General features: G+C 38.4%; 1 protein-coding gene across 2 annotated transcripts; it reads right to left on the bottom strand.

Annotated features, from left to right (window-relative positions):
* Positions 1–17653: 17653 nt before the first annotated feature.
* Positions 17654–64161, bottom strand: LOC141359260 (uncharacterized). Of its 2 annotated transcripts, XM_073861405.1 has the most exons (4): positions 63895–64145; positions 20238–20561; positions 18135–18455; positions 17654–17999 (listed from the first exon to the last, which is right to left on the bottom strand). In XM_073861405.1, exons 1-4 carry the CDS (start codon positions 63947–63949, stop codon positions 17893–17895), a joined length of 807 nt encoding a protein of 268 aa, XP_073717506.1. In that variant the 5' UTR covers positions 63950–64145; the 3' UTR covers positions 17654–17892. The 2 variants fall into 2 exon arrangements, 1 of the variants encoding a protein (XP_073717506.1); XR_012365679.1 differs by lacking the exons at positions 17654–17999; positions 18135–18455; positions 20238–20561 and adding an exon at positions 61210–61521 and having other exon boundaries at positions 63895–64161.
* Between the last annotated feature and the right edge of the window lie 7928 nt (positions 64162–72089).

Below are 72089 nucleotides of genomic sequence, written 5' to 3'. Positions count from 1 at the left end.
ATTTCGGTGTTTTTTCAATGTTGGCGGAGGGTGCGAGCCTGATGTTGATTCAGTGGTTTTGGCATTGACAAGTCAACGATTTGTAACATTGTTTCGATGGTTGCATGCTATCTGGGAAAGGTTTATGGATGCTCGTGTTTGAGATGCTCGTGTTTAACAGATATTCACTTAATCTCACGTGTATCAGAGTTTAGTGTTAAGTAAGTGTCTTGGCAGTATCTTGTGAACATGAGTGTCTTTTTTATTATAAACTCATTCAAAGCATCTGAAGCAGAAACATATTTTGCATTTCTTTCTCCTCGAAAGAGTGAGCGTGTAGTGGACTGAGCTGTTGGTTGCAACTCACAAACTTACTGCCAGATGCTGCTAAAATCAAGAGCTTAAAATAATTCAAAGAGTTGTACATAATCTGTGTCAAGAAAATGTATAAAACTAAAAATGTCATTTTATATTTCCTGAGCATCTGATGTGGATTTATGTTTTCAATCAGTGAGACTTGAGTATTTTAATATAAAGTTTCTCTTTGTGTCAGAGATCAGATCGTTGTCTTTATATTTAATCTGATGAGTAAAATCATTTTTCTCTCATCTACAGTCTGTGCTGCTGATATAAATGAAGAGATGATCAGAACAGGAAAGACAGGGAGATCTGTGACTTTAGACACTTGTGTTACTGAAATCCAGAGAGATGATGAGATACTGTGGATGTATGAAGATATGACTATAGCTGAATATACTGGAGGCACTAATAAACCTACATTAAATAATACTGATGAGAGATTTAAAGCCAAACTGGAGATGAATCATCAGACCGGAGATCTCACCATCAAAAACATGAGAGCTAAACTCACTGGAGTTTATAAAGTTCAGATCAAGAACAGCAGCGGGAACAAAGAGAGAAAATTCATTGTTGCTTTGTCTGGTGAGTAGATGAGATTCAGTTATTAACATTATTTATTTTAACTGTGAATGTTCATAAAGAGTGATGATGCTCTGAACACAGATTGACACTAAATATTGTTAAAGGGATAGTTCACTCAAAACTGAAAATTCTGTCATAATTTAGGTTATGTTGTTCTAAACCTGTTTGAGTTTCTTTTTTTTTTTTGATGAACACAAAATAAGATATTTTAATAAATAACAGTACGCACACAGCTGATTGTAACCATTGACTTCCATAGTAGGAAAAAATATTTAGAAGTATTGTGTTAAATGATGAAGATATTTTGATAAATAATGGTAAGCACAAAGTTGACGGTATCCATTAAATTCCATCATATTTATAATTCCACATCCTACTATGGAAGTCAATGGTTACAATATGCTGTGTGTTTACCATCATTAAGAAAGGTTTAGAACAACATGGATGAGTAAATGATGACAGAATTTTCTTTTTTGGGTGAACTATCCATTTAAAGACAACATTTACATGAGATTATTGATGATTGTATTTTCTTCAGTGTGTCTGAAATAAAAATGACTACAGTTATTGTAAGAGATCATCAAGTGATCAGGACCTCAATGTGAAATAGAGATAAACTCAGCTGACTGAATATGAAATTAATTTCAAGCTGTTGTTATTATTTGGAAAGATGCCACTAACCAATCAGAATCAAGCATTCCTGAATGATGTTTCTTTGTTTGTTGATTGAAACAGTGCGACCTACGAAGGGAAAAAATTGTAATATATGCACTGAAGTTATAATAAATAAAGATGATGTGGTGAAGTGGACCTCAGAAGATAAAAGCACTCTTGTAACTGGAATGAATGGAGACGACAGCAAGACTTCATATACAGATGATGAGAGATTCAGAGACAGACTGAAGATGAACGCTCAGACTGGAAATCTCCTCATCAGAGATATCAGAGAGACAGATGAAGGAGTTTATACACTAAAACTGATCAAAGCTGATGGAAAAATCACATACAGAATATTTAATGTTGATGTCAGTGGTGAGTAACTCAACACTTCTCATATAATCATTCACTTCATCTTATATCAACATTCAGTGAAACAGTAAGAAACCCAAATATATTTAATTCAGAAAACTGTTCATTATACAGTGTAAGTTTACAGTTTATTTGTCTCAGTGCATTAGAAGTAAATTAATTAACTTACTTTCATGTGCAATATAAACTGCAGGTGATTCTGTCCCTCTCAGCTCGATCATTACATACAGTAACTAATGCAGCAATTTACAAACATGTTCATCTCACTTTATGACTTAAAATGTTCTAGAAACTGAAAATTTTTCTTTACAGGTTGTAATATTAGGCTATAACCTGTCGGTGTAAATCCTGTATAACCTAAATGTGTTTATAACAAATAATACCTTTCATTTAAAACTTTGATTGTGTGAGGGGTCCCAACAGGATATTGTTGTCACGACAGGGTTGGAGAGACAGGATGCAAACGCAAGGTTCAAAATAAATAACATTTAATAATAAAAACACGAGGGCAGACATGGTGAAGGCAGGAACACAGGAACATTAACACAGGAACAGACAGGGTATCAATGACAATGATCCAGCAGTGAGCAAACAGAAGACAGAGGTATATATACACACACAGACTAAAAACAGGTGTGATGAGGCAGGTAATTAATCAATGAATGTCCAGGTGATAACAATCGGAACAGAGACAAGACATGACACGGATTAACCGTGACATTACCCTGCCCTCTACGAGTGGCTACCAGACACTCACATAAAACAACAAAAACAAAGTCTGGTAGCGAGAGTCCAAGGGAGGGGTGGAGGGCTTGGGGACCCTGGCGAAGCCGGCAGCCGCCGGGACGAAACCAACAGGACGGTGGGCCGGACAGCGCCAGGAGAACCGGAGCGATCGCTCCGAGAACCGAGGCAGACGAATTACCCCCCTTCTGGGAATCGTCGACGATGAGGTGCCCCCCGGAAATCATCTCCCGTCCCCTCGCGGAAATGGAGACCCTCACTCGGTAGCCACCCCGGGGAAATGATCGGGCGTGGTCCGTTCCGGATCCCCCTACGAGCGGGACGGTGGTCCTCCGAGGGACTGTCGACGACGACTCAACCGTTGGGGGACCGCCTGGGCCGATCCTCCTCCCGCAGGCCCGCAGGAGCAAGCGATCGCTCAAGGTGGTCCCCAAGAGACATCGGGGCCGATGGGGAATGAACCCCGATGTCACTACTCCCCCTCGACGAAACTCCTGGGGGAGCCGCCCTCCGTGAACTTGCTGCGTCCAATGCAGGCTGGATCATTCTGTCACGACAGGGTTGGAGAGACAGGACGCAAACGCAAGGTTCAAAATAAATAACATTTAATAATAAAAACACGAGGGCAGACATGGTGAAGGCAGGAACACAGGAACATCAACACAGGAACAGACAGGGTATCAATGACAATGATCCAGCCGTGAGCAAACAGAAGACAGAGGTATATATACACACACAGACTAAAAACAGGTGTGATGAGGCAGGTAATTAATCAATGAATGTCCAGGTGATAACAATCGGAACAGAGACAAGACATGACACGGATTAACCGTGACAATTGTGCTCAGGGGTCTCTGAATTATACATCCCAGCCTGAAAGAGGTGAAGGTTGATTTTATTTACATTGAATACAATTAAACTAAACATATTTATGCTCATTTTTACATTGCTTAATTAAACAGATACAGTTGGTGGAAATCAGAAATATAAACATAATCCTTCTTGAAGTAACTGTGTGAACTGATTCTGTGAATTTTGTTTTTAACAGCCAAAGCTTCACAAATCCTTCAGATCCAGCAGAACTCAGGTAAGATTCAGTTCACCTGTCAATATCTCAATCTCTGTGATTCACAATTCAATTTGAATAGTGTTTGATTTTTAAGAAATATTTTGAAAAAATATTTGACAGCTGACCCACAAAATGTCTGTTTTAGTGCAGAAAGTATTTGTCTCTATGTTGATATCTTTGTCATGTGTCAGCTATCGTAGTTTCTCTATGTACTTCAAAAGAGAAAGGTGAGCTGTGGACTAAGTGGACAACTTTACCGCGACATTTGGTTTATTCATTTCTTTGTAATGATATAGACTTATATTGAATTTATTTGTCGGATGAGACTGTGGAATTAATCAGGGGCGTTGCTAGAGCACGTGCCACAGTGTAAATCTTTTGTGCCCCGGTGTAAATCTTAAGTTTACATTTTAGCAGTAAACTTTTGTATTAAGATAATTTATTATAACATGTTAAAATTGCGACTTTTTACTTGTGAGGAATAATGTGCCATTTTTCCATTGTGTCCTTTAAAATGCAAATGAGCTGATCTCTGCAGTAAATGTCAGTGTTGTGGTTGGATAGTGCAATACAATACGATCCCCTTCTGACATCACAACGGGAGCCAAATTTCAATTAGCTATTTTTTTAACATGCTTGCAGAGAATGGTTTATGAAAACTAAGTTACTGGGTTGATCTTTATCACATTTTCTAGACAAAATGCTTCAGATGTTTTATACTGCTTTTATTGAAAGTGTTTTAACGTGCTGTATCATTTGCTGGTTCGGAAATGCGACACAAGCACAGAAAAACATAATTAGAAAAACAGTCACTACTGCTAGCAAGCTACTTGGGATAAGATTACCAAGCATCGAACTCATCTACAAGGACAGAATGTTGAAAAAAGCCAAAAACATTGTATTCGATCACACACACCCATTAGCATCCCAGCTAGAAATAAAAAGTTCTAAGAACGTTCCCTGAAAGTTCCCGAATGTTCCCAAAAACATTCTGCCAACGTTAAAAGCGGCCAGTTTTTTTTAAGTTCTAGGAACGTTTCTGTTGTCTGAACGTTAGAGTAATGTTACATTTTACCATTTTTAAACGTTATGACAATGTCATGTTTTAATGTTCACACAATGTTTAAAACAACAGCTGTTTATTATATTGACTTGTTTAATTGTTATGTAAATGATAGAGAAACATTGCATTTTATTATTTTATAAAATATTATTTCTGTATGCAGTAAATATATTGCTGTAGAAAACTCAATTCACTTACTAGGTTTAGATGTTGATGTTTGTTTCATTTTAAGTCACCCTTATTGTGATTAGTGTTTGTTTTAGTTGGTCTCTTGACACTTGACTTTTTGCTTGCTAGTTTTTTCCTGGTTGTGTTAACTTTGTGTTAATGCACCACATTTGTTATGAACATGCCAAGTTAATAGTGTTATTCTGCGGTTGTTGGTATGGTAAAGATCATCACCTAATTCATTTACTAATCAAAACTTTATTTTCTGTCAAAAATGTAAATGAGATCCAGCACTTTCACAGCATTTTGTCATTAAGGAGTTTTAGAAACTTTGGATAAAAATATCCGATGTATAATTGGGATGCACAAACATCAAGAATCAGACTATGAATCTCAATCATGGTGACAAGTAAATGAAAAACTTCATGCTGCAATGCATGCTGGGTATTAACAAATTACAAACCTCATTCAGGACTCCCAGCATGCACTGCAGCATGGATAAATAAGGATTTTTTTAAACAATTTTAATTGTCACCATGGTTGAGATTCATAGTCTGATTCTTGATGTTTGGGCATCCCAATTATACAGCGGATATTTTTTGTCCAAAGTTTCTAAAACTCCTTAATGACAAACTGCTGTGAAAGAGTTGGATCTAATATACAATATTGGCAGAAAATAAACTTTTGATTAGTAAATGAATTAGGTGATGATCTTTACCATTATGTACCAACAACCACAGAAATACACTAATAACTTTTCATAACAAATGTGGTGCATTACCACAAAGTTAACACAACCAGGAAAAATCTAGTAGGCAAAAAGTCAAGTGTCAAGAGGCCAACTAAAACAAACACGAATCACAATAAGGGTGACTTAAAATGAAACAAAACATCAACATCTAAACCTAGTAAGTGAATTGTGTTTTCTACAGCAATATATTTACTGAACATTCAGAAATAATTAGGGCCGGGACTTTAACGCGTTAATTAAGATTAATTAATTACACAAAAAATAACGCGTTAACATTTTTAACGCATTTTAATCGCACTTATTTTTGCACTGCGGAACATTTCTCATTGGATGAGTTTCGGCGGACCGATTATACTGGGGCACCAACTAGCGTTTATGACTTCAGACCACAACAAACCACAGTGAACATGAACGAAGAAGCTGATGAGATCGCTTTGGTTGGCCCCGTGCAGTGGCGGAGTCCCGGTGGGCCGGTAGTGTTTTAAGGCTGCGAGGGCTGGTCTGATAATAGCCGTGCTTTCAGTCTTTAGTCATGCACTCCGGCCACACTAAAACCTATTTATCATATATTTAATATGCTTCAGCGCTCAAAATGTATCTGGCCGCACCGCTCTCTCTATCAAGCCCGTCTGAGACGGGCCGTCTCCCCTGGAAGTTTATCAGCCAATCAAAAAATAAAGAAAGAGGCTACACAATAGCCAATCAGAAAATAGGACTTTTGTATCTGGGTAAGATTTAATGCAACAACCAATAAAAAAGCATAGCCTCGCACACCCATAGAGGAATGGAGCTCCGAGCATCACTTTGAGCAGCACAGACAGAGTAAGTCTGATCTCCTGTTTTAATGTTACAATAAATGCACAACTTTGACACAAACAATGACAGCTTGACACAAACAATGACAACTTGACTGCTGTTAGAGAATGTTTCCCAGATAATCAGCATCAGTTTTTCACGAGTGTCTGTAACTTAGCCAACAGTTTACAGCCTGTTCACTGACAACACCTGCTCAGAACACGTAAGTTAGTTTAAGCCTCGTTAAATTTTCGTTATCACACTATAAAAACACAAAACATATAGCAGCTTGCGTGGACATTAGCCCGACTCCGAGTAAAACGACTTACTTGAACAAAAATAAACAATATTTTGTTGCTTAAGCTTATGTATTCAGTCATTATTCATGGTATACTAAAAATCCATGTAAAAAAATAAATTCTCAATGTTCTCAGGTCAAATATTTATATGTGATTAAAATGCGATTAATTTCGATTAATTAATTACAAAGCCTCTAATTAATTAGATTAATTTTTTTAATCGAGTCCCGGCCCTAGAAATAATGTTTTATAGAGTAATGAAATGCAATGTTTCTCTATCATTTACATGGCAATCAAACGGGTCAATGTAATAAACAGTTGTTGTTTTGGACATTGTGTGAACATTAAAACATGACATTGTCATAACGTTTAAAAATGGTAAAATGTAACATTACTCTAACGTTCAGACAACAGAAACGTTCCTAGAACTTTAAAAAAACTGGCCGCTTTTAACGTTGGCATAATGTTTTTGGGAACATTGGGAACTTTCAGGGAACGTTCTTAGAACTTTTTATTTCTAGCTGGGATCCCATTTTAATTTATTACCATCTAGGCGTCGTTTCTGCCCACCTCTTATGACCAAGAACAGATCAAAATTTTCTTTTGTACCACAAGCCATTAAGGAGTTAAATCAATTAAAATAAGCTACGTGTATCTGTCCAGCTGGCAGGGTTAGACCCGATGGTATTTTATTTGTATGTATGTATTTTAGTGTTTTTGTAATGTATCGTATTGTTTTTTGTTATATGGTGTCATGTAGTGCCTTGAGACTGCGCCGCAAATCCAATTGCCCCACGGGGACAATAAAGTTCTTCTACTAGGCTACTACTACTAGATTGATATAAGCACTGGGGACGCAATTATAGCACTTAACTTGTTTGACTCTGTGGACCCTGTACCGGGTCCAGAATTATCTTATTTTGACTTAATATAAAATATTCCTTTAATTTTTAACCCTCTAGGCGCCACGGTCGACTTTTGTCGACAAGATGCGTCACTGAATGTAACTGCCGATTTTGTCACATAGGGTGTCAAATTTCGTTCATCCCCCCCTCCACTAGATGGCAGACATGTCATACTTTATACCCGACTCAGAAAAACATCATGCTTCTATACAAACTATTAGAGCAAGAGCGCATTGAAGTGCGCAACAGCAAAGCTAGTGTGCAAGTGAGTCATTTTATCAGAGCGATAACCTCAGCGAGTTTTTTCAATACATGATCATATAATGGCATCAAAAAAGCTTACCTGCAATGAAGTATTGGGTCTTATATTCGCTGACAATGATTATGAAGGGGAATATCTGCCTTCAGAAGATGCTGGTGATTCATTTAGTGACCACGATTCAGACGCGCCCCTGCTTTGCAATCGTGCGGCTGGACAAAGTGAAAGTGTAGCTAAGTTATACACCAAGCACATGATGAATCCTTTGCCCAATGTCAGTGGTGGGAATGTTACACGGGGTCGGAGAATTCATCGGGTTAGCGGGCGTGTTACAGGTGTGGGGAATGAGGCTGGAGGTAATATGCGCGTCCAGTCTTTTTACCGTGCAAGCAATGTAGAGCGAGCTGCGTCTTCCCGACGGGCCCTGGGAGTCTGTCGGGCGAGCGGACGACTTCCAGTGCTCCGTCCCGTGCACACAATCACGGCGACAGTAAAGGCAATAGTCCAAGCTGTGCAAATTCTCTCCACTCGGGGCGCATGCGAGGAAGATCTGGCCATTAGTGATGGGTCGTTCGCGAACGAGCGGCTCTAAGAGCTGATTCTTTGTAGCGAACGAGCAGAGCCGAATCTTCAGACGCATGCAGGGGAGCCGGCTCTTCTAAGGGAGCCGAGCCAGAAGAGCCGAATCTATGAAAAGAGCCGGACTGCCATCACTAAAATGTAGAGCCAGTGCTTGAGCCGAAAGAGCCGAATCAAAGAGCCGTAGCAGGAGCAGAGGCGGAGTTACATTACACGGGGCAGAGGAGCCATTATGCATTATGCGCAGATCAGTTTGTTTACTACCTACTTTTTACCTGAGCATTCAGTATTGTGCAATATAGCATACAGAAGGTGAGGGACATTTTGGGGGGAAAGAAGTGCTGCATTTTATCATTCAAACATGTGACTTTTCATGAAAATTCAAGATGGCTGCCACATATGACGTCATAATATGCAAATTTAATGATTAAATTTAATTAATTTTTATTTCCCTCCATAAAGTGTTTCATCCTTAATATTTCTCTAATTTACAGAAAGTCTCTATCTCTTATCACGTTTAAGATATAGCCTTTTGAAAGTAACATGTCAAAATTAAATGTTTTAGGAAAAAACCTCTGGCGCCTAAAGGGTTAATGGTCTGTCATGGACCCAGTACCATATATGAGATACTGTTTGAAAGCTTAGACTCTCTACTTTCTGCAGATATGCATCACTTTGAGATATGTTTCACTGTAAGAAAGTTAGTTACACTTAATTTACACTATCACCCCCCCCCCATAATTTTTAATATCATTTAATATTCACATATTTCATATTTTTCAAGTATGACAAACATGGGCAAGTCTTATATCAAATGAAAGCTCTCACTCTCAGGAATAAGGCTGCTGTGTTATTTTTTTTCTATTATTATCACATATCCTACAATCGTCGAATGAATAATGATGTAAAAAATCATCTTTTGTAAACATATGGGAAAATTGAGCATGAACTGCCTCAGATAGCACAGATAGCCACAAATGATACACCATCTTTTCTCTTAGGTCCTACTCTAAAAAATGAGTCCATTCACAGCATTTTCTTTGGTTGTGTGCATGAATAATCCCTTGCTATTTATTATATGTGCAAAACAAAAAATTAATATTTATATGAAAAATGTATTTTCGCACCCTTCAGTAAAACGAGAATAACTTTTGAATGCAACATGCTAAAGAGTTCATTCTTTTTTGGATGTTTACTGTCTGCTGCTGGCAACAACCAGAACTGTCTGCAGTCTGCTAGAGCACCTAGAACCAGAGTTATACACTATCAGAGACAGTATTTACAACATAAAAAAAGAAAATTTGGTGTTTTATCATATGAAAAACCACATAAATAACAATATTTGTTACAAACAGCAGCTTTTTATGTAACTTCAAAGGGTTTTCTGCAAAATGATATAAAGCAATTGCATTTATTCCACAGTATGTGGTTATGGGAGCACTTCAAATGTTTTTTGGCACAAATTGTACTCCATAAACGTATTATTCCTCCCATCAGTTGGAGTAAAATAACTTTTGCAATTATTATGATAGAGAAAAAATTCCTTTTTCCTCTGTAAGCTGGCAATTGCTGGAATCAAATAAAACTGTCTGCAGGTTTCGTTCCCACTCAGGGCCAGAGTTATACACTTTTAAATACAGACTTTAGAAAAAAAACATCAAAAAGCGCCTATTTATTTTTGTGTTTATTAGAGGACTGACAACACATACAACCATGTTGAGCACTTTTAACAGTGTTTTATGTAATTTCAGAGGGTTTCCTGTAAAATGATACCAAACTTTTGTATGTGCACCTCTGCTTGTGGGTATGAAAAGCTTTTGAAATTGGGTAGGCCAAATCCAGGCGAAAATCCCCAAAATAGCCTCAGAGTGTAAGAGGTTAAATATGAAGTCAGATTTTCATGATATGTCCCCTTTAAGTATCAAGTATTGTTTATAGTAAAATTATAGTTTACACATACAGCATAAAGTCAACAATGGGATTTGGAAATAAGAGAAATTCTAATTAGATGCGTATAATCTCAGAAACCAACTAAATATTTTTTATAGAAATGTGCAGAAAAATAAGTTTAGAAATACAAACAGAAGTGTGTTCTTTTTTAGGAAAGAATACTTTATTTTTTTAATGTATGAATTAACTCATTCCCCGCCAACCTTTATAAAAAAAAGTTGCCCATCAGGATTTTTTGTGATTTTCACAAAAGTTTAACAAAATGCCTTCCAGTAAAGTTTTATTCTGTAAATATATAAACATAAAATATATTTATAATGAATAGGACAAAAGTCATTCAATACAATCACAAAGTAACTTTGCGCAATCTACTAGATGATCCAAATCCAGGGACGTCACTAGGATTGGAAGACAGGGGGGGCTCAGTCCACAAAGTATTTGTAACTTGTGTTTGCAAAATGTTTGCACTCACATCTGACTGAGCTACAATTATGTCAACATCCAGTCAAGAAACCAAGATGTTAACAAGTAAAACATGACAGACATATCCTCCTCTTCCATTTCTACTCTGTTAAATAAAAGTTACTGTAATGTTAGCTTTTAGACACATCAAAGCTGCCTGTTGACCCTTTTCCTCCTCAGCCTCTCCTTCTGTCTTATCCTTTATTTAAGATAAAAAAAACCCTGATGTTAATTTCATGACTTTAGAAATGCAAATTGGTCACATGAAACATCCAAAATGTCCAGAGGTCAGACAGCTAAAAAGTTGGTAAGTTAAACAAATGAGAAAAAGCAGTACAAGAAATAGAAAAAAATTGGCATCACTGCATACCTTTTTAAAGTGGCTACTGTATAAATACAATAACCTGATGGCGGAAGGAATAAAAGATTTGGAGTAATGATTACTGTATAATATGTACTGTATGACTGCTTTCATTTTTGTTTCACATGTGCATCTGTGGAGAGTGTGGGCATTTACTCATCTTTAGCCTACTTTTAGGTAACATCTACGTATTTAATATTTAATTTATCACATTATATGATTAAAATAGTCTCAGGCCTAGTTAGAATATAGCTAGCATATTAAATATAATGAAAAAAAATGTAGTGTATGCTATGCATAGTGCCTAGACCTGCCAACAAATGCTTATTGTTATAAGAAATTCAAGAAAAGAAAAGAAAAACAACCCTTAGACCTATAGACCATTACTGACCTCAATCACACCGGGTCCGGCTCCCTCAGAATCAACTGGCCTGCCAATCTCCTGCAGCTGCTTCTCTTTCTCTCTCCTAAAATATTTTCTAATATCCATCTCATCTGCTCAATGAATTGAAGGATACAACAGTATTGCATTAACAGGGACCCTATAATGACATTTAATTTTCAGTGACAACAACATTCTATGGGGATTGATACTGTTGCATATGCCTCTTTTACAGATATTTTATTTTAGAGATATTTTATTTTAAAGATTATTAGGCCTATATTGTTGGCAAAGAATAAAGAGTTGTGATTAGATTGCTAAGTTAACAATTTCTTGTATTTTGCTTGTGCAAGACTAAAGTTTTTCATGACATAGCAAACCAAAATATTCCCATTCCTTTACCTCAAGAAAACGTAGCTTAAGGTAAGCAGCCAGCAGGTAATTAAAAACAACTTACAATTTTACTCCTCCGTATCACGACACTTACCAATCTTTATTTCACCATTAGCGTGCGTACTAGCGTATCAGTATCAGTTTGGCCCTGTCCCAAATGGCGTACTTCATGTGGACTTTCGGTCTCGTGGCCTTAAATTGCGCGTGCCCGCTTAGTCCACGAGTCCGTAGGGTGTCCCATCTGTCATTTTTACGCTTTGAAGTGTGCTCATCAGCGCCTCCTTTGCCCCCTTGATGCGGTCTTCAGCGAAGCCCGCACTGCAGCAGGCTTCGCGCACTTTACCAACCCAGAAGTCCTTGCGAAAGAGCAATCAGACCAATCAGACGACGGAAGGGAGGAGTTCACACTGACGGGCAACTTCTTTACCTATTTCCGGTGTCACGCTCAAGTCTGTCCCAAAATACAACTCCGTTGAACCCACGTGGACTCGCATTAAGGGTCCCTAAAGTCTGGACTACGTGATGTCATCAAAGTGTGGACTCTGAGGAGGACCACAAGTCCGGAGTGTGCCATTTGGGACAGGACCCTTGTGTGTGTGTGTATTGTGTAATAACAAGCTTCTTCTTCTTGTGGTGTTTAATGGCGGTTGGCAAACCAACTAAAGGTGCATTTTCCGCCACCTACTGGATTGGAGTATGGAGCACAATTTGTAATAACAAGCTACACCGGAAGCGATCGCCGTTTTCCGGTTTGGTCACTTGACGTTCGACATCTAGCGTATTCTGTCCGACTTGTCAGATGTTTTTTTGTAGCTGGATATATAACATTTGTTGAGTCTAAATATTAATGAGGATACGGTTTTTGATAAATCAAATTTTATTGTTGTTCTTATAATCATTTAGGGGGGCTTAGGAACATTTTGGGGTAGCTTCAGCCCCCCTTAAATAGGCCTAACGACGTCCCTGTCCAAATCCACAGTTTTAAAACCCCTGGATAACTTTTTTCAATTGTTGTGTTGCTCTCCTGAATCTGCAAATGACATGTTATAGACATGGGACGCAGACGTTTCAATCCTTAACACTTTATAAGGAGTTTATTTGTAAGCTTTATCCGGGTGTGATTGATTTTACATGACAGTAAAGCACAAACAGTGTTTCCCAACATTCAAAGACTTTACATATTTAGTTACATCATGAAAGTGCAGACTTATAGGAGGACTGTGATTGTTTAAGGGTGTTATTTGGGATCTTGATATATGTTAGAAATTATTGTACTGAAATCTACACAATACACCTTTAAGAGTTAACGATGGACTGATATATTTCAGTGGCATCTAGTGGTGAGGCTGTAAATTGCATCTTAATTTAAGAGGTTAAAATATTTAAGACTTGATTCAAGCACAAGAAACACAAAATCAATCTCTGATACTCCAAATTTCATTATTAGATTATGAGACTACAGACAGGGTCACATATTTTGTCTATACATTTATATTTAACATACAAGTATGCATAACAACAGCACATGTGAATTAAACGCATCAAAATGAGATTTACATATTAAAATAAATGACTTATTGATGATTGTTTAAACAGAATGCTAATGTCACTATGTATTTTGATGGTAAATTGCTGACATTATTTTTGTCAGTCTTGTTCTCCATTAACTTTCTCTCTATTTTTAATATCTGTGATTTTATTTGTGTTTCCTGACAGATTCAGTAGATGTCAGTGATGAATCAGTGGCGGTTAAGATGCCTTTACTGTACCACAGCTAATATATCCTCATCATCACAAGTGTAACACCATCAACATCTACAGTAATAAATCTGTTTTACTGCCTTCTGTTAAAACAAGAAATTAACCCTCTGTGTGCTGTTGAACTCACATTATGATAAACAGAGATACAAACTTTCATTTATTTGCAACTTAATGTATTCATAAAGACACAAGAGGTGTGAGTTTTCAGTTCATGTATTATGGGGCTCTTCAGGTGTGCAGTTGTAGAGAGACTTATAGAAATATTTTATGCCTTTATTATTCACCACACATTCTCATCTGGAGAGACGACACACAGTAAAATCCCCAGTGTTAAATTAACACTGCTCGGTGTTTATATAATCCACACCAAGATTGGTGTTAAAAAAACACTAAATCAGTGTTAAAGTTAATAAGATAATGAAGTGATTGAGTCATTAATAGTGAACACCTGCTGGTCATTCCGTGTCAAATCAACTCAATTTTGGAATTGGTCCTGTCTTATGGTGCATTTACACCAACCGCGCTAGAGGCGTGAAGCGCGAGTGATTTCAATGTTAAGTCAATGTGCAGACGCGTTGACGCGCGTCAGGAGGTCCCGCGGCGCGGAAGAGGCGTTCGGCGCGGAGCGGAAGACGCGTTTCCGCCTCATTCGCGCGTGAAGCTCGCGCGAAAGGCGCGAATTGAGCGTTGTGCGCGGTACGCGCGAATGGTGCTTTTGTGCATTTTGCGTTTCACGCGAATTTGCGGCTGACGCCCGAGTTGAAAAATTTGAACTTTGGCGGAATTTCGCGCCGCGTTAACCAATTAGGAGCCTGCCTGCTGCTGTGGTGGCAGCCCCGCCCGGAGTCACTCACTCAAGCAGTCACTCGGAGCTATATGACACAAGTTGTTATTTCTATTAGGAGACAGGAATAAAAAGGACCTCGCTTGGAAGAGTGTCAGTAAGGACTTTTGGCAACCTGGTACGTTGTAATACACACTTCACTTTTGAGTCAAGTGACGTTTATTCGACCCGCGCCGTTTATTTACCCCCTATAGTAAGGTTACCCAATACAAACTGGTAACTCTCTTGATAAATGCACAATCAACATCAGTCATCTTGCAAACAGACACTCGCACAGCAGTTGCCCCTCCCACAAGAAGCGGATTTTGCCTCGGACGCGCGTCAAATGCTTGCTTTTCCGCGCGTCTACTCCGCTTTACACGCGCGAATGCATTCAAAGTGTTCAAGCGGCAAACTAGGCGCGGTAGACGCGATTTTGACGCCCAAAACGCGTTTGGTGTAAACCCTGCATTAAAGGGGTCATATGATGAAAATGTTAGCATTGCCACTTTGTAGGTTTGAGCAAAAATGTGTCGTTTTGGGTGTGTTTTTTAAAATGCAAATGAGCGGATGAAGTGCAAACACTGATCACAATGATGGTGGTTTGTTGTAATTGAAACTCTATTGTGCTGTCAAGTCCAAAAATGTGTCGTTTTGGGTGTGTTTTTTAAAATGCAAATGAGCTGATAAAGTGCAAACACTGATCACAATGATGGTGGTTTGTTGTAATTCAAACTCAATTGTGCTGTCAAGTCCTTCTTTTCTCTCTCTTTCTCTCTGCATTAAACGGCAGTGCAGTGGTTGGAGAGTTCAGATTAAGGAGGCGGTATTATTCTAATAAGATATCTTTATGACATCATAATGAAAGCCAAATTTCAATGACCTATTTTTGCTCACACCTACAAAGTGGCAATGCTAACATTTTCATCATATGACCCCTTTAAAATGTTTATTTTGTTGACTCTTTTTCTGGAGAAAGTAATACCAAAACGAGGAAGAAAGCCAAATTATGAAATGCAACAGATGAAATCACCATAGTTAAATGAACACTATCATCATCTCTGTTTGAAAACTAAAATTACAACTTGCTTCCAGATACATGGATGATAAGTTTAACTTCTAAAGAACTGCTGAAAATCTGGTTAATAAAGTAAGTCACCATTGCTCCGATTAGTGTTTCCTTTAGTTGGGTACTTGGGTCTTGAAGTTTGGTGTTAGTTTTCTTTTGCTAATTGTGGCAGTGTGTTTATAAAACACGTCTGTTAAAGCAGAGAAAGATGAGAGAAATGAAGTCTATAACTCATACTATGTTAATTAGTATGAAAGTATAAGTCAATGACAATTTGGGATTCAATGATATCATAAAAAAGTAATCATAATATATAAGTGTTTAATTTATGTTCTGCCAATCTTGTGAGGCTCTCATGAAATCCAACAGTGCTGTGAAAGTCCACATACCCTGAAGAGTTAAATAATGTTTACCCAAATCTAATCTGTGGCGTAAGTCAGGCACACTGAGACATCAACAATCAGCCTATAAAACACAAACATTGTGACAATCAACATCAAAGCTTCATGCCGAAATGCATGCTTGGTACCAGGATTGTATAAAACTCATTCATAAATACCATCATGCATTGCAACATGACAAAAATTTAGCAACTTTCTTAACATTAAATCTCACCACTGTTGAGATTTGTATCAGAAATCATGAAGTCTCTCTTAAGCAAAAAACAACAACAACAAAAAAAAACACTAAAGCATTACAGCAGTCTTATTCAATACAATGTCATTTGCATACAGCTTTTCTATATGCCTGTTTCTTTATAATTAATTTGTTATCAAATGTTTCAATGATTTGTAGAGTAGAATATAATAAAAAATAAACTAAGGTCTGGAAGGTTTTCCCTCTACATGAAGCAATGAACAAGTGGTTTTACTAAAACATTGTTGCTATTGCTAAAAGAGGAGAGTTAGATCAGTGGAGGTCAAGGGACAAATGCCTAACTAAAGGAAACACTAATCACAATCATGGTGACTTCAAATGAACTCATAACAAACACAAACTTAAGATTTAATGTGATACATTTTGTGATAAATGTCTATTTGACTTGTGAGACATCGCGTCAGAAAGAAGATTTGTCTACTAAATCACGCGTGTGGATGCTGGAATAGTTGAGCACTTGTATTTTGTTCTGACAGCTGTTTAGAAGTTAAACTTATCCAATTAGAAAATAGCTCAGCAAGTTATATTTTTATTTTCAAACAGAGATAGCATAGAGAGCAAGTGTGAAAGCTTTTGGAGGCATACACCCAACAGTATTCATTTATTGCATTTAATAATTTGTCTATCTTTATTATTTTAGTATTTTCTCCAGAAAACGAGTCATCAAAATAAAAATTTAGAGACAGGAAAATGTCCAAAATGTAATTGATTTGAATGACCAGCAGGTGTTCACTATTAATGTCTTAATCATCACTTCATTATCTCAACTTTAACACTGATTCAGAGTTATATTTTTAACACCAGTCTTTTTTAACACCGATTTTGGTGTGGATTATATAAACACCAAATAGTGTTGATTTAACACTGATAGAGTTAATTTAACACTGGGGATTTTCCTGTGCAGGACTGCAAACAGACAAATTCAGTACTTGAACCCTATGCTTATATACAAGAATTTTCTATGTTTAAATGTTTAAATGTTTTGTAATAGTAATGAGTTTGTTTTCATGTTTAAACACTTCAGGGCGCTGCATTAGGAAACACAGCTCACAAACAAAACAATCATAATATCTTTTAATCTTTTTATATTTCTTTCTTATATTTTGTATATTTTTATTACACTGTTCTTACAGGAGTTGATCAGTGTCATTGTGTGATCTTTAATATTTTACTTTCACTTTCATTTTAAAGGAATATTAAACATATTTGACTACTGTTCAATGAGCATGCTGGTTTATTAAATTGAAATGATATGTGATGAGTATATCTATATGAAATAGTTATCAGTGTGTTTTCAGGTTTAAACACTGAACTATAACAAATCTGTTCAGTCACAAATATGAAAAAATACAGAAGTAGTGTAAATAAAAGCAAATGTGTGAGGATATAGACATATATAAGATCTGATGATAGTATTACAGATTCATCCATCATTTAACAAAATCTCTGATCTCATCCGGATCTGATGTCATAAACCAAGATGGCAACAGTAGCCACGCCCACCAGAGCAGAGGCGACCAATCGGATCACAGCTTCAGTAAAACCACAACAGCAGAAGGCTTGTGAAAGAAAAAAATGCACAATTAATCATCACAACCTTTCAAACAAACTGTATCAGTCATTCATAAGTTTTATATTGTTTGTGTTTCTGCACCACTAAAGGACATAAACACAAATAAACCGTATAATCTCACCCGAACACGACTGACAGACTTCATTGATGTTGAAATATTGAGTCTGATTCACAATGTTATTGTTGAGTACACAGCTGTATGTGTTGTTATCCTGATAATCCACCTCAAGATGTAAAGAGATGCTGCTTTGATCAGACACACTGATGCTGGACAATAAACTGTTTCCTTTATACCAGGACAGACTCACATCTCTCACATTCAACACTGAACACAACAACACACATTTTGAGCTTTCTTCATATTCATGGTAATTTTTTCTTGATTTTCTTGATGATGAACTTTGTGAAGAATCTTTGCTGATGACAGGAACGGGCAGACGAGCTGGAGAATAATACAGAATAAATTACATAAATTATCTTCAAGTCCTATGAGGCAACTTACTGATGCAGATATGAGAACCGCGCAAGAGGAAGATCTCATAGTTGGTGAAGTAAAGCGAGGTGTAGAGTTAGGAAAAGTACTTATCTCCATACTTTTCCATTGCATAGTACCCCACGGTTTGGTTTAGTTTGGGTCGGGTCAGCTTACTTTTGGGAGCTTTTCCATTGGGGGCAGTACGTAGTACCCAATACTTTTTTTAGTACCACCTCGGTTGGGGTTCCAAGCGATCCGACCTGATACCAAACGTGACGCGAAAACACTGTAGATCACTGATTGTTCTGAGAGAATCGTCACTACAGCGTCATCGCTATAATGTAAAGATTAGCTTTACCTCCGTGCTAGCTTGCGCTGTCTCGAGCAAATATGTTGTCATCTGTGCTCTGCTATAAGTAACTCGCTTTTAGCGATGAAAAACATCCACAGGTTGAGAATCACGAACACCATAATGGTTTGTTGCGGCACATTCCCAACGCATTATATGTGTATATGCAACTTAAATGAGGCTAAACGGAGATCGTCGACTGATGACACCACGGGTGTTTTTACAGAAACTGTCATGTGATTCAGAGGTAGTGATCAACGCGATGTTCAAACATCTTTGTTGTGGTCAATTTTGATTTTGTGTCGGACTGAGAAATAAATGAATGTATGGGGATGTTTAGCATTCCAACAACGCTCTCACCTGTATGATATAGCAGCAGGCAGCGCAAATATAACGACACGCCTATAATCCCTCCCACTGCGAAGTGTTACTGGGCTCGATGGAAAGGCTAACCAAACCAAAGTGAGGGGAGCTGACCCGACCTGACCCAAACCAAACCGTGGGGTACTATGCAATGGAAAAGCGCCATTATGCAAGGCCAAGGTTGAAGATTCAGAATGACCTCTTGTATCAAGTTACTCGTACAACATCTGAACATCTGAGAAAAGTTCCTTCCTGAAAAGTACCGGTTTCAAGTGTTGCAATCTTTGCATGATGATTCGGGCCATTTTGGATTCGAGAAAACTACAGAAATGGTAAAAGATCGCTTCTACTGGACAAATATGTATCAACAAGCAGTGTTGGGGAAAGTTACTTTTAAAAGTAATGCATTACAATATTAAGGTACTCCCCCAAAAAAGTAACTAATTGCATTACTTAGTTACTTTTCATGGAAAGTAATGCTTATGTTACTTTCAAGTTACTTTTGCGTTACTTTTCTTACTTGACTGAGGCTTGATCTCTTTCAGGTGTTTTTTATGATCGCAAAAATGTCAAGCTCTGGCCTGCCATCTCCGTTTCTGACTCAAACTGTTCCCGCTCATGCGCACAGAGTTCGTAATTCTACGTTAATATGTTCAGTTTAATTCAGTATAATATTTTATTTTTGAATTGAATTTTTAAACTGAAAAGTAACTTGCATTACTTTTTTTAAAAGTAACTCAAATATTAATGTGTACATTTATAAAGTAATGCGTTACTTTACTCGTTACTTCAGAAAAGTAATATTACTACGGAATGCGCGTTACTTGTAATGCGTTACCCCCAACACTGTCAACAAGTAGAGCATTACATCAAAAGTTAAAGACGTTGTATAACAAGGAAGACTCTCTCAGTTGAATCACATGACTAGCATTTGGCCATTTGATCATTTATTCAGGAAATTCCCCCTACAAATCTTAAATCAGACAGTCAATAATGTGTAGGATTACAAAAGTTATTCAAAGTTCTTCTTTACTCACCATAGACAGTAATGTTGAATGTTTTGAGTTTGGTGTTTGTCTTTGTGTTGAATATTTTATAAAGTCCAGTGTGTGTGATGCTGGTGTCTGTGATGGTCAGAGATCCACTGTGTTTGTTTAACTTCAACCTGTCTCTGAATCTCCCATCAGGTTTATCATCAAATAATCTGACATCATTGTCCTCTCTCATGACTCCAGCTATACGAACATCTTTGAGTCCAAATTTCCAGGCGATTCCCTCTTTAATCTGTGATTCAGTGAGACTGACAGATAAAGTCACAGAATCTCCCTCCATCACTGACACAAACTCACTACCAAACACACCTGGAAAATAAAAACAGCACATGCATATCAATAGTTATGTCGTTTTATTCTTTATTAAATGAACTGATGATATAAATTATACAAATTATATTAAAAACATGACATTCCCAATGAATATACTCTCAAAAGAAATATTACTGTATATTTAATTCAATTCAATTTTATTTATATAGGGCTTTTCAAAATTTGGTAATTGTATCAAAGCAGCTTTACATTAATAGAAGCAGTGAAAAGCACAGAAAATTGACAGATAGCACAACATAATACACCAGGGGTTTTCAACCGGTGGTCCGCGGCCCCCTGGTGGTCCGCGGCGGCATTGCATGTGGTCCGTGACGGCCTACAAAATTTCACTATTAAAATATTTTTTTTCAAAATTTATTTTTCTGAATATATTTCCTGAATATTTGCACATTGGTGGGAATACTGAATTGAATAAAAATATCTAAAATATTCAAACTGACACAGGATAGGCTAGCTTTGCACCTATCAGGTCTATCTTACGCTTTGCCAACGTTGTGTTTTGCGCCCTCAACGTCATATACGTACACATTCATATTGCGCGCGAAATAGACCAGCATCTCGGAGTTAAGTAAATAATACATTATTCAGGTTTCATTAAATATACACTAAATAGTTTTGGTGAATTTAAATTTGGAGTGGAACTGTTACTGACGTTTCTAACTAAGACCAAGTTTGCTAATCAGCACCAACATGGATCGCTTTTTAGTAAGGAAAGGGACAGATGTCGGGACAGATGTACAGGCTTCTGCTGCATGCTCTGCAGACAAAGCTACAACTTCGGCGGAAACAGGGAAACGTAGTGGGAAACGAAAAAGAAAATACAGTGAAGATTATGTTAAATATGGATTTACAGTAACGACTGACAAAACAGGAGAAGAGGTACCACTGTGTTTCGTATGTTCAACGGTGCTTTCAAATGAAACCATAAAACCGTCGAAACTTTCTCGTCATATGGAGACACATCACAGCTTCTTGAAGGCCAAGCCTATTGAGTATATGCAACAGATGTTGCGTGATTTCAAAGGACAGCAGACGCTCATGAGAAAAAGTGCAAAGGTCAGTGAAAATGCGCTGAAAGCCTCATATATGGTGGCTCTTAGAGTTGCACAATGTAAAAAGCCACATACAATTGCAGAGCAGCTGATTTTGCCAGCAGCTATAGACATGTGTAAAACCATGATGAACGAAGAATGTGCAAATAAATTAAAAACTATTCCTTTGTCAGATAGCACAGTCGGACGTCGAATTGAGGAAATGGCAAATGATGTGAAAGAGCAGTTGATAGAGAAACTTCGATCAGTTCAAGGATTTTCCATTCAATTAGACGAGACGACAGATATAACAAATGACGCGCAACTTTTGGCATTTGTGAGATACGAGGATAATAGTGCAATGTGTGAGGAATTTCTCTTTTGCAAACCGCTGCCAGGGCGAACTACAGGTGCTGAGATCTTTTCAGCTATTGATGACTTTTTCAAAGAACACAATATTTCGTGGCAGAAGTGTGTGGCGCTATGTAGCGATGGTGCCAGAGCAATGAGTGGGAGCCAGACTGGATTGATTGGGCACGTAAAGAAAGTAGCACCGGCAATAATTTGGACACATTGCATGATTCATAGAGAAGCTCTGGTTGCCAAGGATCTCAGTGTTGAGTTCAGCGAGGTGTTTGATGCTGTTGTTAAAACCGTAAACCTGATCAAACGAAAAGCATTAAATACACGCCTATTTGCATCCCTATGTCAAGGCTTAGGAAGTGAACACACCTCTCTCCTTTACCATTCAGAGGTGAGATGGCTGTCTCGCGGCGCGGTGCTCGCCCGGGTGTTTGAACTACGTGACGCTATCTATACTTTCTTGTGCGAAAAGGAGTGCACTGAACTGGCTTACATGTTCAACGACAGCCACTGGTTGACTAAGCTGGCGTATCTCACCGATGTTTTTGCAGAGCTTAACAAGTTGAACACTTCAATGCAAGGGAGAGATTCAAACGTCCTGCAGCTCTACGAAAAACTAGAGGCATTTGTTAAAAAAATGTCAAGATGGATAGAACGAGTGGAGAGTGGTAACTTGGCTATGTTTCCTTCAGTTGAGGAATATTCTGACAGCACTGACTGATTTTCAAGTTCAAGCTACAGATCTGGAGAAGCGTCTCAAGCAAAGACTATATAAACCAGAATGGATCGAAGATGCACGGTGTCGTTATGAACACGTCTCTCAGGATGAATGTCTTCAACGCACTAAAGTCCAAAATTCTATATCTAAGGTGAACTGTATTGTACAGTATTCTCCTATTGGAAATCAGATTTCAGACATTGTTAATAAACATTGGCATATTATACAATCTGACCCTGGTTTAAAAGTTTTTACATCACCTCCCAGAGTAGTCTTCAAGAGACCCCCCAATCTGCGTAATGGCTTAGTTCGAGCCCATCTTCCATCTTTGACCTCTCCCCACTTTTTACAGGAGGCCCCCCCGGGCAATTACAGATGTGGGCGGTGCGCACAGTGTAATTTCACTTATAAGACTAAAACTTTCAACCATCCACACACAGGCAAGTCTTTTGACATCAAAGGTACTATCACATGTCACACATCTAATGTGATTTACATGTTGAAATGCCCATGTGGTCGTGCATACATAGGAAAGACTACGAGACCCTTAAAGACTAGAATTTCTGAACATCGATCCAACATCAGAAATTGTGATCCAAAGAGCCCTGTTGCTGTTCATTTTACTCAAAGCTCACATAATTTGGCTTCTCTCAGATATTGTGGAATTGAGGTAGTTAAAACACCTCCAAGAGGGGGTGATATTAATTCCTTACTTTTAAGACGAGAAGCCTTTTGGATATACACCTTAGATACACTCTTTCCAAAAGGAATGAATGAGGAGTTTGATCTGCGACCATTCCTCTGAGTGAACGTGTGGACTATGTGAGGGTCTGATTGATTAATATATATATTTTTTTTGTTTGAATTTTTTTTTTGAAATATATATCTTTTTGAGACATGTATTTGTGGAATGTTATTAGTAAAGGACTATAGTTATAGATCTAGGCGAACATTTCACTTATTTCTTCTTCATGGGAGATGGGGTGCATGGGTAGGTCTATCAGTATTAGATGGCTCTGGGTATATTTATATTATTTGTGATTTCTTTTGTATGCTTTATGATCTATATTTCTGCTTAGGTGAAGAGCTCTCAAAACTACTATGTGTATACATATATATTTGTAGATAGCTTTAAGATCTTTGTACACATGTATACATGTAGGTATTTATTTATTCAATCATTTTGTGGTTGCTTTGACTTAGCTGGTTTGTATGAGTGAAGGATTGCCGTGATGTACTAGTTTTTAATCATTGTTGACATTGGTATGATGGCACAAACTCGATTTTGACTGTTGTATGTGGATGTATATACAGAGAAACGTGTGTGTATTTTTTTGATATAAATTTTTTTTTATATATATATTTTTTTGACTGATATCTTTGTATTCACAGGGGGTGTGTCAAATCACCTTTGTCAGGTGACTAGTCAGGTGACCCATAGTGGGTATATGTATGAGCTGAAATGTTTGTATTGTTGAAGTCTGAAGGAGGGTGGTAGCCCGAAACGTCACTTCGATGTAATAAATTAATATTTTTGTGTGAGTTCAGTGTGCGGATTTCCATTTTTGTATTATTGAGTTGTATTTTCTGGATTCCGGCACCTGCCAGTGTTTGGATGTGCGCGTCTCTCTCTTCATTAAGCACTGACATTAAAGACATTGTGTGTGAGCATTTGAGGAAGCTTGTGCTTCAATTCCGAAAGTACTTCCATGATTCTGATGAGTGGCGCTGTGACAGCAAATGGATCCTGCTCCCATTCAGTGATGATGCAGCAGCAGGGTCAAGCTTAACTACTGTAGAAGAGGATCAGCAGTGAGGTGTCTTTTACCCTTTCCAACAACATACCTTTGTGAGAGCGGGTTTTCTACACTGGCATATCTAAAGAACAAGTACAGGGCAAGGCTAGAACCAGAGAATGATATGAGGCTGTCACTATGTACCACTATATCACCACGAATAGACAGACTGTGTGGTAGTCACCACGCCCAGAAATCCCACTAACAGGTAAGGAGTACTTCCACACACACACACACACACACACACACACACACACACACACACACACACACACACACACACACACACACACACACACACACAATAGTGGGCCACGGATTACTTGTTAGTCCAAATGGTGGTCCCTGGCACAGAACCAGTTGAAAACCCCTGTAATACACGATAGCACAAGCAGCTAAATTTGCTGTGGCTATAAATCAACATTATAAGCGAACGTATTACTAATGTAACGGTTGAAAAAACCCTAGGAGAAAAAAACCCCGGACTTTTTAGCCAGGGAAGCAAAAAAGTCCTAGGAGGGAAAAACCCTTGGGAGTTATATATATATATATTTACATTGAAATGGATAAGGAGATTAAGCGGGTCCTGCCGGTGGTCATTGGTCAGGCATCAGCTGGGCATATATAAATGAAAAGTGCAAATGAAAAATAGCATGTATGTATTTTAAAAATTGTCAAATGATAAGCACTTAAATAAAAACAAACATCCTATAACTTACCAGACAGGCACCACAACAACAAACAGGAGAAAGTCACGTCAATCATTTTCTACAACAGCTCACAGAACAGATCCAAATAATAACCGCAATACTAAATAGACTGAACGGAATTTAACAAAGCAAACATAAAACAATAGCGTACATACACTCTTAAAAGCTCTGATAAGTGTATGCCCCGCCCCCTTTTCTTAACTTGTGGTTAAACACTGATCTGATTACTTCTCTGAACGTCTCGTTTCAATAGTTGTTACACAGGTTCTGTCTGAAACACTCCATAAGCATTCATAAGATAAGGAAACATCAAAAATAAAGTTAAAAGAAATTAAATATAAGCAACAAGAGGGAGCATTGCTCTAAAAAGAATAATTGTAAATAACGACTGAAAAATAAATAATCATTATCTTAATCTATCAGTGATATCTATCAGTCATTACTCAGAAACATGCAACACGATTGTTTATATTTTATGGTTAAGAGACGGCTGAGCATCTGATAAAATATACTGCAAGGCGTGTGAAAAAGAGAAAAGTTTGCACTGAAAGGGATAAATTATTATAAAATCATTTATAAATTGTTGAGACCATACTTTACTCCAGAGCTCCCTTCACGAGGAAACTTTATACATTATAGTGGAGAGTTTTCACTTCATGGTGAAAGACATATTGGCCCAGTTAACCCAGTAGACCACCAGTAAATGGATTGTGGAAGCTATTTTCTATCTTATGAGGTGTGACGATTGCCTCCACCTCATGTTTTAAATATTTTGACTTGATTTTTTACAATGGTAGCTTATGGAGACACGTCATCCATCTTTATTTTACAGTCTTTAGTTAAAATATGAATGTGAAGGGTATTTGACACACTCATGATTACAGACGGGTATCTGAGTTTATAACAGTGCAAAATGATAGTGAATACCGTATTTTTCGATTTTCGATCTGTATTTATGTAATTTAATGGATTCAGTGATGTGGAATGACAAGTATGTGAACTTCACACTAGTTGGCTTGTTCGGTTAATTGAGACTATTCAACCTTCCAGGTAAGTTCTGTATGCTATGGTTTATCATTTAAATAACTGATAATATTACTTTTAACGTACAGACATCTATTCAGCCTGCTGTTTTGTCTGCTATTGTTTAGTTGAATAACTTGCCTTTCCAGATTAAATGTCTGTTCTTCGGCTTGAATTTTGTGAAATAATTTTTTTTATAAATGCTACGTATAGCCCACTTTGACTTATTGACGCATTTTTGAATTATGCAGATTAAATTCCGTGCTGTTTATAGTCCGGAAAATACGGTAAATGATGACATAATTTTCATTTTTGGGTGAACTATCCTGTTAAAGGTACAATTAGTAGAATCTGCCGCTAGAGGGCGCATGATCAAAACAATAATAATGACGTAGATTAATGACGCTCTGAAGCAGTGTGAAATGATGGGATTTATTGACATTTACTCAACTTATGATGGCCATCAATCAGACAGGAACGAGAAATCATGTTGACTGGTGATGACGTAAAGTAATCAAGATTTATAAATGTTGCGTTTGATGACATTGTCTTATTTCATTATGTAAGGTTTCACGTAATGTTCAAAACTAAATTGTTAGTCATAGATGTTACAGTATTACATTGAATTAAGTGTTCAGATCAACAAACTTACAAGTTACAATGATTTTTCACATAATGTATTGACATTACAGTTCTTATTGTAAGAAGGTTATGTATATTGATATAATAGCATTTTTGTAGTGTTACGAATCAAAACAACTGAACTGTCGAGTAAAGGGGGTCGCACACCGGACACGCAGCTCAGCGCCGCATTGAGTCACGTCTAGGACAACTCGGAGGTATTGTACACCGGAAGTGCACATTAAATAGCACGAGCTTAGTCAGATAGCATCTACTTCAAAATGCAAAATATATGTTAGCGCCAATGTTAATCGTTAATGATTTGAGACAAATATGATGTTATTTAATGTTAAACTATGTAAGTGGCGCTCTGTGGCGCGACAGGGATTTGAGCAACTTCATGAGTCGTAGCTGGGCACCGCGGACAGGTGGCGCCTACTCGTAGAAAAAATGTGTTAGATTTTTTTTTAATGGCACGGCGCTGCGCTGAGCTGCGCGTCCAGTGTGCGACCCTTAAAACACAAGCAAGATCGGCATCTTTTTGGTTGGCTGGTACGCTTGCGGGACCTGTCTTAGCCAACACAACCAGCAGACATTTAAGATTAATCGAAGTCCATAAACAAGTGAGAAGCCCGACAGATGTCATACACTAACGTTACCTCTGTATTTGTCCACAACACAGTTGTCATTTCTCACGATTTACAAGTTGTTGAAAACATTAGAGATATTGTAAGTAATAAGCTGAACAAAATATATTGGCCTAGTGATTTTTGGATATTTTACTGCAAATATCTACAAACTGTAGCTTTAAGACTTTAAACCTGTGCATCCTCTTTAAAGGTGCTCTAAGCGAATTCACGCATTTTAGACCATAAAAAATTTTTTGTTACATACAGCAAACATCTCCTCACTATCTGCTTGCTGCCTGTTCGCTGATCAAACTGTAAAAAACGCGATCTCTGTAGACAGCCTAGGCTCCACAAACTGCAATAAAAACAAAGTGACCAAACCTACTACCAGAAAGGATAACAAAGTGTTCCAGCCAATTAACGACAAGAAGAATTTGGGGTTGAGGGTTGGACGCGTTCATGAAACCACGGAAGGGAGGGGAGGAGTTAGCTACGCTCCGTTTGTTTGAAAACAGTTCAAACATCAACAAAAAGTAACATCACACAGATTCGCTTAGAGCACCTTTAATTTATCTTAGGTATTTATGGCATTATTGAATTTCTTCTCTGTACACATGTAGCACACTTGTACACTTGCACTTAATGTATTTATTTTGATACTCTGCCATTGAAAAAGCTTTCAGATAACTCTCATAGTACTTTAATGTCATCATAAAGTTGAACACACCCATTCAACCTGAAAAATCTTGATGATCTGGTTCAGGTAAATTTTTTTGTGCAGTTTCTGCAGAACTCAAGAGGGAAGTAAATCCCTCCGGTCAGACCTGATAATCTTATGAACGAACACAACTAATGAGATCTGTTTATAACCTCCATCTTCATTATATCTGCTCTTATTGGAATCAACAGCAGGATGAAGAAGACTTTCACAATCATTATTTTATTTCTCTTGTGTGGTAAGTGTTTAGTTTTAACATTAATGCTTTCACTTTCACATTATATTTGGAAAAAATTGCATTTATTAATCTTATGTAATCTAAGATTATTATTATTATTATTAATCTTATTTATATTATCCAAGACAACTTGACAAAAATAAATTCAAATTTGTATATTGTCCTACTGTATAGCATTTTTTTCCATAGCTTTTTTAGGAAAATAAAAAATAACCGGTAATTTGATAAATAGCATAGAATAAAGTACATGGCATTATTGGCAATTTTATTCTTTTCATAGAAAGATTGTACTAACATGTTATATACAGTGAGGAAAATAAGTATTTGAACACCCTGCTATCATGGAGGGGTCTAGAATTGTCATCATAGGTGCATGTGAAAGACAGAAATCACAATGCATGATTTTTTTATTATTTATTTGTATGATACAGCTCCAAACACATTTAGTGGAATTATGATCAAAAAGTTCTATTTTGGTCTCATCTGACCACATGACTTTCTCCCATGACTCCTCTAGATCATCCAAATGGTCATTGGCAAACTTAAGACGGGCCTGGACATGTGCTGGTTTTAGCAGGGGAACCTTTCGTACCATGCATGATTTCAAACCATGACGTCTTCGTGTATTACCAACAGTAATCATGGAAACTGTGGTCCCAGCTCTTTTCAGGTCATTGACCAGCTCCTCTTGTGTTGTTCTGGGATGATTTCTCACCTTTCTTAGGATCACTGAGACCCCACGAGGTGAGATCTTACATGGAGCCCCAGTCCAAGGGACATTGATAGTCATGTTTGCCTTCTTCCATTTTCTAATGATTGCTCCAACAGTGGACCTTTTTCACCAAGCTGCTTGGCAATTTCCCTGTAGCCATTTCTAGCTTTCTGGAGGTGTACAATTTTGTCTGTAGTGTCTTTGGACAGCTCTTTGGTCTTGGCCATGTTAGTAGTTGGATTCTTACTGATTGTATGTTGTAGACAGGTGTCTTTATGCAGCTAACAACCTCAAACAGGTGCATCTAATTTAGGATAATAAATGGAGTGGAGGTGGACATTTTAAAGTCAGACAAACAGGTCAGAATTCTAGCTTATAGACAGGTGTTCAAATACTTCTTTGCAGCTGTATCCTACAAATAAATAGTTAAATAAATAAAAATCATATATTGTAATTTCTGGATTCCTTTTAGATTATGTCTCTCACAGTGGACATGCACCTGCGATGACAATTTAGACCCCTCCATGATTTCTAAGTGGAAGGACTTGCAAAATAGCAGGGTGTTCAAATACTTATTTTCCTAACTATACTTCTCCTGAGAATGGGATATTTTGTCAAATGTGACCCAGTCTGTGGAAAAGGTTATTAACTCATTCTCCGCCTTTGACGAGTTATCTCGTCAATTATGAGTTAATATTTAACTAATAAATATGCCTTTCTGGACGAATTTCAAAGTGAAGGTGTAATACCGCCTTTATCCACTGGATGGCGCCAAACCGAATTTATCAAAAACGGAAGTTAAAAAGATTTAATGATTTATTTTAACTGCCTTTATGTTTGATAGTCATTCTGAGTCTGATCTCTAACATAAATTCCTTTACAAAAACGCAATTTTTTTAAGCTTTTTGCTCAAAATGTTGTATTTTTGAAGAGAAATATCCATATTTCAGTGGTCAAATTAAGTGGAAAAAGTAAATATATAATGTAACATTTTTTCCCCATTTTGTTTGTTTGTTTATTAGGGGTCAAGCACCGAAGGTGCTGTGACACCTATTGGAATTGTTATTAGGGGCCAAGCACCTATGGTGCTGTGGCACCTATTGTTTCTGTTAGTATTATTATTCTTCTTAATCTTAATCTTAATCTTCCCCAATGGGAGTCTATGGCAGCCCTATGAACCGTATATAGGAAAATGATGAAATTTGGCACAGTTGTAGTGGTGGTCATAAATAGTCATTTGGCCAAAAATGGGGTCTCTAGCAGTAACTCTATAGCGCCACCATCATCTCAAAAATTCAATGTTCAAATGGTTATAACTGGTGATCCATTTGCTCTATGAAAATTCTACTTAGTACACGTGATTGCTCTCCTCATGCTTATTGTTTTTAATACCTTACAGTAAGACTCCACCCATTACAGTAGCGGCCATTTTGAAATGTACAGTATTTCGTTTTTTCGCTACTCCTCCTTCAAATTTGGTTAAATTCTTATGAGAATTTGCACATGTGATCTTTGGAGTGAGCCGCATAAAAATGACTGAACAGAATTTTGATATTTTTCTTTATTCAAAAGTAATTAATGCGCGAACTTAACGAGATTGACGCAAAATTGGTTCTGAGGCTGTATCTCGGTCATTCTTTGATCAATCGAGATGAAATTTGGTACGCTTCATGTTGACCATGAAATGGGGGTCCATGCCAAATTTGGCGACAGCGCCACCTATGGGTCATGAGATAGGAAAAAAGGCTATTTTTGCGCATAACTTCTGAATCGTTTGTCAGAAAATTATGATCTTGGTGTCTACGGATTCCTTGGCTCATGCCGCATCTGCCGATATGTATTATGCCGGGATTGACCGAACCGCCTGTCCGCCATTTTGAAATCTGTGATAAATTGCTATAACTTTTGAAGTATCGGATATATCGGCGCAAAAATCGGTAGGGAGCTTCGGCATGACGTCCTGAGGAAATCAGAGAACAGCGCCACCTAGGGGTTATAAACTATAACAGTTCTTATAGAACTGCTTATAACTTCTGAATTCTTTTTATGGCATGTAAGCTCTTTTCTGTTGCCCCTTGAGCTCTGTCTACTGAGTGGCGCATCTGTTAAGTCGTATGTATAGAGATCCTGAGTTCTTGGGTTCGAATCCCGCCTGAGGCAGATGTTAATTTCTTCTATTAAAGTTTTGTTCTTTCCCACCTATTCTTCTTGACCTGTCTGTAGTTCACATATGTTCTATTTTTGCCATGTTTTCTGTTGCTGCTCTGCACTGCGGTGGTTCTGCTCTGTCATTGCTACGCTTTGGGTTCTTTGCGGCGCCTTGTGTTCTTGATGCACCTTGGGTGCTCAATGCGCCCTGGGTGATTGATACGTTGTATGTTTCTTGCTGTGCTTTTGGTGCTCATTGCGCTGATGGTGCTTGGCCCCGTATCGCTGCTTGCAGCTATATTTAGTATTATTATTATTATTCTGCGTCTTCTTCTTCTTAGCCATAGGCGTCTATGGCAGCCCTATGAACCGTACATAGGAAAATGATGAAATTTGGCACAGTTGTAGTGGTGGTCCTAAAAAGTCAAGTGACCAAAAATGGGGTCTCTAGCACTAACTCTATAGCGCCACCAGCAGTGCAAAAATTCAATGTTCAAATGGTTATAACTGCTGATCCGCTTGATCTATGAAAATTCTACTTAGTACACGTGATTGCTCTCCTCATGCTTGTTGTTTTTAATACCTTACAGTAAAACTCCACCCATTACAGTAGTGGCCATTTTGAAATGTACAGTATTCCATTTATTCGCTACTCCTCCTTCAAATTTTGTTCAATTGCTATGAAATTTGGCACAGGTGATCTTTGGAGTGAGCCGCACAGAAATGACTGAACAGAATTTTGATATTTATCTTTGTTCAAAAGTAATAAATGCGCAAACTTAACGAGGTTGACGCAAAAATGGTTCTGAAGCTGTAGCTCAGTCATTCTTTGATCAATTGAAATGAAATTTGGTACACTTCATGTGGACCATGAACTTGGGGTTCATGCCAAATTTGGTCACAGCGCCACCTATGGGTCATGAGATATGAAAATAGGCTATTTTTGCCCATAACTTCTGAACTGTTTGTCAGAAAATTATGATCTTGATGTCTATGGATTGCTTACCTCATGCTGCATCTGCCGATGTGTATTATGCCGGGTTTGACCGAACCGCCTGTCCGCCATTTTGAAATTTCAGATAATTTGTTATATTTTTTTAACTATTGGACATATCCGCGCAAAAATTAGTAAGGAGCTTCGACATGATGTCCTGAAGGTACCTGGGAAGTCAGAGTACAGCGCCACCTAGGGGTTATAAACTATAACAGTTCTTATGGAACTGCTTATAACTTCTGAATACTTTGTCTGATATTAATTTCTTTGTGAAATTGTATTCACTGGTTTATGCCGATTGCAACGATACCTCGTTTGTCATTTTCCAACATTCTGTTCATGTGTTATTGTAAAGCATGTGGTAGATGATTTTTTCGCTACTCCTTTTACAAATTTTGTTTATTTTATGCCAGGTACTGCTCGTATAATGTTTGGAGCAATCCACACAGAAATCACCGAACAGATTTTTGATATTCTGTTCTCTTTCTTAGAAATACCACTCCAAAGTTGACCGTGCCTGTGACATTGTCTATTTGTCATAGTAAATTAATGTGACTGTATATTACATTGTATAGCATGTCAATCCTTGCAGTACCTAAGCTGTTTTTTTGCTGCCCTTTGAGCTGTGTTAACTGAGTTGTGCATCTGGTTAACCACATGCCATGAGATTCTGAGGTCATGGGTTCGAATCCCATGTGCAGTGATATTTTGTCTTAACTTTTTTCTCACTTAAGTTTTGTGAATCTCATACTATAGATTGTATTTCAGTTATTTGTGCTCTCTGTTGTCATTCCTGCACTTTTGGTAATTGCTGGATATCAATGTTTACAGCTCTAAATCTCTATTCTATAGCTTGGACACACCAACTCGGTGGTTTAATTGGTTACTCAGTGGCGCATGCGGTAACTGCTGTGCTTTGGGAACCTGAGGTCATGGGTTCGAATCCCAGCTCTTACTTTCACTTATTAAGATTTCCTTTTGTGTTCACTTTAACACGTTCTTCTCGACCTGTCTGGTTTTCCACACGTGTTATATTTTTGCCATCTTTACTGTTGTTGCTCCGCACTGCAGTGGTTCTGCTCTGCATTTGCTTTGCTTCGGGTTCGGCCTCTATATTGCGCGCTTTCTGCGCTTTGCACATTTGCTGCGTCGTGTGGTTTTTGCTGTGCTTTGGGTGCTCATTGCGCTGAAGGTGCTTGGCCCCGCAATTGCTGCTTGCAGCTATATTTTGTTTATTGTTTGTTTGAAAGCAGAGTGTGTGTTCTTTAATTTGATATAATTTGTTTGTTTATATATTTATAGAAGATAATTTTTCCTGCAAGGAATTTTTTGAAACTTTTGTTAAAATCACAAAAATGCCGGTGGGCAACTTTTCTCAAAAAGGCTGGCGGTGAATGAGTTAAGGTTAAGGTTATTATTTGTTGTTGTTAAAGTTTTCTAACTGATCCTCATAATGTAAAGAACAGGTGGTTTCTTAAAGGTTGTGGTGGAGTCAGACTAGAAGTCAGATTATGTTTGATCACGTTTAATCTCTGTATTTGTGTACCTCTGTGTTATTTTCTGTATTTCAGCAAGTGTGTTTGGTGATCCAGATGTGAAGTCAGTGTCAGTGATGGCTGGTGGTTCAGTTACTCTACGGACTGATATTACACAGCTACAGGGCGATGAGATGATCTGGTGGAGGTTTGGAGAAGGCGAATCTAAAAGTCTTTTAGCTGAAATTACTATAAAAAATATCTGGTATGAACATGGGACATTCAGAGACAATCTGCACATATCAGACAAACAGATTGGAGATCTCACCATCAATAACATGATGATCAAAAACTCTGGACTTTATGAAGCAGAGATCAATCTTGGCACTGAAACAATATACAAGAGATTTAATGTTACTGTTTTTGGTAAGTGTGAATATATTTTGTCTTTACAAATTAATTTTGATTTAAGCTTCTGTATCTGTCTGTGTTACTGTTTCTTGTAGCGTCTCCTCCTGTTATTAATTCTGGACCAAGTGAAGTGGCGTCTTTTACAGTGATGGAGGGTGAATCTGTTATTTTACCCTGTAATGTTCAAACACAAAGAGATGATCTGACACAGTGGATGTTTGGAGATGAAAGTGTTCTCATAGCTGAATTTGATATGGAGGACAATAAGATTGCATTATATGATGGTGCTGATGGGAGATTCAGAGACAGACTGAAGATGAATGATCAAACTGGAGATCTCATCATCACTGATAGCAAAACTAAACACACTGGAGTTCCCTTTCAGTCGGTCACTACGACGTCACGTCGTGACCGACGAATTGGGAACTCGCTTAGAGAGACCAATCTGCTTCGAATACTACAAAAAACGCCAATGAACTTGGCATTGAGATATTTGCATAATGCTGGCGCCGCCCCGCCAGGTGCGTATATAAGGCGCACGTGCAAATGAGGAAATCAGCTTTTTTCGCTTCGAAAGCCGGCTTTATCTGACTGAGAAGCTACTATCTGCTCTTCTGGGAACGGTTGCTGAAGTTGATTGACAAGCAGTACTAACACAGCGGACGCTCGCAGTATTCCACTGCTCTGCATATTTTTTGTTTTGAGTTTAGTGTGTGCGTTGCCTTTCCCTGTGCGCATCATCAGCTGAGCACCTAAAGAGTGATTTCCCTAAAGAGTGATACGTGAGAGCTCTGTGTCTTTTTAAAGACAGCCACTCTCTCGTATATTCGGAGATCGGCGTCCTTTTCAGGATTGCTTTTCGTCCGTGCGATCTTGGATGTGAGAGGTATAAGGGTTCCAGTTTCGGTCACGAGCGCTGTCTTCATGCTTGGGCATCAAGCACTCTGAGGCTGCGCTCGTGGGGAGTTTTTGTTCTCTCTGTGAGAGCATAACCCTCTTGGATTGCGGAGACGACTGACGTTTCTACGGGAATGCTGTCCGCGCCTTTGCAGTGCTGACACCGCCATGGTGCGGCTGTCAAGCGCTCGCATGACGCTCTTCGCATCACTACGCTGAGTAGGACGGAGGATACGTCCTCCACCTACCGGCCTTTCATCCTCAGCCGGTTGAGGCTCCGGTGGAGACGGCAGAGTCGTGTTCTACGATTTCTGCCGATCCATTGGACCTCCTTCTGGTCCCGTTCACTTCTGCAGCATCAGAGGGGTGTCCAATTTCCTCCGAAGTGGAGTCGTTCCGGAGATGGCGGCCGTGCCCGCTCGAGCGGCGGAAACGGTAGAGTTGGAGAGGTTAACCCCTCTCCGCCCGAACCGTACTGCCCACGTGATTGGTATTTCGGAGCTGCTCGGGCCTCTCAGTCCTCTGCTCCTGTGCCTTTCTTCCCGACGGCACGAAGAGCTGACGTGATTTCGGCCATCCGGTCGTTCAGCTTCAGCTTTCACCCCTCATCTCCCTCACCAGGGGAGCCGCTAAGGGCGGGGACCCCTTCAGTGGAGCGGGGGTTGCGATGCAGCTGCGTTCCTGGAGGGACCACCCAACCCTTCCCACCCGTGTTTGTAGACATTCGTACGGTTACGGGCGCTTTCTGTGAGGCATGCGGAGAGGCGGCTTCAGCCCTGCACGCAATAACGTTGCTACAGGTTCACCAACGAATTACGAGGGAAGCCGCGACCTTCAGTCGTGCGATGTTCACCACAGTGGTTCAAGATCGCCACCTTTGGCTGTGTCTGGCTGACGGACGCAGGCGAGAACAACTTCTTGTATGCTCCGGTCTCACAGACCGGCCTCTTCGGCGAGGCCGTGGAGTCGTACAGCTCCACTGCGCAGACTGAGGCGATCTCTTAGGTCATGCCCGGCGAAGGAGAGCTGCCCTTGGTAAAAACCACCACGCCGGCTCCTCAGTCTGCCTCTCGCCGTCGGCGTGCTGCGGCGACCACCTTCGTTCCCCTCCTCGGACCCCATCTCGGCAGCGCGGTGGAACCGGTCGTCAGCAGCTCGCCCCGCCCGCTTAGCCGCTTCCCGTGAAATCGGGAGTTTAAGTGGCCAGTAAGCGGGCGACCCGGATTGGCAGAGGATCACTCTTCAGGAGACGGTGATTCGCTCCTTCCCCCGATAGAGGGTCGGGTGGAAAATTCTTGGTTTGCATATGTTCCACCGGCTTTTAGCCGGTACCCACTTAACCACACATAGAGTGCATTCCTCTTCCCTCTCCAGGTCTCCAGAGGATCGAGAGAGCCGTGAGCGGGCACACACCAGCTCACCCTACCTCTCCTCTATCGCCAGCGGGTGTTCTGAGGAGTCCGAGCCCTCCACTCAGGAGACCGGATCACTAGCAACCCCTTCGTTGTCTGCGTCCTCAGCTGAGGAGACCGGACGACCGTTTCCCTCAGCGGGCTCAGGTCAGTGTCACACACACACATACTGTGATGCTTATGCTGTCACGGCAGACGCACCGGCAGTCTCACCTGTCTCGCTTCGCTGCCCCACCGCGGGTACTTTGGTAGTGTCGTTAATTCTCCTCGTACGGTGCCTGGGTGCTTGGCTTCAGTTCCCAACCCGTTTCGTTGGGTTTTACGCACGATCCGCCTCGGTTACGAAATACAATTACCGGCACAACCCCGAAATTCTCGGGCTTTCGTTTCACTATAGTGAAAGTATCCGATGCACATGTACTGCGTGCATAAGTCGATGTCCTGCTGGCGAAGGATTATCGAGCCGGTCCCTCTTACCGAGATGATGATATGATGATAGGGTTTTCCAGCCTTTATCTCATAGTACCCGAAATACGCGGTGGGTTACGATCGATTTGATTTACGCCCGGCTCTACGGAGGTGGTCTTTTTGGATGATAACGCCGAGGCTCGTATTTCAATATTCATATCGGTTGCAGCTTTAGACCTGTAAGACGTGTACTTTTGTGTCCATCTCCCCTCGCCTTAGACCGTTTTTTCGCTCTGCGTCGTGGGGTGGGCAGATTAATATTAAGTACACCATTCGAGCTGTCTCTCTCTCTCCGTGTCTCCATGAAAGTGTTAGTCACGGCATTAAAATATCAGAGAGAGAGCGTTGTTCGCATTCTGCTTTATTTACGTTGACTTATAAATAGCCGTTATTGGCAGACGTGCGCGAACACAGAGAGTTAATGCTTCGGCATCTCGCTCGTTTAAGTCATCAGGTCGACTGGGAAAGAGCAACTTTGCCCCGTGCAGAGGATCCTTTTTCTCAGTATGGAATTAGACTCGATCAACTAATTGGCGTGTTTTACAAGAGCGCGCAACTAGTCAGTTCTGACTTGCCTCAGTTTAATTCGAGGGAAGTACGCGGTCCCTCTGATACAATTTCAGAAGCTCCTGGACATATGACAGCATGCTGCAGCCGTGACACTGTTCGAGCTGCGTCATATGAGACCGCTTCAGCGTTGGCTTTACGATCGAGTCTCGAGGAGAGCGTGGCGCACCGGCATACATTGTGTAAACACTACACCTGCGTGTCATTTAAATTTCCCCGTAGTAGACCCAGCATTTCTGATAGCAAGATATGCCTCTGAGGGGTCTCCTGGCATTCTGTAGCATGCGATGCCCTAAGCACGGGATGTTCAGCCACGTATGACGGGCCTGCAGTCTGGGGTGTGCATAGCACCCCAACTGCCGCGAGCGGTGCGCTGTATATCTGGGACTTGTACGCTCCGCTATGGAGATGCGAGGGAAGGATGTATTTGTCGACACCGATAACTTTGCGACTGTTGCGTTATTTACCGTTAAGGCGGTTTTGCGCTCTCGTCACCTGTCGCATCTCGCTCGTCATCTCCTCCTTTGGAGTCAGAAGCATCTGAGGTCCCTTCGTGCCATTTACATCCCGGGATCGCTCAATACAGCGGTACGCGCTTCCGAGCTGCGCCCCCGGCGAATGGCGACTCCACCCCCAGACGGTCCAGCTAATTTGGAAGAAGTTCGGTTGTGCGTAGATAGATTTGTTTGCGTCGCCGGACGATACCCACTGTCGCCTATTTTATTCACTAACCGAGGGCAGCCTCGGCGTGGATGCGTTGGCACACAGCTGACCGCGGGGGGTGCGTAAATACGCATTCCTTCCAGTGAGCTTTATTGCGCAGACACTGTGCAAAGTCAGGCAGGACGAGGAGAGCCTTTTATTAATCGTCCGTACTGGACGACCAAGAATTGGTTTTCATAGTTAATGCTCCTCGCGACAGCCTTCCCTGGCGGATTCCCCTGAGGAAGGACTTTCTTTCTTAGGAAGGGGCACATTTGGCACTTGCGCCCCGACCTGTGGATATCCATGTACGGTCGTTGAGCGCGCGCAAGGTTTAGGTGATTTATCGCAAGCGGTATCTAACACCATCGACGCGGTCCGAGCACCGTCTACAAGACGGGCTTACGCGCTTAATGAAACCTTCTCGTCACCCGGTGCTCTTCGCAACGCGAGGACCCAGAGAATGCCCTTTAACATTATGCTTTATATCTTTAACATGGGTTAGATGGTAGGCTGTCCCTCCGCCATTAAAATTGATATCGCCGCTATTTCTGCTCATCACTCACTTATCTACGGCAGATCAGTTGGCCAGCATGATTTAATTATTACATTTTAAAGAGGCGCTCGCAGGCTAAACCCCTCGCGCCCTCCCTCTTTTTTCCTGAGACCTGTCCATGGTGCTGAAGCCTTCAGGTCTCCGATTTAGCCTTTGCAGTGTGCGAGTCTAAGTTTTTATCAATGAAAACTCTGACCCTGCTAGCATTGGCCTCCATGAAGAGAGTAGGAGATTTACATGCATTCTCTGTTGACGATTCGTGCCTTTAGTTTGGTCCTGCTGTCTCACTGAAGACCAGACCAGGCTACGTGCCCAAAGTTCCCACCACTCCCTTCAGAGATAAGGTGGTGAGCTTGCAAGTGTTGCCTTTGGAGCAGGAAAACCCAACCGAGGCTTTGTTGTGCCCCGTACGCGCACTGCGATTCTACGTGGTCCGCACGCAAAGCTTCAGGACCTCAGACCAGCTCTTTGTTTGTTATGGTGGCCAGCAGAAAGGGAAAGCTGTCACTAAGCAGAGGATGTCTCATTGGATAGTTGATACTATCGCCCTGGCTTACAATTTGCAGGGCATTCCTTGCCCCTTAATTTGAGAGCGCACTCCACTCGGAGTGTTGCCTCATCTTGGGCATTAGCTCGTGGTTCCTCGCTGACAGACATTTGTAGAGCTGCGGGTTGGGCGACACCTAATACGTTCATTAGATTTTACAATGTTCGTATCGAGCCTGTATCCTCTCGTGTTCTTTCCTCACCAGGGAGGGCACGGAGAGCAGATTCGCAAGTCGGCTTGCAGCCTCCGACTGAGGCTCCAAATTGAGTTTTCAGTATGGAAGGCTAACAGAGCAAAAATGCGTAATGGTTTGATTTGCTCCCTCCACTGCCTTGACAGCCTTTGTTGCGGAGCATTGGCTGTCAGCCTTTCACTAGTTGTATTCTTACGAACCTACGTGTTTGGCCAGGGCCCCACATTGCGTCCCAACGGGTTCCTTTGTGAGTATTATTCCGTGGGGTTAATCCTACTAGCCCACGTTTCCCTTAGCAGAGCACTGCTTTGCTTACACAGCCACGGCTGTCATTTAGACCTCAACTACGGTTGACTTTCGCCCACCAATAGCCCTTAACGGGGCGGTGGCTTCCGCAGCGTCCCTATACCGCTCAGATAGGGCGCTTCCCAGTCGCTGGCACTACTGTGGGTTAAAGGAACATCTAGTGCCCGGCCTTCTGCCTTAAAACCTAATTCTCCTTATCCTTAAGTGGAAACCGGAGGGCTTTACGCAGACACTGGAAGAGGTCAGCCCCTAGTGGCGTTTTGGTAGGGATTCCCAATTCGTCGGTCACGACGTGACGTCGTAGTGACCGACTGAAAGGGAACGTCTCGGTTACGGATGTAACCCTCGTTCCCTGAAGGAGGGAACGGAGACGTCACGTCCCGTCGCCACAGGTGCTGCCACCTGCTGTTTAGGCCGGTCACCTTCCGGCTTTCTCAGCGAACAGAAGCTGATTTCCTCATTTGCACGTGCGCCTTATATACGCACCTGGCGGGGCGGCGCCAGCATTATGCAAATATCTCAATGCCAAGTTCATTGGCGTTTTTTGTAGTATTCGAAGCAGATTGGTCTCTCTAAGCGAGTTCCCAATTCGTCGGTCACGACGTGACGTCTCCGTTCCCTCCTTCAGGGAACGAGGGTTACATCCGTAACCGAGACGTTTATCAGCTAAAGATCATCAGAAACAAACAGACCACTTTACACAAGATATTCAGTGTTACTGTCAGGGGTGAGTATCTCAAATCTCTCATAAAGATGATTAGCTGTGTTTTAAATAATTCGGATCATAACATGAAGAACACCCTTTAAGGGTTCAAAATAAAATCATTTATTGACTAAAGAGTAAAAGTAAATCTTGTTTTAAACCCTTCATAGCAGGAATCTGTGTTTATTAAATATAATGTTGATTGTTTCTCTCTATCATTACAGAAACATGTCTATTGTTAGGTGTTATAGCAGGATTATGTGTTTTCTTCCTCCTGGTTATTGCTGCTGTTATTGCTGCTGGATTGATTTTTCATCGTCGCAAGATCTCTAAACTCAAACGTAAGTTTAATCTTCAGTTGATACAGCAATAAGACCTTGTTCACACTGTCAGTCCAAATCTGATTTTGGTGCATTGGAATCCACTCTGTGTGAAGTGATTATTTAGAAGAAATCTGCTGAGAATGAAACAATTACATGTGTGAGGGAATTAAAATAAACTGGTAAAAAAGTTGTGTCAATATATTTAACGTTTTGTTATTTTTCAACTCACGCGTCACGCGCAAACTAGACACGCGAATGAGGCGAACTTGCGTCTAAAGAGGCGCGCTAAATGCTTCATTTGTGCCGCGAGACCTCCAGACGCACGTAAACACGTCTTTACATTGACTTTACAGACACTCTATTTGCGTTTGGTGTGAACGCAGCATTAGAAGCTATCCCCTTTAAATATCAAGTATTGTTTATTGTGAAATTATAGGGATTTTCTACTGATATACATTAATGCATTATCAAATAATTATCATTAAAACTTTTTAACAGTTTATGAATCATAATGAACTAATATACTTTTTATTTAAACATTAACTAATGATGAGTTAGTTTTGGTATAACCTGTATGTATTAGTTGATTATATTATAAAGTGTTATCTGGTTATCATCACAGAGTGTTAATGACATGTTCATGTGTTAATGTTTATATTTCTCTCTGTGTTTCTCTCTTCTAGATGTTGCTGTGATAGATGAAGTGAAGTCAGTATCAGTGAAAGGAGATCAAGCTGGTAAATCAAGTCATTTATATAACTTATAAATCTTCTCTATTAACTGATGCATTTATCTCAAACGGTTATAGAAACTTCAGTTTTTTTTAGATATGCTTCTATACAGTAAATATTTAATATATATTCAGTAAAGAAAGCTGTTATGTAAAGAGTGTTAATTAACAGTTTATTTATCTGGGTGCATTAAACATAATTGAATTAATTTACTGTCGAGTATAATAGACATCACAGGTGCTTCTGCCCCTCACAGCTTACATTTTGTTTTTAACAGCCGAAGGTTCACAAATCCTTCAGAAGCCACAGAAGTCAGGTAAAGTTCAGTTCATCTGTAAATCTTTAAATCTATATGACTCGCTCTCTCTAAAATCAATTAAAATTGAGTTTGATTTTTAAGAAATATTTTGAAAAATGATTTGACAGCTGACCTATAAAATGACTGTTTTAATGCAGAAAGTATTTATCTGTATATAAGTTGACTCAGACAATGACATCTGTGTCTTGCATAGTTTCTCTATGTACTTCAAAAGAGAAAGGTGAGCTGTGGACTTAGCTGTTGGTTGTAATTCACAACTTTACCGCAACATGAACATACATTTAGTTTATTTATTTGGTTGTTATTAATAAAATAGATTTCTATTTAATTTATTTGTCGGATGAGGCTGTGGTATTAATCAGGGGCGTCGCAAGACCCCTTTTACTGGAACACGTTCCCCAGTGTAAATCTTTTGTGCCCCGGTGTAAATCTCAAGTTTTAGCAGTAAACTTTTGTATTCATTTACAAAAATAATCACAGCAAAAATGAATCTATATGCAATGTAGTTACCCAATTCAAGCTTGTAAAAGCGACTCAGCAGTCACACTTCAGCCGCGCACAGTCACATAGGAAAGCTACAACCCAGTCTCACGCCAAGTCGTGTTATAGTAACGAAAATTTTGATTAATTTATTCGTGTTTGCTGACACGAATTACCGCTGTTTTTCGTGTCTCTGGAGACGAATGTCTTTTTCGTCCTTGCCGGCGCGGGTTTCTGTCGGTGGCTGTTCGTGTCTGTGGCACGACTTTCTTTGTCGTGTCATTTTATGTTTTGTTTTCTCATCGTTGTTTTCTATTTTTTTGACCATTGTCGCTTGGGGTTTGGGTTAGAATCACTTTCTGCGACTTCCTAACCCAAACCCCAGCTCTAACCCCAACTCCAGGCGAGAATAGTTTTAAAAGTGGACGAAAAACATGTAGAAACCAATGCAAAAAATAACATCCTAACGCAAACCCCGGATCTAACCCTAACCCCAAGCGACAATGATTTAAAAATAGGAAACAACGATGAGAAAACAAAATACAAAATGACACGATAAAGAAAGTCGTGCCACAGACACGAACAGCCATTGATAGAAATTCGTGCTGGGAAGGACGAAAAAGACATTCGTCTCCAGAGACACGAAAAACAGCGGAAATTCGTGTCATCGGACACGAGTGAATTGATCAAGATTTTTCGTTACTGTAACACGACTTCCCGTGAGACTGTGTTGAAAGCTAGCAGAGTTGTGAAAACATGATGAATTGAAAGTAAGTTTTTAAATAATAATGATAATCTTATTTTGACTCAATCACTATTGGTTCCTGTAGATGAACAGAAAGGTTTTGTGCAAAGCAGAGTAAAGGAAGCAGAAAGGAGAAATGATGAGTTTAAGGAAGGTAAGACAAACATCTTCACCCTGTCAAGTTCCAAACATTAAAGAGAAAATCTTTAGGAAAACCTCTGTCAAGTCTATAGGATTGCATTGAGAAATCAGCACATGTATGTGTTATACTTTTCTGTATTTTCAGATATATAATTTATATTTAGTTCACTAGCTTTAGGACACTACATAAACAGATAGCAGTGACTATGACTGAGATTATTTTAGTAGCAGTCATAAAATGACTTGTTTCTTGAAATATTATTATTATTGTAAAAATATTATTGTAAAAAAAGTTATTAATCATTGTTATTATTGTATAATGTCTCTGCTGTCATTATTTACAATCATTTTATGCCATTTATGCCTCCAAACATGTTATTAATGTTAATAAAAATGATGCTTAAATATATTATTATAATATTATATTTTTAATATATTTCTGTCTGTGTTTTTCTCTTCTAGGTGTTGCTGTGAAAGATATAGTGAAGTTAATGTCAGAGAAAGGAGATGAGGCTGGTAAATCAAGTCATTTATTCAAATATAACTTAGATACTTAAATAATTTCAAATATTATTATATATTATTATAATATTATATTTTTAATATATTTCTGTCTGTGTTTTTCTCTTCTAGGTGTTGCTGTGAATGATGAAGTGAAGTTAATATCAGTGAAAGGAGATCAAGCAGGTAAATCAAGTCATTTATTCAGATATAACTTATAAATCTTCTCTATTAACTGATGCATTTATCTTAAACGTTTATAGAGACTCGTCAGGTTTTTCTAGATATGCTGCTATACAGTAAATATTTAATATATATTCAATTAAGAAGCCTGTTATGTAAAGATTGTTAATTTACAGTTCATTCATCTAAGTGCATTCAACATAATTGAATTAAATTACAGTCATGTGTAATAGACATCACAGGTGCTCCTCTCAGATCGATCATTAGGCTACAGTAACCAAATGAGACGTGCACTTAAGTTTCAAACAAAGTCTAGAAACTCCCAAAAATATTTGTTGAGGAATATTAAACACATTTACAAGTTGGCAGTTTAGATTTGATTATCTTTATAAAGAGTTGAAGTGGATTCATATTTTGGTAAGACACTGCCCCACCTGCCCATACAGATGAGCAGCGCCTGATGGTTTAATAATCTTTATATTGCTTAATTAAACATATATCAATACAGTTGGTGGAAATTAGAAATATAAACATTCTTCTTGAAGTAACTGTGTGAACTGATTCTGTGAATTTTATTTTTAACAGCCAAAGCTCAAAGAAACCTTCAGAAGCAGCAGAACTCAGGTAAGACTCAGTTCACCTGTCAATACCTCAATCTCTCTGACTCACAAATCAAATTGAATTGAGTTTAATTGATTTTTAATAGTTATTATGAAAATAGATTTGACAGCTGACCTATAAAAATGACTGTTTTAGTGCAGAAAGTATTTGTCTCTACATATGTTGACATTTTGTTTACATATGTCTACGTTTTATGATCGCGCGCGCGTCTCAAACGGTCTCTGTGCGTTGTGCTATGCAGAGTGCTCATGGGAGTTGTAGTTTCCCAGTGTCGCATTGCACATTGTTTATCATTTCGCATAACTTTGAAGAAAACAAAAAAATTATATTCAACTTGCCAAAGTGTCTAGTGGGATTGGCTGTCTTACCCGCCACAGTCGAAATCTACCCGCATTTGGCGGGCTGGCGGGTGTTAATGTCAAGCCCCTGTTGTTATCTGTGTATATCACCGATGGCCAATCAGAATCAAGTTTTCGTGAATCATGATTTTCTTGACATTGAATACAATTATAGTAAACATATTTATGCTCATGTTTACATTGCTTATTAAACAGATATAAATACAGCCGGTGAAAATAAAACAAATCACGCAATTAATGATCCTTAAGTAACAGTGTTACCTGATTGGATGATTTTTGTTTTACAGTAACAAACAAAGTTGATGAAAACATTCAGAATCCGCAGAACTCAGGTAAGATTCAGTTCATCTGTCAATCTTAAAGGGGACATTTCATAAGACATTTTAAGATGCCAAATAAATCGTTGGTGTCCCCAGAGTACATGTGTGAAGTTTAAGCTCAAAATATCAAATAGATCATTTATTATAACATGTTACAATATATTGTCTTCTAGGTGTTGCTGTGAATGATGAAGTGAAGTCAATATCAGTGAAAGGAGATCAAGCTGGTAAATCAAGTCATTTATTCAGATATAACTTATAAATCTTCTCTGTTAACTAGGTGTAGTTAACAAATAATACCCTATAATTTTAAACTTTGATTGTGATGGGTCCCAACAAGATATTGTGTTCAGGGGTCTCTGAACTCTTAATCCCAGCTTGGGTGAGATGAAGGTTGATTTTCTTGACATTGAATACAATTATACTAGACCTATCTATGCTCATTTTTACAGTGCTTATAATTAAACAGATATAAATACAGCCGGTGGAAATCAAAAATTGTGCTATTAACATGATCCTTCATAATGTAATCGTGTTAACTGATTGGTTGATTTTTGTTTTAAACAGTCAAAGTTAATTTAAACAGTTTTAAGCGGCAAAACTCAGGTAAGATTAAATTCACCTCTTTATAACTCTCTGAATCAAATTGAATTGAGTTTGATTCATTTTTAAGAAATTTGACATCTGACCTACAAAATGACTCGATATATGTTGATATCTTTGTCCTGTGTCAGCTACCATAGTTTCTCTATGTATTTCAATAGAGAAGAGTGAGCTGTGGACTTTTATTTTGGGAGGTTGTGTGTATATCGCCACTGATCAGAATAATGTTTTCCTGAATCATGATTTTCTTGACATTGAATAAAATGAAACTAGACATATTTATGCTCATTTTTACATTAAACAGATGTAAATACAGTTGGTGGAAATCAGAAACCGTGTGATTAATATCATAATTTATAGAGTAACTGTGTTAACTGATTCTATGATTTTTGTTTTACAGAAACAGACAAAGTTGATAAAAAGCATCTAAAGCAGCAAAACTCAGGTAAAATTCAGTTCATCTGTCAATCTTTACATCTCAGTGACTCGAAAATCAAATTGAGCTGATTTGATTGATTTTTAAGAAATATAAAAAAGATTTGGCACACAGCAAAATCCCTGGTGTTAAATTAACACCGGCTCGGTGTTTATATGGGTACCACCAGCGGGTTGTTGGGGGTGGCACCGAGGCAGTGTTGGAGTTGATTGGATGCTTTGGCAATCATTTGGGTGATTGTTTGATTGTTGGGGACACCTGATGGTGATGGGCGGAACTGCATCTGCAGCTTCCGGTCACTGCCTTGGATGGAATCGACTGGGGGGACATCTCTCTTGTTGCAGACCGGACTGACTTTTGTCTGCTTTGGGGTTGTTTGGTCACCGTTGTGGTGATCTGTGGTTCCTTTGGTAGGGTGGGTTGACCCTTGTTTTCTTTTGATGTCTTTGCAACAGTGTTTACTGAACACATTGTTTGTTGTAAAGGTTGTTAAAGCAAAGGTTATAAAGTTTTTATCTCAGGGATTGTAGATTTAAGTAAATTGTTAGTACAGTCAAAAAATTCAGTATTCATGGAAAATAAAATGTTGACCAAATATATATTCTCTATTGGTTTTAACTTACAGAGCTTTTAAACAAATTTTATTGTTAAAAATATTTGCCGGAAAGTTTATATTGTGCCTCATGTGCAGATATCATGAATCACCCCATTAATCGCAACAAGGGTGACATAATTTATGTTGCAATGCTTGATGGGAGTCATGAGTTTTATACTATGGTGGATCCCAGCATGCTTTGCAACATTATGTTTGTCACCATGATTCCGATTAGTGGGGTGATTCATGATATATGCACGTGAGGCAAAAAATGTTTCCAGCAAGTATTTAACAACAAAATTTGAAAAGCTTGATCCGAGGAAAGCTATGTTACTGAAGTCCAATAGAGAATATATATTTGATCAACATCCAACTTTCCATGAACACTGAATTTTTTTTGACTGTGTAAACAACTTACTTAAATATACAATCTCTGTTATAAAAACTTCATAAACTTTGCTTTAACAGCCTTTACAACAAATAATGTGTTCAGTAAACACTGTTGCAAAGACACCAAAAGGAAAACAAGAGTCAAACTGCCCAACTAAAGGAACCACTGATCACCATAATGGTGACCAAACAATTTCAAAGTATACAAAAGTCCGTCTGGTTTGTAATAAGAGAGATGTCTTTTCAGTTGATTTTATATAAGGCAGTGACTGGAAGTTGTAGTTGTAGTTCTGCTCATTATCATCAGGTGTCTTCAATAATCAAATAATCACTCAAATGATTGCTTAATTATCTAATTAACTCTAACACTGCTTCGGTGTTACTTTTAACACCCTGCTGGTGGTACCCATATAAACACCGAGCCGGTGTTAATTTAAAGGGGTCATATGATGAAAATGTTAGCATTGCCACTTTGTAGGTTTGAGCAAAAATGTGTCGTTTTGGGTGTGTTTTTTAAAATGCAAATGAGCGGATAAAGTGCAAACACTGATCACAATGATGGTGGTTTGTTGTAATTGAAACTCTATTGTGCTGTCAAGTCCAAAAATGTGTCGTTTTGAGTGTGTTTTTTAAAATGCAAATGAGCGGATAAAGTGCAAACACTGATCACAATGATGGTGGTTTGTTGTAATTCAAACTCAATTGTGCTGTCAAGTCCTTCTTTTCTCTCTCTTTCAGAGTTCAGATTAAGGAGGCGGTATTATTCTAATAAGATATCCTTATGACATCATAATGAAAGCCAAATTTCAATGACCTGTTTTTGCTCACACCTACAAAGTGGCAATGCTAACATTTTCATCATATGACCCCTTTAACACCAGGGATTTTGCAGTGCAGCTGTATACAAAATGTCTTGCAACAAGTATTTGTCTTTATATGTTGTCTCAGACAACATCTTTGTCTATCATAGCCAGTGCTGGCTGCTAACTAAAGAGGAATGAATGTAAAGCTCATCAAATTATCGTCATGTGTGTGACTCATCATGTGAACATAGAGACAGAGCGCAGTTATGCAAATTTGAAAACCACGCCCACCGGGGGGGAATTCAATCCAACCGTCTCCATTGACTTTGTATTGCGAGAAGACGCCTCCTTGTCATTTCTGGCTTATAACAAAAAACTGAATAATGCCTAAAAGCTGCTGTGTGACAGTATGTACAGCTAACAGGCCAAAGAGCCCAGAAATCGGTTTTTATAAGCTGTCGAGCCGTAGGGCTCAGCCTTTGAGGAGAATGGAGTGGATCGCCGACTGCGTTTCTCCCTAGTGGACGCAGTTCTACTAATAGAAGTACTATGAAAAGTTGCCTGTGTCCATTTTTGTGTCTTTAAACGCTCGTTTTTGGGGGTCGACAGCTTATAAAAAGTTATTTACAGATTAAACTTAAAAACAGAATAATACCTAAAAGCTGCTGTGTGACAAGGTGTACATCTAACACGCCAAAAAATAAATAAATAATTTTTTATAAGCTGTCGACTTCAAAAAACGAGCGTTTAGACACAGAAATGGATACAGGCAACTTTTCATAGTACTCCTATTAGTAAAACTGCGTCCAATAGGGGGAAACGTAATCGGCGATCCACTTTATTCTCCTTAAAGACTGGGTTTTACGGCTCGACAGCTTATAAAAACTTATTTCTGTGTTCTTTGGCTTGTTGGCTGTGCATATTGTCCCAGAGCAGCTTTTGGGCGTTGTTCGGTTTTTTGTTGTGAGCCAGAGATGACAGGGAGGCGGCCTTTTGCAGTGCAGGGTCGGTGGAGACTGTTGGATTGCTTCCCCCCCGGTGGGCGTGGTTTTCAGGCTGTGACGCGCTGCGCTCTGTCTCTATAAGTGCATCATGCAAAATACGTGCCTGCTGTAGATGCTTCAAAGTTTTTTTGATCATAGAGACGTTTGCTAGATCTTAATCTCATGTGTATCAGAGTTTAGTGTAAAGTTTCTGTCTTGTGAGTATCTTGTGAACTTGAGCGTCTCTTTTATCATAAACCCATTTAAAGCGTCTGCAGCAGGCATGTATTTTGATATGATACGTGATGCACATAGGATCACATGACGCACTGAAAATATTTTGCATTCCTGCCTCTTTTTACCAAGAGATGCTCCTAAAATCTAAAACAGTGCACCTTTAAGAGCATAAAATACTTTAAATAATAATAATCTTGGTTAGTATGTATAAAGGAAATTAAAAACCTAAAAATGAAACTGATGTTGTCATTATATAGTTCCTGAGCGTCTGATGTGGATTAATGTTTTCAGTCAATGAGACTTGAGTACTTTAATATAAAGTTTTTCTCTTTCTAAAATCATTTTTCTCCCATCTACAGTCTGTGCTGCTGATATAAATGAAGAGATTATCAGAACAGTAACGACAGGGGAATCTGTGACTTTAGACACTTGTGTTACTGAAATCCAGAGAGATGATGAGATACTGTGGATGTATGAAGATATGACTATAGCTGAATATACTGGAGGCACTAATAAATCTACATTAAATAAAACTGATGAGAGATTTAAATACAGCCTGGAGATAAACAGTCAGACTGGAGATCTCACCATCAGAAACTTCACATCTGAACTCTCTGGCGTTTATAAAGTAAAGATCAAGAACAGCAGCGGGAACAAAGAGAGAAAATTCATTGTTGCTTACTATGGTGAGAAGATGAGTTTCAGTTATTAACATTAATTATTTTAACTGTGAATGTTAATAAAGAGTGATGGTGCTCTGAACACAGATTGACACTAAATATTATTAAAGACAACATTTACATGAGATTATTGATAATTGTATTTTCTTCAGTGTGTCTGAAATAAACTCATCTAATATGTAAATAACTGCAGTTTTTGTAAGAGATCATCAAGTGATCAGGACCTCAATGTGAAGTTGAAATAAATCCAGCTGACTGAATATGAAATTAATTTCAGGCTGTTGTTATTATTTGGAATGATGCCACTGACCAATCAGAATCAAGCATTACTGAATGATGTTTTCTTTGTTTGCTGATTGAAACAGTGCGACCTACGATGGGATCTGTTATTCTAAGCACTAAAGTTAAAATAAATAAAGGTGATGAGGTGGAGTGGACCTCAAAAGAAAAAAACACTCTTGTAACTGGAATAAATAGAGATGAAAGCAAGACTTCATATACAGATGATGAGAGATTCAGAGACAGACTGAAGATGAACGCTCAGACTGGAGATCCCTCCATCTCAGATATCAGAGAGACAGATGAAGGAGTTTATACACTAAAACTGATCAAAGCTGATGGAAAAATCACATACAGAATATTTAATGTTGAAGTCACTGGTGAGTAACTCAACACGTCTGATATAATCATTCACTTCATCTTCTAAAACAGTAAAATAGAGAAGTTGTTCGCAAGGCAGCGTGGGGAAATCCAGACTACTTAGTGCATGAAATGTCATTGAATTAAATTGTGGTCATGTGCAATAAAGGCAGCTCATGTGAGGTGAATAAAGTGTTTCTTTACATTGAGTATTGATGATTTTTGTTTTTAACAATCAAAGGTCTTGAAAACATTCAGAAGCAGCAAAACTCAGTTAAGATTCAGTTCACATGTCCATCTTTAAACCTGTCTGACTCACAAATCAATTTGAATCGAGTCTGATTGATTTTTAAGAATTAATTTAATAATAGATTTAACAGCTGACCTTTGAAAGAGATGGATGAGCGGTGCAGTGATACTAAGCTGTTGGTTAGAATTTGTAACTTCACCACTAGATGTCACTGAAATCTTCACAGTTCGCCTTTAAAGGGGATGTAGTGATGAGGCTGTGAATTGTATCTTAAATTAAAAGGGTAAAATATTTAAGACTTGAAACTGTACTTTAATAGAAAGTTTCTCTCTGTGTCAGAGGACAGATAGTAGATCTTGTCTTTAGATTTAAACTGATGAATAAAATCCACTGAATGATCTTTATGTTGTACATATAATCTGTGTTCTCCAGTATATTGACTTGATCTGATGTGATGTTGATCTTCTGTGTTTTTCTCATCTATGTGCTGCTGTTATAAATGAAGAGACGATCAGAAAAGGAAAGTTAAAGAAATCGGTCCCTTTACACACAAAAACACAGAGAGATGATAAGATTGGAGAAACGACTTTGATGTTGGAAGATGCTGGAAGTACTGATAAACCTACATTATATAAAACTGATAAGAGCTTTAAAAACAGACTGGAGATGAACAGTGATTATAAAGGTGAATGTTATAGATCAGTAATGCTTTCAACACAGATTTAAAGAAAATATTTACAGTAAGGCTATAAAATTGTCTAACATTGGAGGCAAGTATAGACAGCATCTAAATTCAGCTTAACATTTATTAAAAATAAAACTAGATTTGAAAAAGACAACAAAAAAAAGAAAAAACAAAGGCACACATCCAAACATTACACATACAGTCAACATTGCGATTTGAAAATAAGGGAAATGTTTTCTATTAATTAACAAGATAACTCATAAATGGTGGGGAAAGTGTTAAATGTAAGTTTATCCCAAACTACCTAGCAAAACCATTGCCAACGTCATTAATAGGAGCCTCAACCTATAACCACCAAGTGACAGGGAAATCTAAATAAGGTTTTCTTCTCCTTACATCCAGAAACACACTTCTTTTGTCAAACTATCTTGCTAAAACAAAGTTGTCGCGTGCTGTGCAATGATACCGGTGACTTCTACTCGACGGAGCAATGCTAATGCGTGTTCTCGCTCTCACTTGACGTGCAGGGCAGGCGTGCTTTTCTGGAGGTAAAGGCCCATAAAAGGAATATGGGGTCAATCAGTCGTAACGGATACCCCCATTTGAAAAAAAAAAACCTTCCGAAACTTGTAGGAAAAAGGAGGCGTGAGTTTGGCTCAGAAATACTCTGTAACAAGCTCAACTGCTATTTTGACACTTTGCTTATGTTTAGCATGAGGACTACAACTCTTAAACTGTCTTAATAAGTCAAAACGCATGAAATAGCATTAAACAACCCCTTTAAAGACTTAACGATGGACTGATATATTTCAGCGGCATCTAGTGGTGAAGCTGTAAAATACATCTTAATTTATAAGGTTGCAATATTTAAGACTTGAGAAGCACAAAATCAAACTATGATACTCCAAATGACATCATTAGATAATGAGACTACAGACAGGGTCACATATTTATTTTAAGTACACGTCTATATATTTATATTAAACATATATGAATAAAATGCATCAAAATAAGATTTACATATCAAAATAAATTATGCTCATTGTTTAAACAGATTTGCAAATGTTAATAGTAAATGTATTTTGATGGTAAATTATTGAAATTTTTTGTCAGTCTTTTTCTCCATTAATACACAACTTTCTTTCTCTTTTTAATATCTGTGATTTTATTTGTGTTTCCTGACAGATTCAGCAGATATCAGTGATGAATCAGTGACCGTTAACACACCTTTACTGAACAAAGTTAGATCCTCATCAGTAATGTAACATCATCATCATCATCATCATCTACAGTAACAAATCTGTTTTACTGCTTTCTGTTAAAACAAGAAATTAACCCTCTGTGTGCTGTTGAACTCACATTATGATAAACAGATATGCAAATTTTCATTTATTTGCAATTAACTGTGTTTGCGCATTAAAGACACTGAATTTTCAGTTCATGTATTCTGGATGTCTTCAGATGTGCAGTTGTACAGAGACTTTGTTGAAATATTTTATGCTTTATTATTATTCATCACACATTCACATCTGGAGAGACGACGGGACTACAAACAGACAAATTCAAGACCGATTTCTGCTTTTGTCGGACTCGTCTCAGACTCGTTCCTTCAAAGGCTCGGTCTTGACTCGGTCTCAAACCACAGTGAGAAGAGAAGGACTTGTAATTTCAGACCGAGTCCTCGAGACCAACGCATTTCTTGATGTTCATATAAAAAAAACACACAACACATTACAATAATAATAAAATGCAATGTTGAAAGGCATTATTTGAAAATGACTTCCCATGGTGCAATGCAAAGATACTGCCATCAGAGCCGTTTATTTATCTGTAGAAAAAGAGACAGAAGATAAAGAGCTCCTAATAAATAAATAAATAAATAAATAAAGTTTAGTTTTGGGTGCGTACGTGAAACTGTCGCGTGCGCACGTGAAACTACTGTGTTAAGCTTTGCGTGTGCACGTGAAACTATTGCACGTGCGCATGCAATAGTTGCACTGCACACGCGAAAATAAACATTTTTTAAAAATTCTGCACATGAAGGTTTGGCGTGAGCACATGAAAGTTTCACATGAGCACATGAAACTAAACTTTAGATTTTTTTTACTCCAATGTCACCTTATGGGTTGGGTAAGAAGATGATGCATGTGGTACTGTAGGGATTTTTAATGATAGTAAAAGCATAGTCCATATTGAGACGTTAAGACTGCTTCTCTAAACAATTCCCAATCTAACTTATTCTGTAGGCCTAACTGTTGATTATTAACTGGGGTGATATTAAATCATGAATATGAAAACTGACATGTTTTTATGGTCTTGGTCTCGACTCCTAAAGGACTCGGTCTCAACTCAGACTCAATTGTATTTCAAAACCAACGGACTCGGTCTCGACTCGTTCTTGACCCTTCAAAGACTCAGTCTTGACTCGGACTCGGCGTAGGCGGTCTCGTCCCCATCACTACATCAAACTCTTTTATACTAACATAAACAAGACAAAAAGCAAAACTTAGTCTACTGTGAAAGATAAAGATGAATGAGATGAATGAAGTGACATCACACATGTAGTTCATAATCTATATCACATGACTCTTGATGACTCTTAAATACATAATTTTCTTTGTATATTTTCTTTTTATATTTTGTGTATTTATTTTGTTTTATTTCACTGTTCTTACAGGAGTTAATTTTGGGATCTTTAAACTTTTACTTTCACTTTCATTTTAAAGGAGTATTAAACATGTTTGACTGTTGTTGTAAAATGTTTAAGTTGATTTTCAGATGGACTGTTGTTTGTGTTTTACACATTCACACATTTATATCAGTAGAAAAGATCTGTCAACTTTTTTTATCACTTTGGTTTCTGTAAGCTTCAGTTTCTCATGAGATGTGCTTTGAAAAGAAAAATGTTCCTCTTTCTTTAAAATTAATGTTTGAGCCTACTAGTTAGAAAGTTAGGCGTGTAACCCTTAAATGACTAAGTCAACAACACACTTAACTGACTAACATCTAACTGTCCACAATCTAACTTTGATTATATATTAAAATGCTAAATGTTTTCTCATTTGTAAGTTTAAAGTGTCTGCTGAATGAATGTCAATGTAAATAGAGGATTGATGTGAACTTATTTGACATGGACCAGAAAACAACCCCATACAGTAACACAAACACCTTGACAAACACCCATCAGACCTTGTGTGGATTGGCCATCTGGCAATTCTAGCAAATGCCTGATGGGTCGAACCATTTTTTTATGTGGGCTCAAGTCTCAAGTTATAGATATCTAACATTGAATGTCATGAGTATTATAGGATGTCAATACAAAGATGTTTCAGAATAAAATTTATTCTCAAGTTTCTTTACAAAAACACATTTTACACATGTATCAGATTGTAGTTTAACGAATTGATCAATAAAATTAGATTTTTCCAATAATATTTAATAAGTAAACAGTCAAGCTGAATAAATGAAGAATTTTAAAGAAATAATAAAGATTGTGTTTAGATATAATGAATAATGTGTGATAACTATAATAAATGAACTGAAGAGGTTTAGTGGAGTTTATCTGATCTCATCCTCTTCTCTTCATCTCTTCTGGATCTGATGTCATAAACCACAAAACCAACAGCAGCCACGCCCACCAGAACAGAGACGACCAATTGGATCACAACTTCAGTAAAACCACGACAGCAGAAGATCTCTTCTGAGTAAAGAAAGGAGCAACAATAAACCAAATTATGATTCATCATCATCTAATACACAATGTTAGTTGCTCAGGATTTATTCAATTACACACAAAAAAATGCTATAAAGATTTTATTACGCCATTGAAATTTGTGTAGATCAGTGTGTTACTAGGTTTAATTTGTGTGCATTTATTTATTTTGGTTCAAATATAATGATTGCTTATGAATAGATTCCTTAAATTAAATAAACACAAACATCACCTGTGACAGCTTTGACCCCTGTGACATCTGTGACACCTGTGACTCCTGTGACAACTGTTGTACCTGAACACGTCTGACAGAGATTCTTGTTGTTAAGATGTTGAGTTTGGTTTGTGTTGGTATTGTTGAGTACACATCTGTATGTGTTTGTATCCTGATATTCAACCTCCAGAGATAGAGAGAGTCTGATGTTGAGATCAGACACACTGATGATGGACAATAAACTGTTTCCTTTATACCAGGACAGACTCACATCTCTCACATTCATCACTGAACACAATAATGAACAGATTGATGATGATGATGAACATTGAGAAGATTTACTGGTGATGTCAGGAACGGGCAGATGAGCTGGAGAATATAAATAAATGAAAACAGATTTAAATGAAAGCATTAGAGAAGCAAAGTTAAAAACTCATCCATTATCATTCACAATATTCTTAATCATTGTTACATATTTTAGTTAAAAAAGTTACAGGATGAAAACACATGAATGACTCACCATAGACAGTGATGGTAAATATCTTGAGAGGTTCATCTTGGCTGGGAGTGGTTATAATATAAAGTCCAGTGTGTGTGATGCTGGTGTCTGTGATGGTGAGAGATCCAGTCTCATGGTTTATATGGAGTCTGTTTTTAAATCTTCCATCAGGTCTATCATCATATACAGTAGTTTTACCGTCTTTCATATTAGCTATAGAAGTTTTATTAGGTCCAAACTTCCCACAGCAAAATCCCTGGTGTTAAATTAACACCGGCTCGGTGTTTATATGGGTACCACCAGCAGGGTGTTAAAAGTAACACCGAAGCAGTGTTAGAGTTAATTAGATAATTAAGCAATCATTTGAGTGATTATTTGATTATTGAAGACACCTGATGATAATGAGCAGAACTACAACTACAACTTCCAGTCACTGCCTTAGATAAAATCAACTGAAAAGACATCTCTCTTATTACAAACCAGACTGACTTTTGTCTGCTTTGGGGTTGTTTGGTCGCCATTGTGGTGGTCTGTGGTTCCTTTGGTTGGATGGGTTGACTCTTGTTTCTGTCTTCGGGGTCTTTGCAACAGTGTTTACTGAACACATTATTTGTTGTAAAGGTTGTTAAAACAAAGTTTATATAGTTTTTATAACAGTGATTATAGATCTAAGTAAGTCGCCCACACAGTCAAAAAACTCAGCGCTCATAGAAAACCAGATGTTGACCAAACATACACTCTCCATTGGACTTCAGTAACATAGCCTTCCTCAGATCAAGCTTCTCAAGTTTTATTGTTAAATACCTGCTGGAAATACTTTTTTGCCTCATGTGCAGATATCACGAACCACCCCACCAATCGGAATCATGGCGACAAACACAATGTTGCAAAGCATGCTGGGATCCACCATAGTATAAAACTCATGACTCCCATCATGCATTGCAACATAAATTGTGTCGCCCTTGTTGCGATTGGTGGGGTGGTTCGTGATATCTGCACGCGAGGCACAATATAAACTTTCCGGCAAGTATTTTTAACAATAAAACTTGAAAAGCTCTGTAAGTTAAAACCAATAGAGAATATATATTTGATCAACATTTTGTTTTCCGTGAATACTGAGTTTTTTGACTGTTTGGGCAATTTGCTTGAATCTGCAATCTCTGTTATCAGGAACTTAATGGACTTTGCTTTAACAACCTTTACAACGGGTGATGTGTTCAGTAGGCACTGTTGCAAGGACATCAAAAGGAAAACAAGAGTCAAACTGCCCAACTAAAGGAACCACAGATCACCATAATGGTGACCAAACAATTTCAAAGTAGACAAAAGTCAGTCTGGTTTGTAATAAGAGAGATGTCTTTTCAGTTGATTTTATCTAAGGCAGTGACTGGAAGTTGTAGTTGTAGTTCTGCTCATTATCATCAGGTGTCTTCAATAATCAAATAATCCCTCAAATGATTGCTTAATTATCTAATTAACTCTAACACTGCTTCGGTGTTACTTTTAACACCCTGCTGGTGGTACCCATATAAACACCGAGCCGGTGTTAATTTAACACCAGGGATTTTGCAGTGCAGGTGATTCCCTCTTTTCTCTGTGTTTCAGTGAGACTGACAGATAAAGTGACAGAATCTCCCTCCATCACTGACACAAACTCACCAAACACACCTGAAGAAATAAACAACAAGAATTACTGAAGATTATTTAGTGAAGTTTGTTCTCTCATGCAGATATTTTGCACACATGAAAGTATACAGCGTTTATTAAATTATAATAAAACCAAAATCTTCTCATATTTTGTATCTCAAGTGATCAGCCGAAGCTCTCGGCTCTTATCAACAAACCATATAACTACTTTGGTTTTAAATTTTATTTTATACATTTGACTTTAGTTGGATCAATGTGTTTTGGTCATAAAGGCGCTCATTTAAACGCTTCTATTTACTGAATATTTCTATGGGACATCAGAACACTGCTTATAATAGGACATTAAAGTAAAAACGTAAAAACAAACCTTACATTAAAAAAAACATTACTGATGTGCATCTTGACACAAAACAATGGCACTGATGTATTTTAAGATATGTCAAGACAAGATATTTTTAAATTAAGTCACTTAAACGTGCATTTTAATCTGAGATTAAAGCTCTGTCCTGTAAACTACCCCTAAATGTTTTATTCTGTACTTAAACTGAAAACTTACCAGACAGACTCCACAAACACAAACAGACGAAAATCACATCATTCATCTTCTGGATCAGGACAGATCTATATAATAACTGAAGAGAAAACAGATATCTTATAACTCATAAATGAATATAATGTTGAGTGAGTAATACAGAAGTGAGTTGAGTCTGATCAACACTTCTTATTTTAGCTGTTGCGTGTTTCCTATAGTTGATGTTGTTGGATGAGAAGACACATCTCAATGTCACACAAATCTATAATACACCCAAATACACTCTAAAAAAAATCCGTAAAAAAACGGACAAAGTACTGTGTAAATCTGAAGGAATTTTCCGTATTTATGTTTTACAGGCGTTTATCCGTTTTTTTTAAAAAACATGTTGCATTATGGGTGCAACAACTCCTGCTGCAATCTTTCACTTTTGCCTCTCTATCACCATCTCTGTTTGAAACCTAAAATTACAACTTGCTTGCAGAGTTATTTTCTAACATGGATGATGTTTAACTTCTAAACAAATGCTGTCAGAACAAGATACAAGTGTTAAACTATTCCAACATCGACAAATGTGATTAAGTAGACAAATCTTCTTTCTGACGTGACGTGTAAGTCAAATGGATATTTACCACAACATTTATCACATTAAATTTACAGTTTGTGTTTGTTTTAGATTGATTCATTTGAAGTCACCACTATGGTGATTAGTGTTCCCTTTAGTTAGGCTTTTGTCCCTTGACCTTCACAGAACTGACTCTGCTCTTTTACCATAACAACAGTGTTTTTGCTTGTAGCAATTACAACTTGCAACTAGCTTGTTGCTTGAGGAAGGAGAATTGTCTATGATGTCATATAAGCTTGGTTGTTTTTATGTTATGCTGCCTAACATTTAAATATGAAATGATAATATAAAAATGATGAGCTGAAATGTATAGAAGTGACACTCTATGCTGATCTAAAAACACACTGTATCGAATAAGATGGCTGCAAATGTGTCAGCTGTGGTTTTTGCTTCAGAGATATCAACACTTTGGATACAAATCTCAACAATGGTGAGAGTAAATGTTAAGAAAGAGTGTTTTACAATCCTGGTACCCAGCATGCATTGCGGCATGAAGCTTCGTTGTTGATTGTCACCATCGTTGCGTTTCATAGGCAGATTGAAGTGTACCTAAAGACTACGGAAAATGTTCTGTAAATCTACGGACAATGTTCTATAAATCTACAGATGTTCAGTTTTTGAATAAACGGAAATGTCTGTAACATAACGGAGAAAGTACTGATAATTCTCTGCCAGGACTTTATCTATTTTTTTACGGATTATTTTTTTAGAGTGTACGGTAATCTGCATTAAGAGACACAGCTGAACTGATCACAGATCAGATCTGTTAAACCACAAATAATGATGTACTTCATCTTTCTTCTTTCTGTTTATATATGTATCTGAAAATAAACTAAAAGATAAAAGTCTTTATAAAAATTATCAAGCATTTGTGTGCACATTAACATTTATACAGACGCTTTTATCTAAAGTGATTTACAGTAAACCCATGATCTTATGTGCTGCTAATGCACGACTCTACCACTAAACTAAACAGAAATATATCACAACACATTTAATTCAATGACATTTATAAAACTGTCTTAACATTTTATGTGTTATTGTATATTTATACATCATCATCTGAACTTCACCAGAAGCAAACATTTATTTCTGTTTACTGAACTATAGATGATGACACAACACTCATATCTCAAGTTATAGATATATCTAACAGTGAATGTCATGAGTATTATGGGATGTCAGTCTATGTGACTCTATGTAATAAACATAATCTGATTGATTTATAGGATTTGCATAAGTGATCATCAATGACATCAATACAAAGATGCTTCAGAATCAAATTTATTCTTTAGTTTCTTTATTTTTCACATGTATCAGATGTAGTTTACACTTGTAGTTTAATGAAGTGATCAATAAAATGAGATTTGGCCAATAAACAGCAATGAAGAAAGTCAAAGCTGAATAAAGTTTCCACAATAATATTTAACAAGAAAACAGTCGAGCTGAACAAATGAAGTATTTTAAAGAAATAATAAAGATTGTGTTTAGATATAATGAATAATGTGTTATAACTATAATAAATGAACTGAAGAGGTTTAGTGGAGTTTATCTGATCTCATCCTCTTCTTTTGTTCATCTCTTCTGGTTCTGAAGTCATAAACCAGAAAAGCAACAGCAGCCACGCCCACCAGAGCAGAGACGACCAATCGGATCACAGCTTCAGTAAAACTACAACAGCAGTAGACATCTTCTTTTACTGAAGAAATGAATACAAACGATGTTAGTTGCTCAATGTTTACTCAACTAACTAATGAAAAACAAATAAATGTTTACAGTTGTGTGGATTAGTGTGGTAATAAGGTTCATGTAATTTGTGTGCATTTATTGTGAAGATTCTGTAAATCTAAAGTTTGTTATTTTTCCACCACTACACAAAACTGCAAATATAATGATTGTTTATAGATTTCTTAAATTAAATAAACACATCAGTCGTACCTGAACACATCTGATCCATGTTGAGATGTTGAGTCTGATTACTGATGGGATTGTTCACCACACAGCTGTAAGAATCATTCAGATAATCCAGATGAAGAGAGATGCTGCTGATGTTGAGATCAGACACACTGATACTGGACAATAAACTCTTTCCTTTGTACCAGGACAGACTCACATCTCTCACATTCAACACTGAACACAACAACACACAGTTTGAGTCTGATGATGATGATGAGGAGGAACTTTGTGAAGAAACTCTACTGATGACAGGAACAGGCAGACAAGCTTTAAAGTTATAAAGAATCGTAAATAAGGTTTGATAAGACTTAATCTAAAACGATTATAATTGTCAGTTTATATTTAAAATTAAATAAATTATTAAAATATACAGTAAAAAATAACCAATAATGTGTGATTAAGCTTTAGGCATAAAATGTTGAAATGGGAACAAATTTGTATATTTGTAAAACTGATCAGTTCTTTACTCACCATACACAGTAAGATTAAATATATTGAGTTGGTTATTTGTGTTGGTGTTGATTAGTTGATAAAGTCTAGAGTCTGTGGTTCTGGTGTTTGTGATGGTAAGAGATCCACTGTGATCCAACTTCAGTCTGCCTCTGAATCTCCTATCAGCTCTCTCTTCATATAAACTAATAATATTGTCAGCATCCTCAATTTCAGCTATGGTGATTTTTTGAGGTCCAAACTTCCAGGTGATTCCCTCTTTTCTCTGTGTTTCAGTGAGACTGACAGATAAAGTGACAGAATCTCCCTCCATCACTGACACAAACTCACCAAACACACCTGAAGAAACAAATAACATGAATTACAAACACAACTCATTTCTCTCTTTGTCTTCTGCGAGTGCTGAAATGAGATGAGCCTAAAAATCTCCTTTAATTCTGTCAGTACAGTTACATTTAGACATCATCATTATTATTAACCACATTTCATATCAATACACTTATAAAGTAAAACTGAAGTAAAGTTATAAAAACAAACATCACTTCAAACTCACATCAGACATTTTTTTCAGTAAATAACAGTCCATAATAATTCATAACATTATATTAATCTGACACTCATAAAGTTCATAATAAATCAATCTTTATCAGATAATGAATAGACCCTGACTGACTGAATGCTTTCATGTAAGTTTGAGTCCTCACAGGTCTCAGTTCAGTGTTTATATTCACATCTTCATCACAGCCCTCTGCTGGACACACTAAACCTCTTACAACAGATCTGAGACCTCACAAAGTTTCAATGGAAATACAGGACGATTAACAGTTAAATGTGAGGTGGTATTTTATTTAAATTATTATCTCATTATTTAGATGTTTTTTGAGATGGTATTGTTTATATTACAGTTTTTCAGTCACTAACAAGCGTTTGTCCAACCAGTTGTCACATTTTCAAAACTCTAAACACAATTAGCACAGCATCAATCTTTTGTGGCCATACAATTCAAACATTTCATGTAATTTTTACACAATATGCAGTCAGTGAACACATTTCCACAATGCTTACATTTTCTTAAAGGGGTCATAGCGTGAAAATCAGACTTTTTCCATTTTTAAGTGCTATAATTGTGTCCCCTGTGCTTCTATCAACCTAGAAAATGTGATAAAGATTAACCCAGTAACTTTGTTTGGGTAAGCCATTTTCTGCAAGCGTGTGAAAAATTAGGTAGTTCAGATTTAGCCTGTTTTGTGAGGTAGGTAGTAAGGCAAATTTCAATAATACCGCCCCCTTTATCTGCAGTATCCAACCACAGCACTGTCATAGTGCAGAGAGAAAGAGAGAAAGTAAAAAGTACTTGACAGCACAATTGAGTTTCAATTACAGCAAATCACCATCATTGTGATCAGTGTTTGCACTTCATCCGCTCATTTGCATTTTAAACGACACACCCAAAAACGGCTCACTTTTGCTCAGGCCTACAAATTATCAGTTTTGACATGCTATAATAAATTAGCTGTGGAATATTTTGAGCTAAAACTTCACATACACACTCTGGGGACACCAAAGATTTATTTTACATCTTAAAAATATGTCATAATATGACCCCTTTAACAGACAAGCTATACCTCCCACCAAAATTATGGATTGTTTTGGTAGTATTTACGAATGTTAACACACAACATCCCACAATAGCAAAAACAATATTCCAAACCTTAGATACAGTATAAAAACCTTTATGTTGAGTAAATTGGGCCAACCACAGCTGATTTCAGTCTGGCTTAGACTCAGTGGCAGTGGCAGGGGTTATTTTTTCAATTACATTGACACTTTTACAGTAAAAGGAGGACTTTGAGGAATGATATTTTTGAAAATAGAAACAGAAAAACACTTTACTGTAATGTCTGAATGAGGAAGAGTAAGAGCAATGGGGACAGGGAGAAGAACAGGCCCAGTAAGAGATGCAGTGATTTCTCTCTTCGCTCTCACGATACATTGACGCCGTCTGGCATGAATTTGTACACATCTAGCTATAATCTTTTTTGATTTTTTGTTTGTCCTGGATCAACATTTAAATCAAAGAACCCCCAAATTACCCTTAACTCAAACGTAAAGCAACACTATGTAGTTTTTTTACCTTTAAATAATGTTTTTTAAATTATTTCAGTGATAGAACAACTTTTAAGTGGACAAATTGTATTGTTGCTGCAACCTGAGCAACCTCCTAGCTGCTACAAGCACACTCTGAAAGTGGCGGTGGAGGGTAGAGCACACAGCCCCGCCCCTCCCCTTGCCTGCAGAAGAGTGTCTGATAACAGGCACTGTTGCGCTTTTCAACCACATGGGGGAGCTGTAAGTGTTCTGGAAGAATAAGTTGATTTGAGACCTGAATAAAGTGTTTTGGTAGTTGTAATGCATTTTGAATGTGAAATGAACTTTGTTAGGAGAACTGTGTGAAGAGTTTTGCAAAAGTATTGAGAAATGTGTCCTAGCGTCTGTAAAAAACTATAAAGTACAAACAAACCTTACAAAAAAAAACATTACTGATGTGCATCTTGACACAAAACAATGGCACTGTTGTATTTTAAGATATGTCAAGACAAGATCTTTTTAAATTAAGTCACTTAAACATGCATTTTAATCTGGGACTATAAGTCCTAGGAAACAGCCCCTAATGTTTTATTCTGTACTTAAACTGTAAGAACCAAAACTTACCAGACAGACTCCACAAACACAAACAGAAGAAAATCACACCGTTCATCTTCTCCATCAGGACAGATCTAAATAATAACTGAAGAGAAAACAGATATCTTATAACTCATAAATGAATATAATGTTGAGTGAGTAATGCAGAAGTGAGTTGAGTCTGATCAACACTTCTTGTTTTAGCTGTTTCGTGTTTCCTTGTTGGGTAAGAAGACGCATGCCAATGTCACAAAAATCTATAATACTCCGAAATATAATATAATTTATACCACAGGTCTGTTGAATGCTGCATTCTGATTGGCTGAGAAATGTTCTATGGGTGTTGATTATTTTTCTGTAAACCGTACACCTAACTTGTCAAATGTCTTAAAAATAGGCACCAGAGCAATGTTTGTGGTAACCGTGGTATAAGCGGAATAATTGACTCCGGTTCTTTTGAATTCGCGTTGTGCCGCATTACCACCTTGGTGTGCATTATTTTCTTATAATTCAATGGCCCGTCGTCAATTATTCCTTACATAATATATCATAAAATATCATATTAAGGTGAGCGCCCTTTACTGTTCACACTAAAACTCTTTTTGTAATAATTATGTTATTACCTTTTATTTGTTATCAAGTAAAATAATAACCTCAGAGTCGAGCCTACTTAACACTAGTCACAACAAAACAGAAAATACTATATTAAACATACTATACATTATCTCTTCGCCTAGCTGGATCTGGCCAGAGAATTTCATCAACATCACATGCAATATCTTCATTACAGTTTTTTTACAGACACTAGGACACATTTCTCAATACTTAGGTCACTTTTGCAAAACTCTTCATACAGTTCTTCTAACCAACTTTCAGCTTGGCAAAGCAGTTAATTTCATATTCAAAATGCACTACAACTACCAAAACATGATATTTGAGAGATGTAGTTATTTAATGCATTTTGTGCCAGTGAAATGATAATTGATCCTTAGTTTGGCCCACATAGACTTCTGTTGTGCACACTGTGTGAAGTGTTTTGCAAAAGTGACCTAAGTATTGAGAAATGTGTCCTAGCATCTGTAAAAAACTGTAACAAGACAAAGCGGGAAGAGCTGTCTTGAATGTTGAATCAATCCTACAGCTTCAGCGTCCACTTGGTCACAGGCATCCTCGATGGCCTGAATGAGGAGTACCCTACAGAAAATTCCAGCTAAAACCAGCATAAGTTGGTTTGAGCTGGTCTTCCAGCCTGACCTGCTAAGTCCAGCTATAGACCAACTTAAAAAATGACCAAAACACAGCTAGACCAGCTTGCTTAAATAGCAAAACCAAACTGGGAGGCCAGCTAAAACCAGCTTACCAGCATATGGTGGTCCTAGTTGGATATTTCAGTAGGGTAGCTGGGCCTGGAGATGGTAAAGCTTCCACCATCATGCAGAGAAAAACTCTTCAGTAGTGTTTAGAAATGGAGCGTTTGATGGAAGGTACTGCAAATTGTGGATAGTGTTGAAACCAGTTCTGTACCAAAGCAGAGCGGTGGAATGACACATTGTACCAGATGACAGTGAGTTGTATTTGGTGCATTTCATTACCTGCTGTGACGATGTGGTGCAATCGGTTCAAAAATGAGAGAATGTGAGGTGTGTTGTAAGGGCCCATTTTGACATGATGGAGGAGACCCGCATGCTGTGAAATGGCAACACAAGGGTGATGTTACCCTCATATTGTCTTGGGACATTACAGTTTTTACAATTGCTTAAAGCAACACTATGTAGTTTTTTACCTTTAAATAATGTCTCTAAAATTATTTCAGTGATAGAACAACTTTTAAGTGGACAAATTGTATTGTTGCTGCAACCTGAGCAGCCTCCTAGCTGCTACAAGCACACTCTGAAAGTGGCGGTGGAGGGTAGGAAACACAGCCCCGCCCCTCCCCTTGCCTGCAGAAGAGTGTCTGATACCAGGCACTGTTGAGCTTTTCAACCACATGGGGAGCTGTTAGTCATTTTTACATGGAAACTACATAGGGTTGCTTTAAGCACAAATTTGAAAACAGGGCTCGGTTTGTCAAAGCCCTACACACAATTAACACAACCCTACACCAAAGTAGCACAACACTTCGTATCATTTGCAAAATGGAACACTTTTGCCTAAACTATACACAACTTTATAAAATACGACACATGTTTCATAAGACTTTAATCTTTTTGAACCAGTTTCACACTGCTGTTGCTAACCTTAAACTGTCAGAATCCTGCCAGATCCTTGTTTGTATTTAGATCTAGTCAGCATGGCAGGGTTCTGACAGTACAATGTTTTATGTGGGAGATGCGTGGTTTAAGTATTGGTTTATTCTGACCACGCATTTCCCAGGTCTCGTCACTTTTTCCTCTCACCCTTATTATTTCCAGGTGTATGTCATTTACTTTCTCCCTATTTAAGAGTCCTTAGCCGTTTCTCAATATGCGTTCTTGTGTGTACTTGCGTTCTTGTGGACTTGTGAAACGTCATCAGTCGCGGCCCAAGTGCTGTTCCAATTCAAAGTTCGCATCAAGCTCAAGTTCACATAAAATCCCCGGATGTGGTCTTGATCCGCTCATTTTATCCAGGATGCATCAGAGGAGACTTGTGTGGACTTATGACAGCGAAGTTTCCCAGAATGCATTTCACGTCAGGAGTTTGTACTTCCGAGTCTGAACTTGCAAGTTCGAACTACAAAGGACACAAGTCCGAGTTTGGCGTACTTGGTATTGAGAAACGGCTCTTGTGTTTGTTGTCCAGTGCTGATTCGTCTGTGTTACTCGGTTGGTCTATGTGTCTTACAGTAGTCTTGCAGTATGTTTATCTTATGTTCCAGTGTTGTTCAAGTAATAGTGTTCAGTGTAGTCTTGTTTGATTTGTGTTTGCCCTGTTCTGTTTGCCCCCTCGTGGGTTTTTGTTTTCCATTTTTTTACCCTGTTTGTTTAATCACATTAGTCCTGTGTTTCATCACGTCCGCATTTGGGTTCTTCCTCGTTTCAAATTCCTGACATAAACACTTTTAACAAGTCTAATTCTTAGTGATTACTGTAAATGAAGTACACAGAGAAAGTGCAACTACACAATAGTTCACCAAACACTACACAAGACCAATGCCGCAAAATATCATTGATTTCTCTTGTAAGGGTGGATTCACTACACTGCAAAATCCCCGGTGTTAAATTAACACCGGCTCGGTGTTTATATGGGTACCACCAGCAGGGTGTTAAAAGTAACACCGAAGTAGTGTTAGAGTTAATTAGATAATTAAGCAATCATTTGAGTGATTATTTGATTATTGAAGACACCTGGTTATAATGAGCCGAACTACATCTACAACTTCCAGTCACTGCCTTAGATAAAATCAACTGAAAAGACATCACTCTTATTACAAACCAGACTGACTTTTGTATACTTTGAAATTGTTTGGTCACCATTATGGTGATCTGTGGTTCCTTTAGTTAGGCAGTTTGACTCTTGTTTTCCTTTTGATGTCTTTGCAACAGTGTTTACTGAACACATTATTTGTTGTAAAGGTTGTTAAAGCAAAGTTTATGAAGTTTTTATAACAGAGATTGTGGATTGAAGTAAATTGTTTACACAGTCAAAAAATTCAGTATTCATGGAAAATAAAATGTTGACCAAATACAGTATATATTCTCTATTGGTTTTAACTTACAGAGCTTTCCTCAGATCAAGCTTTTCAAATTTTATTGTTAACAATACTTGCCGGAAAGCATATTGTGCCTCATGTGCAGATATCATGAATCACCCCATTAATCGCAACAAGGGTGACATAATTTATGTTGCAATGCATGATGGGAGTCATGAGTTTTATACCATGGTGGATCCCAGCATGCTTTGCAACATTATGTTTGTCATCATGATTCCGACCAGTGGGGCGACTCACGACATCTGCGCGCGAGGCAAAAAAAGTATCTCCAGCAAGTATTTAACAATAAAACCTAAAAAGCTTGATCCGAGGAAAGCTATGTTACTGAAGTCCAATAGAGAATAATATACATATGATCGGCATCTGATTTTCTAGGAGCGCTGAATTTTTTGACTGTGTAAACAACTTACTTAAATCTATAATCACCATTATAAAAGCTGCGTAAACTTTGTTTTGACAACCTTTACAACAAATAATGTGTTCAGTAAACACTGTTGCAAAGACCTCAAAGGCAAAAACAAGAGTCAACCCACCCAATTAAAGGCACCACAGATCACCATAATGGTGACCAAACAATTTCAAAGTAGACAAAAGTCAGTCTGGTTTGTAATAAGAGAGATGTCTTTTCAGTTGATTTTATCTAAGGCGGTGACTGGAGGTTGTGGTTGTGGTTCTGCTCATTATCATCAGGTGTCTTCATTAATCAAATAATCACTCAAATGATTGCTTAATTATCTAATTAACTCTAACACTGCTTCGGTGTTACTTTTAACACCCTGCTGGTGGTACCCATATAAACACCGAGCCGGTGTTCATTTAACACCAGGGATTTTGCTGTGTACAGTGGTTCAGTCTGTAGGAACGCCGAAATGACTGAGAAATGTTAACAGCAAGATATTATAAAACTGTGTATTTCTGGTCAATTATCACCCTTCTGCAACCTATACCAACGATGGAAATAAGTGTTATAATAGCAAAATATGTGGGAGAGCATTGCTAGAATATCAATATGTAGCGTTTAAGTATTAACATTAAATCAAAACTAAACAACAGATTTGTAAATGAAAAGGTTTAATAACAGTACTGACTTAAAGTTACAATTGAAATGGTTACACTATAAATGCATGAAATACTTAATACAAACAATTAACTGTTTCCAATGTATGTGAGATATTACCTGATAAGATAGAGAAAGAAAGAAAGTTTAGAAGAAAGAGAATCACCATTAAGAACTGGAATCTAGGCCTAAAGGCCTAAACCCAAGAACTCAGGAAAAGAAGAAAAGCAGAGGGCAGAAAGCAAATGGCAAATGCCAAAAGGCAAAAGCCCAGAGCTCATGAAAACCAAGACCTATATTCTCTATTCCTTGACCATGTGACTAAACCTAACATCATACATTCAAACTGACCAATCAGAAGACCACACCTTTAACCCCCACTGTATTAAACGAACAGCTGTGACAATAGTCTGTGATCACTTTCAGTAAGCACAGGAATGCAGATGCTACAGTATGGAAATGGGGGTTGTGACAAGTTGTGACAAAGTAATCAATTCCTTTTTTATTTTTTATTTTACAAATCCCTATATTTTTAATCCTACACTCTCCATATATTCAAATCAGTCAACATGGAAAATCACTACAAAAAATGTTCAGGTGTCATGTTACAGTAGTGTACATAGCTCAGCAAACAACAGACAAGTGTAAAACACTGCATCCAGTACAGGTTACAATTACAGTAAATAACAAACTTGGGGCCCCCCAACCAGCGGTCATATTAGGGGCCCCCAAACAACCTAATAAATCAATCAATAAATAAAACCCTTATCATCATGAACACTTCAAAAGCATTGTAAATTGTATTAATATTCTTAAGAAATAGGTTGAAACTTTGAAATAGTAGTTCAAATTTCCAGTTCATGTTTATCTGTCACTACACACATACACCCTTTCACAATGAAATGGACTAGTCCAGAAAGATAAACCCAGAGTGACAGGAGCACTGGGAAAGTACACAAACAGAGACAAATCAAGACAAATATAAATGTGAAGATGTGGTTTTAGTGAGTCAACCGCCTAGTTCTGCTAGTAATAGCCCTACAATGATAAAAAATATTTTGTGATGAAATAAATAACGTTACTACAGATGAAACGAATTGAACCCTTATGTTATGTTGGGGATGTTTTTGTCCACTATGTGCTGCTGTTATAAATGAAGTGAGGGTCATAACAGGAAAGCTGGAGGAATCTGTTACTCTAGACACAAAAACACAAAAAGATGATGAGAATGGAGATATAACATCAATGTTGGGAGATGCTGGAGGTACTAATAAACCTACATTATATAAAACTGATGAGAGCTTCAAAGACAGACTGAAGATGAAGAGTGTTGATGTTTATATTTAAATAAATAAAGAATATTTTTTATACTTACCTGTCCTCGTTGTTGTTTGGTCATTGGGTTGGTTTTGGGGACCTCCTCGAGGTGGAAGTTGAGAAGGGGCGTGGCTTAACAATAAGCAGCCAGCCCCTGGCTTGTGACAGATTTTGGCGTAGTCGGCAGGATTCCACCTCGAGTTGAGTAACCAGACTAGCCCAATGACCGACAACGCGGGGCCCGCAGCCCAACCCCGTGCCATGCCCGTCCTGTTTTTACAGAAAGGCCCTACGCCATTTTTACCTGCCCCTATGAAGAGCCCGTTCTAGGTATGGCTCTCTGCACAGTTCGGTATCTCAGCGTTCCGCTGGCTCTTTCTCTCTCCACAGACGACTGCTGGGACACAGGGACACAGTGAATCGTTTTCAATGGTTTCTCTCACCTCTGCGCTGACTACAGCTGCTGGGTAGGTATGGCTCTCTTCACAGTTCGGTATCTCAGCGTTCACGCTGGCCCTTTCTCTCTCCACAGACGACTGCTGGGACACAGGGACACAGTGAATCGTTTTCAATGGTTTCTCTCACCTCTGCGCTGACTACAGCTGCTGGGTAGGTATGGCTCTCTTCACAGTTCTCACGACACACTCCTCTTCCCTGTTGATCGGCAGATTTAACAGGTTATGTGATATTTTACAGGGTGGCGGACTTACGATAGCTGGCTACGCAATGCGTCAACTGGACAGTGGACCAAGGCCCTCCAATGGCCGACGACGAGTTGCCCGAAGCCCCACCCCATGTTGCGCCAGAGAGGCTTGAAGCCCCCACTCTATTTTTACTTGTTGTCCCGGGACGAGAACGGTTTGGCAGGGGGGGATGTCACCGGGTGACTATGATAGGGCGGAACCAAAAGTGGCGAAGAAAGGTTCCGCCTGAAGATGGTTTCCGCCCGGGCCCGATTTTTAACTGCACCATTTTACTTCCTGGTTTCCCTAGCTACACAGATTATGGACAAACGAGCAACAAGTGTGACAAATCAAGCTGAGAACTCATGATTGGAGGAGGGAACAGAGACAACGCTCATAAAAAGGCCCAAAGAAGCCCAAACAGGAGAGTTCGTTTTGGGCACGAGTTGCTTCACTGCCTAGGGCAGACCCGATCACACGCTCCGTCCTTAGAGGAGCCGGAGGGTGCCGTTGATCCACGGAAGTGCTTATAGCACATGGAAAGAGTGCGGCAGCCAAGAAAGGCGAAAAGGACGGAGCGGTGGATTTTAAAGGAGCACTGCACCGGAGTGTGCTTGTTGTGTACTTTGTATACGCTGTGTTGCTGCTCTGCAGACGGACTACGCTGGCTTGATCGTTCCCCTGGGGAAGAGAGAAAAGGGATAGTCAGCTGGAGGTAATGAGAGTGCAGATATTGGAACGATTGACAAAAAAGAGTGAGTAACAGCTGTAGTACTTATCTGTGTAATACTTGGAAGAGGAGTTGTTTGGTGTGTGTTTTCCTTGTGTTTGAGGTCCCTGGCCCCACTGGAGAGGGAAGCGTGGGCGAGCCGCGGGTTGACCGGAAACACGGACAAAACATTTGGTAGGAAGCGCCGTTCACGAATAGAGCAGTGGCCCTGTGGGAAAAGGAAGCGCAGGTGAGCCAGAGGAGTGATAAACAACACGCCGGGCCTGTGAATACCATACATCTCACTCTCATCGGTGGCCTAGCTATCGCCCAACTATCCTCTCGAGGGAGCCGAAGCTAGGTGGCGAGGGCGATTTAAAACCACGTGAAGTGTGTATAAGAGTGCGGTGGGTGAGTTTCACTGATTGATGGTGTTTATGCTATGCTTGCTGTGTGTATGCTGTGCTTGTAGCGTCCCAACTGCCCAGCCTCGGACGAGTCGTGCGATGACGACATCTGTTGTGGCCTGAGTCCTACGGAGAGCGAGAAAACTAAGCCCTGTGCCCCGGGTGTGTCAACGAGAGCTTCACTCCTCCAAAGAGCAGACAGTGGTGAAACCCAGTGAGTATTGTAGAAAGTGCACCGTGCGGATTGAGGGTCATAGCTGTGTGTGTACTGACCTTTCCAACAGAAGCTCGTGGTGTGCGGAGCCCCGACGAAAGTTCGCCCCAACTCGGGACCCCGGTCGTGGAAGTAGGAGGGGGAGTT

This window comes from Misgurnus anguillicaudatus, chromosome 23, assembly GCF_027580225.2.
Source record: "Misgurnus anguillicaudatus chromosome 23, ASM2758022v2, whole genome shotgun sequence".
In the NCBI taxonomy this organism is placed as follows: domain Eukaryota; kingdom Metazoa; phylum Chordata; class Actinopteri; order Cypriniformes; family Cobitidae; genus Misgurnus; species Misgurnus anguillicaudatus.
This window is presented reverse-complemented; position numbering and strand designations above follow the sequence as displayed.

Bases quoted from the DNA above. Each gene is read 5' to 3' on its own strand.
- LOC141359260 (XM_073861405.1), bottom strand. From the start codon at position 63,949: ATGGAGAAGATGAACGGTGTGATTTTCTTCTGTTTGTGTTTGTGGAGT. The intron at 20,562-63,894 runs GTAAGTTTTGGT...TTTATTTTCCAG, and splicing joins GTGTTTGTGGAGTCTGTCTG to GTGTGTTTGGTAGTGAGTTT. The intron at 18,000-18,134 runs GTGAGATTATAC...TTCTTTCACAAG, and splicing joins AGTCTGTCAGTCGTGTTCGG to CCTTCTGCTGTTGTGGTTTT.